General features: G+C 38.0%; 1 protein-coding gene and 1 long non-coding RNA gene across 4 annotated transcripts in view; one reads left to right on the top strand and one right to left on the bottom strand.

The window, feature by feature from the left end:
- Nucleotides 1–834: 834 nt before the first annotated feature.
- Nucleotides 835–59,492, bottom strand: GABRG1 (gamma-aminobutyric acid type A receptor gamma1 subunit). Of its 3 annotated transcripts, none has more exons than XM_027676305.1 (9): nt 59,257–59,490; nt 40,773–40,921; nt 33,072–33,139; nt 16,486–16,706; nt 13,647–13,729; nt 12,279–12,416; nt 12,006–12,158; nt 8,692–8,903; nt 835–3,774 (listed from the first exon to the last, which is right to left on the bottom strand). In XM_027676305.1, the coding sequence occupies exons 1-9, from the start codon at nt 59,346–59,348 to the stop codon at nt 3,496–3,498; spliced, it is 1,395 nt and encodes a 464-aa protein (XP_027532106.1). In that variant the 5' UTR covers nt 59,349–59,490; the 3' UTR covers nt 835–3,495. The 3 variants fall into 3 exon arrangements, with proteins under 3 accessions (XP_027532106.1, XP_027532107.1, XP_027532108.1); XM_027676306.1 differs by lacking the exon at nt 59,257–59,490 and adding an exon at nt 59,002–59,020; XM_027676307.1 differs by lacking the exon at nt 835–3,774 and adding an exon at nt 3,805–4,463 and having other exon boundaries at nt 59,257–59,492.
- Nucleotides 59,493–65,019: 5,527 nt separating this feature from the next.
- LOC113964301 overlaps nt 65,020–72,089 on the top strand; it is an 11,944-nt gene continuing 4,874 nt past the window's right edge. The window contains exon 1 of the long non-coding RNA XR_003533151.1: nt 65,020–65,106. This is a non-coding gene — a long non-coding RNA (uncharacterized LOC113964301). The remainder of the gene's footprint in view (nt 65,107–72,089) is intronic.

Below are 72,089 nucleotides of genomic sequence, written 5' to 3' on the forward strand. Positions count from 1 at the left end.
CCTTCAAAGTCTTACACAATCCCATATCTCTGAATGTCAGAAAACTGGATAAGGTTAAAGTCTTTGAAGCATATCGACATGTGAATACAAAATGCATTACCCAGAGCTCATGCTTTGGTTGCACTGCCACTACATAAAACAGATTCGTTCAGACACAAAAGACATGCACTGAAGATCAGTGAGGTACAATCATAGACAGAACCTTACCAAAAAATAACACGCTGATCTGTACTCACTACTAAAACAGACAAGTGGTAAACACTAATACAGAAATATCAAGGAAAAGTTTCTTTTTTGAAAAATACATTTCAAGAAATGCCTAAGATAGGTGCAGTATAAAACAGTTTCCCTAGACTTTTTCCCCTCTCTACCTTTATGGCAATTTCTCCTCTTAAGTCCCCCTCTTTCAGTGAGAAAATCTCTTACTGAAAAAGGCTCTGGCTCACATCCTTAGTGTTCAATTATTTAAGCTACTGAACACTCTTTATTGAAATTAACACATGCAAATTAAGCATGTGTTAATGGCCTCAATTCACGATTGAATCACTATTTATGACAGTACATAAGCACTCACTTTTCTGAATTCTGGTCTAATAATAGTATTGACTAGGACTAGGGTTAAGCATGTGCTTATGCAATGATAGTCAGAATAATATGACTGCAAAATACTGTGATCCCAGCTAACAGTAAACAAACTTTTATCCGGGTAAGTTTGAAAAATGATTGCAGCATCTAGGTCAAAGTAATTATACTGTCTGTTCCTTGCCATTTTTTTGAGTATCATTTAGATTTCTGGGAATCAAGTGCTTACATGCAGATTAGAAAGAAAACACGTAGGACTAAAATAACACATTTATTACATGCCATGTTACAGTACACTAAATTCCATTTCTATTTGCACTAACAGTACTATGGGAAACTAAAATTATTTCATCAGAAACAAATGAAGTACACAGAAAAGTTTGTCAACAGACAGAAGCAAGTGTATCCATAAGCCAAACAGCCATAACATTCAATAGGTTTAATACTCCATTGCATTGTTTCATAGAAATTAGAGATGAAAGGCTTCTTATCCATCCCTTGCCAATTCCGGATGTTTTCTGTTCTCCAATTCAGTCACTGGAGGCTGATTGGCAACTGACAACCACATGAATAGAAAAAGCTAACTAGATATGCCAGAGGAGAGCAGGCTGTGAAATTTGTATTTCCTCTTGTGAAGTGCCAAGTTCTTTCAAGTTTCTTTTGTGTAAAGGTGAATTAATGAAACTCTGGGGCTCACAAAATCTATATCTTGTATTATATAGCAAGCTGACTACTTTTCAAGTACATATCCAACATGCTGCTGATGCCACCTTCATTCCTCCTACAGAAGAATGTGTTTAATGTGCTGTCAAAAAGCATCAAATTACATTATGGAATTAAAACTGACACATTTCCATTGGACTGAACATTTTCTGAAAGTGAGACTCTAAAACCCAATAAATTATAGCAAATCAGAGTTGATAATCATGCCACATTGCTACGCTTAGTCTACCAGTCAAAAGCTGGTATTCAGAAAGGTCACACAACAAACAATATCAGCCATCCTTGGCAGTGGGCCTTCAGATTCTCTCAACCACTCCTATATTTCATCAGCTAAATACTGAAATAAAGTTTTCATTAAAATTGGATCTTCTTTCACACTTCCTTTCAGTATGACTACACAGTCTTGCTTTTCTATTACACTTTGGGGCTGAACACCACAGTAGCATTTTCTCTGAAATGCGTATTGCATATGATATCTTATTATGCCGGTACAAACTAGAATATAAATATACACTAAACTTTTCTGAGAAATTCAGAGGAGGGAGCACATTTAACAGAAATATTGGGAGTGGGCTTTTCATGTAACATTTTCTATTCTTAGCTATTAATCATGTCTTTATCTTTAGTATTGAACATCCTTACCTACAGCCAAATGCTAATCCTATTAATCCTCTTTAAAGATCTGTAAGGTCTTCGGTGTAATGCTGACTTTTAGTTAATGCATATCTTCATTTTACAGTGATTTTTGCAAGCTCACTTGAGACTGGTTTCTTTTCGAGAATGGAGGAAAGACTGCACTTTTCCATAATGAAGACAATGGATTTAGAAATAGAAATGAGATACCAAATGCTGCCAGTCAGCAACAGTCAACACAGAGAAGGCAGTCCAGAAAGGCTACTACTGAAGAATTACTACCAAAGCGATGAAAAGCTCTAACCACAGAAAGGATGAAGAACTGGTCCTATGATTTTTTTGGGGGATGCATCCTTGGAGAAGGATTTGCAATGCATAAGGATATTTTAACTCCCTCTCCATAACATGACTTATCCATTAGAAACAAACTAATACCAAGAAGGTAGTTACCCAGCAATCCATACCACTCAGTAAATTAATACCACTTGGTTTTGGCTCAGTGAGCAGCATATGCAGTAACAAACAGAATCTATAAAATCATACTATATGCACAGTGGAGCAGATCACACACTACACTCTCAGGACTGGAGATTTAACACAGTGGCTTTGAGTACAGTGACTACAGCGCTGTTACAGGTTTTCCAAACTCCGCTGATACAAATTCTGCAAAAGTAGAGGTATGCATTTTTCTCTGGCACTGAGTATGAATCAGACAAATTAGAGGATGTGAAGAGTGCTATGTTTAATGTTCAGAATCTCAGCCAATGTCAGTCTGTTTTCCATGAAATGAGCAAGCAATGGCAGCTGGGTAAGAATTTTTGAAAGTTGTAGCCCTCTTGGACAACATCCGGGAACTCACAACAGTGAAGTAACAGGAGATTAAGCACAGACATAAACATAATCTAAGGCTGAAAGCCAAAAGCCTCCATCAACAGGCAGGATAAGACAAGCTCAGAATTACCCTTGGGTGTTTTGATATATCCATTTCTTGCTGCTCTAACATCTGCATTCTGTATAAATCTGAATTGATTAATTATGACTTAATCATGCTTTTTAAAATACTGCAGATTGAAAAGGGAAATGTTAGATTTCAACTTTTTAAAATCAGGGATTAATAAAATCATCACCTTACGGATGAAATGGATGAGACTAACTAATCCCACTTTATTAAGGCTTTCTTTGTGAAGGTGTAATGGATGCTACAAAAATCCTTCTGCATTATCATTAAGGATTAAAACTGAAAGCTTATGTAGAACTGTCCAGTTAAATAACATAGCCTCTTGACTCTGCATTTTCTTAGAGCTGGAAAAAACTGTGTGTACATGTATTAATGAAAGATAAATCTTATTTTTAAATTTTCTCTTCAAAATACCACTATCAGTTCTATAGTTGATCACAAGAGGGAGACTACATCATCATATTTCCTCTCATTGTTTCAAATTCTTAAAGCACTACAATTTAAGTAATTTTGGACCAACTCTAATCTTTGATTGCTCAGTTAAAAGTATTAATGACTATTCAATTAGAATTTTTTTCTGAGTTTGTCAAATCTGAAATTTATAGATAAAGATAGCCAATCCAATAAACAAGATTGAATAATGCAAAGGCAGTGGGAAAGAATATTCGAGAATAGGAGTCAATTTTTGCAATACGGATGTGTATTCTTCCTTCTCGCCAAGATCCTGTGCGGCAGTCTTCAAAACAACAAAAGAAGCTAGCACAGTCTTTTCCTTCAAGGCACTCATATCCATAATCATCATCACGTTCAGGGAGATGATTAATGTTATTAATTGGAATTAGTGTTGATCCAGGTCGAACAGCGATTGCAGGTGGTTTCTTAAGAAAAAAAAAAGAAAAATACAGTTTTGTGCATTTTTATCCTCACATTAAATAATTCCATAGGCTTTCCACAGCATCATAATCACCCTCAGTACAATATACAGAAATTCTAATATACAGAAATTCTAGTATTAAAGAAAACAGCAAATTATGAACTGTTGCATATAATTAGCTCATGAAGGCAAAAGATCATGAATGATTTTCACCTGCCACAGTGAAAACTGGGTTGTGCTGGAATTTGGGAATAGTAGATAATTAGTTACATAGAGTTAGCTGATCCCATCTATACAACACAGACAAACTTTTTGAAGTCAGTCACTGCTTGACAATTGGGTCACAACCAAGTCCACAAGCCATCTATAATCATCACTACCAAAGGAATGATGGTCCTCCCATCATTTGGAACCTTTGGAATGAGACTGGATGCGTTTCTGGAAACTACATTTTCAAAAACAGAAAAAAGCTAATGGGATAGGTACAGCACCAGTGGTGAAATTTAACAGACTGAAACACATAAGGCTATGTCATTTAACCCTCTGATGTTACATCCTTAAACAATATTCCCCCACATTCATAATCCAAAACACAAGTCCTTAGGAGTATGCCACTCAATTCACTGAAACTGATTAGTTCAGTTCTTAATTCTTACTTTCATTTTTCTGTGGGCACAACAATCCTCTTGCAATCTGACAAAAACAGTGTAATAGATGTTAATAATTCTCATAGAAAAAAATCTAAGTGCCTCATTACCTAGTATATGTAGTGTTTGCTATTCCCTTTCTTGTGACTTTTGTCTTTTCATCTTCCTTTTACCTCCACTAACACAATCCTCCTTTCCCTCTTTTATTATTTTATTTTTACACAGTTCTTTACTCATCATCCTTGTTTTCCTGAATGTTTCAGAAGACACTCCCTTTCTCTGTCCTTTTTTTTTCCTCTTTCTAAATCTCATGGCCTTTTCAAGTTAATCCATAATCCTCTTCCTTTCAACTTCCCTCCCCCTTTTCCCGCCCCATCGTTGGTATGTCTTCTAAAATCTTCAGACCAAAGAGAGGGGTTACAACAACATTACTCTTACCCTATATTTCCCTTTTCTACCATCTTCATATTTTGTCATGTAAGGAATAAATACAGCAGGAAAGGATGCAGTGAGGATCTAACTGGGTATTTAAGTGTAAAGAATAAGTTCTCTTAACCAATTATACATGATAGGCAATGCAAATCTATCAAAAAATATGAAAAGTGGGAAGCCACATAATTTAGCTTCTTGATACACTTCATATCTGCTGTCCCACTTCATGGGAATTGCTTTGGCCAGTACGCAGATCTCTATGCATTGTTAAGGAGGCATTCTATTGCTGCGTGGGCATTTTACCCAATATCCCAAGGGATGATGCTAATGCAGTGCAGTATCCACCATGTTTTCAAACAACATTATTTAATAAGTGTCTTTACCGGAGAAAATTTCACACAGACTGCTGCTTCAATACTTTTTAGACATGATGACCTAGGGAGCTAATTATCATCCTAAAGGACCTCATTATTCTTTTCAGTTATGATAAAATACTGACAATACTAACAAAGAGGAGTTACGTACTTCTATCCTAATTTTAGGTATTGCAAACAGGGTTTACTTTTATAAAACATAAAAAGTGAGTTGAATTTTTTTTAACTGAAAAAAATTATTATTCCATTGAAGATAAATAGGGAGAGATGCTTATTTCTGATTCACACCTACTCTGGCATTACAAGAATTTTTTGACTGTTTGTTCTGCCCATGTAAGATTCATGGCATGAGTTGTTTCTACAGCTGGGGTAAAACAGGAATCCCTAACTCAGAAACACCATGGGAGAAGGAAAACATTACAGTACTGCTTTTCATTGCTCATGTCACCTGCACAGACTGAAGGTGGCTACTGTATTACAGGTTTGAAGAGGTAGCTTAAGAGTGACAGACATGGTCATGTTATAGGCTTAACTACCTAGAGGAAATATATAAAATGTATGTAAGGAAGAGGCAATGTGAGTGAAAAGAGGAAAAAAGACCTCACAAGAAAATGACTCTATATCCATTGACAGAGACTTAAAAAAAAAAACAACAAAACACCCACAATACGTAGATACAGTAGTACATGCTGATTTTTTATGTACATGCCTACTGACATTGTAGATAAAACTACATGTATCACGGCAAGCATTTATAATCCATTCCGATAGGATCAAACCACAATTATTCTGCAATAACACTAATATATGTACAAAAGAAAGCTATTGTCTGTGGAGATCAGCTAAGGTGATGCATTCACTTCAGCTGAAATGATGATCAGAACAAGATCCACAACTAATTAAGTTTAATCTTTCCTGCCCAAACTCATTATCTTTACTAATGTGGATTTGCATAAGCCAATTCATACTACCTTTCTTGAATGATGCCAACACATATGTTCTAAGATAAAACTGTTGTAATCATTTGTAAAATCTCACCATTTTTTTCACAAGATCATTTGTTATGCCTTATTGGCATTAGTTCCTAGAATAATAGGCTTTTATTGCATTTTGCAGTAGAAATAGAAGATCTATACAAGCCAAGTTTTCCAAGGAAAAAACACCTGTAAATGAGAACTTTTCAGAAGAAATTAAATGAACTTTTTAAATTAAATTTTTTCTTTGAGTTATAAACCCAAAACTACAAGAGAAAAAGAATTAATAGAAGTCTTTGACAAAAGTGAAGGGGGAAGAAATAAGTAAATTATTTGTAATTGTATGACTTCTCATTAACCAATCAGATGGTTTCTTTATTTGTTTTATTTGGAACAAGAAATTTTATGGCTTTTTACAAAACATCACCAAAACCTACCTATTTGCCAAATTAGAATCCTTGCATCTAAGTATATTAACTTTAATTCTTTCTTTTTTTAGTGTAATCTCTGTATCTAGTATGGTTTCATAGCCATAACATGCTGGAACATGTTTAAAGTATTCTGTGTAAAAAGATTTTTTTATCAACTACTTAGAAATAAAAAGCATGCCTTAAGAATCCAGTAAAACACAACTGAACAGTATTTTGAGCATTATATTGCTAATTTTAATCTTAGTGCAAATTCCAGCTATTTATTCAATAAGTTTCATAGTTTCTATCTCATCATAACTCTACATTTTAAATTTTCATATGCACTGGAAATATCAAAGCACTTGACAGATTATTGCACAAATGGCTGATGTGTGAACAGATTCTGGAAAGTGTCATTACTCCATTCAAATGAGTGTACTTGCAAACTACTTCAACGTCTTTTGATTTGTCAGCAGCTGATCTTTAATATCTCCCTGGTTTGGGTAAACCAATATTTCCTCCCATCTTCCTCTTCTCTGTGTTGTGCATGCTGAAAGTAGACCTATTCAGCATTGTGTTCACTGAGTGTTGTTGAGACCTCATGGCAACAGCAACCTGAAATTGAATCTGCTGTGCTAACGCTGGGAAGCCCCCACATTCTTCAGCCTCTGTTACCTTTTAGCTCATTGCTCAGCTGTGGCCCTTGCCAAAGCCTCTGTTCTGCCCCTTCCATTGTGCTCACATTTGTTTGTACCACTAACCGGAAGGAGGTTTGAGGTTTTCATTTTCCAGTTCTCTTGTCTGTGCTGGATTCCCTGAGGATCACAGCAATGTCTGAACAAGGCAGCACAGGGCAGTATTAACCCTTCACTACTAACCTTGTCCTAAAAACACAGCTAAACCACTTCGATCAGCTCACCATATGAAACCTATGGGCTCTAATTTCCTTGGTATTAAGCCCTAGCAGCCCCTCAGTGCACCCATAAGACAATTTCCCACAACAGTGCTGCTCAGAATGGGTGTACCAGTTCTTCCTGACAGGAGTTGCAAAATGGATATATCATAATAGGAGTTTTGTATTTCTATATCTGGGCTTCTTAATTTCAGATCCATTTCTGTTTCATCTTACACAGGTGGTATTCAGCCTTCATCGAGAAAAGACAACTGGTATTATGATTCAGCTATGCTCCTGCTTGCTTTGATGGAAATGATCTGGAAGGGGGCTTTACAACATTGTCCTTGTTCTTATTCTCTCTGTAAGATAACTACAATCAATCCTCAGATATTACGACTAATGTTCAAATGGATAAGCTATTTAACGGACTTATCTCCATGTTTTCTTAATTTGAAGACTACCTTTAAATATTTGTACTGGCTCCCGACAACAGATTCTTTGGAAATTCCAGTATCCTTACTGCAGAAACAGAAAGCCTCTTAAAACTGAATAATGCTTGATCCTGAGACATGTAGGGATTTACACCATATGAACATCAACTTGTAAAAGCAGAAAGTTCATTTAACCAGAAAGAAACATGGAAGCAAATTTTTAAAAGAGTTAAGGTAGAATTTCTCTAGTGGAAGGAAGTCAGAATACTGACCAATAATAAGCATTTTTTCCTTTGCAAACCTTTCTAAGACCCAAGTTAGGTGATGCAGATCCAAAGAAATCCTCACACCTTCAGTCCATTTACATTATCTTTACTGCTACAGTCTTATCTCTGGTTCTTTGCCAGGTGCTATTTTTAGAAGCTCTGTGCCCAGACAGAACCATCTCCATGGGCACAAGCTCCATGGGCAGCTCTAGAAGCAACAAGGGCATGGAGTATTATATCAAACCGCTCTCCATCTTAGGTTGATGTGTTCTCATTCACATAAGAGTGAAATGTTCTAAAATTCTTGCTCATTAGTAGTATTTACACAAAATAAGTACAAACCCCCAAACATAAAAAAATGACAAAATGAATATTAGTGTTAATTATCTTTGAACGTTAGCTTTTCTACTCAAGAACCAGTCTCTCCAAAGTGAATACTGCAACAAGAAGCATTCTGTATTTCTTTTTTTTTTCTTATTCGACTAAACTTACTGATGGCTTAGATTTTGCCTTCTTTTGTTTTCCTCTGTCCCCTTTTCTGTTGCTGGTAAAGTAATGCAAGGTGCCATATTCCATCAAGGCAGCAAACACAAAAATGAAACAAACTGAGACAAAAAGGTCCATTGCTGTCACATAGGAAACCTTTGGGAGTGACTTTCTGGCAATTGTACTCAGTGTTGTCATGGTCAGCACCGTTGTGATGCCTGTTTGAGAAAGAAAGAGAGAAAAAAAAAGCAGGAAGAGGAAATGTATAAGCAGTCCAATCATAGTGTAAGAAAAAAACCATTAAATTAGCCCTTAATTCATTGATGAGGCATATAGGAACTGAGCCGCAGCAGGGTTCAGCACTGGTTACACCCACATGAATCGATACTATTGCAAGAAGCCATCCCTATGGATCCAACAGCCACCATGGGATCATAGAGAAGGCTGCACATTTCACCTTCCCTTTAAATCCCTTCTATGTTTGACATACATTGAATAAACAGTGACACTGAAAAAGTTTGTGCAATTTTATAAATCTGTGATAAAACGTACATACAAAACAAATACAATAGAAAAATGGGTACAAATAAGCACATATTTTACAAACACGAGAAAGAACTTTAGCTCTTGAAAGATTAAAATGTAAAAAAGGATGCATTCAGAAAAAAAGGTGCATTAATTTTTAATGATTTCAAACTTCTGGTAAACATAAGAAAAATGAAAAATGTTTTCAATTGTTTGCTTCTGACATGTAGTAGATAAAATTAGATGACCTTCATGGCCTTTCTGGTCTCATACTCTAAGTTAATAGATATGTTTTCAATACTCTGTCTTAAGTAATAGAAAATGTTTTCCTTGATTTACTTACATACAAGTTAATTAAAAGAATCAGCTGGCTTTAATAACAACATGTTCAAAATCTCAACTATACCACTTTTCACCGGCTTAGCATTTATAAGGTGTTAATACTGTCTTCTTATATTTGATTTTTCAGGCAAATGCAAAGCCTTTTTCATAATCGTCCAAAATTAAGATGTGACCTTTCCTTTGGAGAGCAATACTTAACACACACACAAATTTGCTATTTAAATGCACAGGATTATTAAAAAATAATACATTACACCAGTCTATGGCTGTCTATGGCTTATAAATCAAAGCATGGAATCAGTGGTCGCTATGGTCGCTATTCCTGCAGCAGGAAGGCAGTAGCGATTTTGCAACAGCTTTCCCAGTGAAATTACATGCCTAAAAGGTCAAACAGATAACCACAGAGTTCTTCAAAAGTGCTTCACTCCCACTAGATACTTTGGAAATCAATTAGGCATTTCTCTATATGTTTAAATATCTAAATACCTTTAGTCAGCTCAAATCCTTAGCTTTGGGAAACCACAATCTGCCAGGATCTTTCAACATATATGGAAGAAAAAGGCCCAAGCCTTTTCAGTATGCCAGACCCCAGTACAGCATCCAGGGGAAAAGTCGCACCCACCATTCCCTGTTACCAGCTTCTTCTTAGAGAAGACAAAAAAGAGATGTGGATTTTCCCAGTCCACTCTGCTATGTGAAAGGCATAAATGGGGGCTGTTACAGAGAGCAAACCTTCAACAGCACAACAGCAACTTGCCACAATAGACCATGCTTAGTTTTGCCTTTCTTGCCTTAATTTCTCAGTCTTTTTTTATAAAATTGTGTCTTTTTGACAAGTACTCTTTTTCTCCTTCACCAGAACATGAGAAAAGTCATCCTATAATCTGTCAAACTATGGCTTTTGCATGTTCACACAGAAGGAGCTCAGAGTTACCTGCAGGGAGCTCTAAAGAAGACATTGCAAATGTTTGTAGCTCATCTCAAGTAGATGAAGGTTAGTACTGCTGAAGTGAGAGTTTAAAACTTCAGCTAAACCATGACATCAAAGGCAAATTTTCTAGGTTCGTGGCATAAAAAAAGTACTCTGTAAAAAGAACAAACTGGATACAGAACTAGCAGGATACCAATACAACAGTTTTTCCTGTTATACCTAGTGTCTTCTAGCTAGTCAGAACCCACAATGATGTCCAATGATTAGTTAGTCAAAGAAATCTGATAAGAGATTTCTACATCAACGTCTAAAACTACCAAAAGTTAGTTTCACTTATTTATTTAAAACTTTGAGGTCTCTTCACTAAACTTTGCAGCACTTCTAAATAATAAAGTTAGGATCCAAGACTTAGATTTTCTCACCTCACCTTTTGTTAGGCTACTGAGCCATGCTCATTTCTGCTTACTTTCTTTCTTGACTCATTAATCTTGCAGCCTTGCAGGTGGTCCATTTTCAGTGAGAAAGACAGGGAGTTAAAGCCTGGACTCACCTTTCTGGTAGTAAATGGTGTGAATGGTGTGTTCACAATGCTAAATGAATAATAATATAATGCATAATGATGATGAAAAATTAACTCAAATCTCTCACTTGCTAAGATACACTCTCAGCTCTTGATCTTTCTCCCAAAATAGGTCATACTGCTGTTACCAGTTTTACTATAAGCATCTGTCACTTCTAAGCTCAAAGTCGCTAATGGATGTCCTGTGCAGTCCATGCACCATGTCTATTGTGCTTTATGTGGGGACTAAATCTTTTCTCTAAGGCTGCACAGGAATCCCAAACGGTCAAACTCAGGAGACTGACACCAGGCTAAGCCGGTCAGCCAAGATGACAGGAACACAGAAGTGTCTCTATACTGGAACTTGCAACACACTTCAGTACTGTTTGCAGTAAAAGCAGGACAGTGAGTCAGTTTTTATGTACTATAGGCTTAACTGCTTGACGTGCAAGTCTGGTTGCAAATTTTCTGTCCTATCCTTGGTTTAAAAGAATAACTGAATCATTTCTATTATTAAACCATCATCAACAACAACAACACAACAACCTCAACAAAAAATAAAAAAAAAACACCACCAAAACCATATCTTCACAATTTACACTCCTATAGTAATATCATTTGTTCCATGATGTTAAGTGAAGTCATACTTGTGAAACTAATAATTGCCATATTGCAGTCCCTAGAGGCGACAAAAAGAACATAAAGGAGAAAAAACGTATTTATGTGAACAACAGCAGATCCACAGGGCTTGGATCAGGATTTCCATGCTCAACATTCCCTCCTTAAGCCCTGCTGTGCAGTCATAGCAGGATTCTTCTACTACCAACCTTGCAGTTCAAGAAAAAGAGTGACCAACAGTCGCAATCTGAAGGGGAATAAACTGTGGCTGATTTACTCCATGCTGCAGATTTGTATTTTTGGGGAGTACCAGACCCTTCAAGGTTGAAAAAAAGACATTCTTACCCAGAGAAGTCCTTGCAGGAACTGCATCCTTATTGATCCAAAATGACACCCATGAAAGAACAACTGTGAGTATACAAGGAATGTATGTCTGAATAGTAAAATATCCCATACGTCTGCTGAGATCAAAGAAGATTGTCATAATAATATAATCACCTAAAAAAGAAAAATAAAAATATTTACACTATATTTAATATGGTTTTTAGTTGTATCTTGGTCTGCTAGTCTTGTTCTATACAGATCTTGCACAAAATAAAACTTAACACTTTGCCTTACCAGACAAGGTATGAGAAATTTCAGTTGTGTTTCGTAACCCTACAAATGCAAACTGATACAATCTCCAGTATTTTGGATCTGCCACTTCCACAGAGGTTTTCTTCCATTTGTATTCAATTTCATTTCTGGGATATCCATCTAGAACAAAACAAAACAAATCAAACATTCAGCCACAGAACGTACCAAAGCATGTTTTGTGATATCTGAAGTTACTTATAAACTAAACCAGGGCTATACATAAAGTCGATCAGAGACAATCTGTAGTCCACCTGATACACTTAAAATTTAACCACAAAATATCTGGTCTCAGTTTTAAGCCTAGCTAAATGTATGATAGATAAACAACTATGTAAATACAATATTTTGGAAATATCTACATGATATTCTTGAACTCCAATATGAAAACCTGGCTCAGAATCATCACTATAAATTAATACACAAATGCAATTTACATTACCATTAAATGATCAGAAAGAGCTTAAAAGGACAGACACTTTTAGTACATAATTTGACAAAATTCCTATTGATGGCTCAGGTAAGACCTCCAGAAAAGAAGTTTTAAGAAGGTGGAAGTCGGCCCCTTTTCACAGGCAACTAGTGTAGGACAAGAGGAAATGGCCTCAAGCTGCATCAGGGGAGGTTCGGGTTGGGTATCAGGAAGAATTTCTTCACTGAGAAGGTGGTTAAGCACTGGAACAGGTTGCTCAGGGAGGTAGTAGAGTCACCACCCCTGGAGGCATTCAAGAAACTACTGGACATGGCACTTAGTGCTGTGGTGTAGTCGACATGGTGGTGTTTGATCAAAGGATGGACTTGATGATCCTGGAGGTCTTATCCAATCTTAGGGATTCTATGATTTTAATAGCACAATTCCCTTAAGAATTTTTTTAAAAATATAGTTTATGTCAAAATAATGGAGCCTGAAAGTCGTGTTTCTTGCTCACATAAAACATGTCTCACTGAAAGGAGAAGGACTTCTTATACTAATTGAGCATTTACGGGAGCAGGTTCAAGAAGAGAGATCTTATTTTTCCTTTTAAGTATACCACATGAAACTAATTCAACATTGTCAAATCTTGCAGGCAAAAAAAATAAAGTTCTTCCAGGGCAATGCTTTTCCATTAACTGGAATGGGCACTGTATCAGACTCCTAAGCAATAGAACTATTTTTAAAGTTGCACAAAGTGCTTGTAATTCAACTCCTTCATTCTTGCATTAAATAATGCAATAAATCTAACCAAAACATGAATAGATAAGTTCTTTCCTTCATTGCAAGGCTTTAAAAAGTAAATATTTGCTCTCCTGATGCCAGAATTTAAGGAAATTTAAAGCCTGAATGTAAAGAGAAAAAAGTGGTTTACCACCTACAGCTTGAAAACTCCAGAGGACAGGAGTGTTCATCCATAGGAAAATTATGAAGCTGAAGATAACATTCAGCATTAATTGTCAGCCTAGTTAGAGAAGGAAGGAGTAAAAAAAGAAAAAAGGTTATATTCAAGCATTCAGACACTTCAGAATACATAGTAAAGAACACGAACAGAAATAAATTTTGCCAATTAATGGATGTTATGAATAGTTTACTGTGTATCAACAAAAACACATCCAGCATCACAACCAAAGAACAAAATAACAAGAACTATTGTCACATGCAACCTAAGGATCTGCGTTGTTTCAACTGGTATTTCAAGCCATTTCAAAATTTTCAATTGATTTGGGGGCAGCTCTCAGCTCTACCAGAAATAGGGGATAAAAAGGAGGGTCTGAAGACAGTGGAAGGATGGGAGTTTATGACAGCAAATAAAGTTTCTGTAGAATGCATTTGTGGAGTCGAATATTATTTGGCATCGTTGTATCTGGTGGCTAGACTTAAGAGAAAAAAAGGTGGGGACACTCTTGAGCTTGCTCTGTGCTCATGGAAGCAGCTCTGGCGAAGACAGTAGTATGGATAGGAAAGAGCAGTCTTGATGTTTCTACTCATTTAATGTCTAAGGCATTCATTCACAACTTATAAACATTTTAGAGGTGGTTTAGGACTCGTGATTGTGTCAACTGAATCACTTGCTGCTTTCGAAAATGCTATCACAGACTTCTGCAGGACTTCCAAACAATCAGTGCAAAACCCAACTCTGCTACCTTTCACTAGGAAGCTGAAGTAAAGGGTTAGACTCCAAACTGACTCCTTAGCATTTAAAATACCTCCTTCTTTGTTGGAAACACTATGTAGAAATTCAGAATATCTTCTAAAATGAACTTTAAAAATTAACATCATGATTACATACTAGATAAGAAGGGATGGGAAAAGGAAGATTCTGTGACATGCTGCCAGAAAGCTTTGAAAGTCTCTGAACAAAGTATGTATTCTGCAGAAAGTGCCACTAGGACCTGACCAAAAGAGGTTTATAGAGGAAAGTGTATTTCTTAGCATACACTGGGCAAGGGGAGAGGAAGAACAACTGTCCCTTCCATTTCTAAGCAAAATACTTGCATTGCTCTAAAGATGCTTTTCAAATTCGCCAACTATGATATATGCATTTATTGCCTTTGTTTTCCATTTTCAACCTTTGGATAGTCAAACACTCAAACAAAAACAAGCCCAGCCTTCTATTAAAAGCAACAAAACTAAATATGGAATCATTGATGGGTGCAATGGACAGACCAAGGGCTACCCTCAGAGGAGATTCAGTAAGGCTGATTAACAGATTCACCACGTCTGCTCTCTGAATTACCAATGAGGAAAAAAAGGGGAGCCCACAAACCTGGAGCACTGTCAGATCATGTTAAAGTTCCTTCAATAAGCAACATATGAACCTCTCAGTGTTGTTCTGCCTTAGGCGAAATTCAGGACATATCCTCACCTATACAGATGTTTGCACGTTGCAGTGCTGGGTGAAAACCTGTTCAGCTGTTTTATCACAAGCTCGTTGTGCTTTATAGCTCATACTCTAACACAGTGATTCTAACCTATTGCTCTGTGAGGGCTCACAGGACTTTTTTGCTTGCATTTATTTATTGCTCTCTGTTACTTTGAACCTCTTTAGAAGAAATTGTATATTGAAACTGAATAGACAATGGAAGGATAAAGTCCAAGTATGACTCTACAAATGCCAGCTAGAAAAAAGGTAAAAAACATGTCAACAGAAGAGGCTCTCTAGAGACTTTTATAAACACCAGTTTAATAAACCATTTAAAAAGTACCCTTCAGAGATGTCTGTATGCCCTCAAATGAATCATACCACAAAAAAAATTCATTGAAGAGAATCCTTTTAAAACATTCTAATTCTTCTTACATCTGAGAGAGAAGACTTTTATAAATTGTTCATACAACACAACTAGCCTGCATATGAACACAGCACAAATGATTGAGAAGAAAATAACTAAATGGTGCCACTTTTTGTTTAAATAAATAAATAAATAAACTCTTAAGAGTAGAATCATATTTATGGCATCCTCTGAATGGACTATTTCTTGATCAGCTCCTGATTTTTTGCAAGATTTTCTAGGCATACTTAAAAAATTAGACTGAGAGATGACCCTAAAATGCTTTCTGTAGGCTTTCAAGTACTGATTGAAAAGTGACTCAAAGATCAGTAAAGTCAGCTAGATGGTAAGCTTAAAACCAACCAGCACAGGCATCTCCCATTTGCCAAGAAGAATTATCACAAACATGTTTGTTTATGCCTAATTTGGATGAACAGATCTGTTGATTTTAATAGCTTGGAAGGGTAAAAACATGTTAAGAATTACATGCAGGATTGGGGCCTTAGCTTTAATTGAACTTCTTATGATTTCTATTATCCAAAACATTTAATATTTTACTTATAGAATATAATTTGGTGGAAATTAGATAACAAACTATTTAGAACAGAAAGTCTGCAAAACAATTTATGATTTACCCACAATATATTAGTGACAGACCACCATGGTGCTATATGCTATATAACATCTCTTTTAAAATCCTGCCTGTACCTGAGTGAGATCAAAATTTGCTATCTCCTTCAATTGTCTTTACCCAATTATCTAGGCAATATATCTAAATACTATAAATGTCATGTTTTTCATGATCTAATAATTCTTTTTTTCTCCTTTAGTTAACTCCTTGTGAATTCCGGTCCATAACAAAAGAGATGCCAGGAATTTGATTCATATTCATTATTTTCATATTCCTGGTCATAACAGGTTTTTTTCTACCTAGACAATAAAAACCCACCTTAGAGTGTATAATACTCTTCCATCACTCCAGATTCGAAGCAAACGATTTGGAGTTGTAATCCAGTGGGCATCAGATTTCCTTGAGTTCCTGAAGAAAGTGTCTGGAATCCAAATTTTTCCAACCATATTGCTATTAAGCATAAGCACCTTCATTGAGCTGTTAAATTTTAGACGACTGTCATACCAAGTCTGGGCAAAAATTATATCTATAGTGTATTCCTAAAAACAGAGAAACAACCATATCTATGTTTACCAAAGTCTGCAAGCCAACTATTTATATTTCATATATAAATCTGAAGCCAGTTTCTCTATTCTCTTTTGTATTATCATTTGCACACAGCAGGCTGTAAAACCAGACTGAGAAACTACAGGTTGAAAAAGATGCACACAGCCTTCTGTCCCTACCTCCTCTCCCCTGACAAACATTGATTTCTTAAGGAAGAAGATACGTGACAGGAGGTTACTGCAATGTGAAGGTTCCCGCACAATGCAATCACCTCCAGGGGCCCTGGACAGAAATTTAAGGGCAACCTTGCTACTTTAGGACTAGACTATATTTGTTAAGACAGCGATTCTACATCTCTGGAGAAGCAAACCAAACAAGCTTTCTGTATTTTCCCCCAAACTTTACAATATGTAATTTAAGATCCTTCAAGAAATTTCAGATTATGAAGAATTCATGAATATGTGGGAAGTAAACATCACAGTTTGCAGAACTATCTTCTGCCATCTGCCTCGTATATCTACTAACATACACACAAAAGTACATATAATCATAATCAGGAAGGAAATTTCCCTAAAGGAGTTCCCCTTTACTTATTAAAGACTCAAGAAAACTCCTTTTTAATAGAAAACTAAATTCCTCAGCTGACTTATGGCCAGAAAAGAAAGGCAATAAATAAATAAATTAATTAATTAAAGGAAACCCCATAGCCTTTTAATAAAATAATTCTTGACACAGTAAAACTTGAGATAAACATTACAGATGCAAAAAAATATTTTTTTTCAAAGAATCCAGCCAGTTGTTTCTGCACTTCAAACATAGGAGCAAAGCAGTAGCACTCTGTTGTATTTTTCTCAGCTCTAGACCATGACTAACATAAGGGCAACAGTCTCTCTACTTGATGGTAGATGTGACCTTTCCGCACAGCTGCCCCATGAGGTCTTCAATGAGCAACTCGGCAGCTCCCCTGCAGGGAAAAAGAGCTGGAGACCAAACTTAGAGAGTTGGTGTTGGTTGTTCACCTCTCAGTTATGGGATGAGTGGACAGGGGAGTGGGAGGAAGAGACAGCGTTCACACTTTTGCTTGAGCCAAAAGAGTCACTACCAGTTTACTTGGTCAATAAAAATGCATGGTGCAGTCAGACAATTATGTTTTTAAATAAAAGCAGATGGCTTTATTAGTTGGAGTGGGGTTTTATGTCCATTTTACTTGTAAACAATCACAGCAGCCAATTGCACGAGTTACAGACTCCTTACTAACTTCTGAAACTGATACCACCCATGTCCCAGGAAAGTTTGTGAAATTTGGCAGCTAGTCTTCGAGAAGTGCCAAGGCAGATATTCCAGGACTACCTTAATCTCTCTTAATTTTCCCACCTTTTCAGATGGGAAAATAGCAGGTATATGCTAGAGGGAGGCTTGCTCTGTGATGTGTAGCAGATGAATTACCACCTCTGCTGTGGTAACTGAGTGAGTTTCAAAGGTTATGAATAACTAATGTATGAGGCAAAAAGCGGAGGGACAGAGAGAAGGAAAGGACTAATCAAAAATGCATTTTAGAGGTGACTTGGCTCTGAAACTCTTCATATTTCTTGAGAGTCACTGCCATCAGGGGAAGATTCTGCGGGTCAAAACAAGTCCTTGATTTTTTTTTCCCTATTTTTGTAAACAGCATTCAAAACACCTGTGAAAACCCTGGACCTGCTCAACCTTAAAATTCAGCTTTCTGTGCTCATCTGTAGTGGTTACAACAAGAAAGAAAACTTGCCTTGCTGTAGTACAAAGGAGAGCCCAAGGCAGTGCACCAGAGAAGTGTTTTAATGGGCTTAAATGGAACAGAATGAACAAAGATTTATGTGTTGCCTTTACAGTGCAAATAGGAGAAACAAAAGAAGTCAATGAGTGAAATCAACAGACACAACCAAATGTATGAAAAGTGAAGACTGAGTTTGAAGGTGCTACTCTAAGCAGCCTCTTCACAGTAGCAGTGCCTTGTTTGAGAAAAATTATCAGTGTCATTATAGTCAAATCTGCCCAGAGCAAGAAAACACAGGTTGTTATAGAATACCAACCATTCTAAAAAATTAAGATAGAAAAGGAAGAGAGCTTACAGATTATGTTGAACACACAAAACAAAGGAATAGCATCAGCAGATCCAGATGCTTTTATTCTTTTACCTTTCAGCATTAAATGTGCAAGTTTTTATCCTATTAAATCCAAAACACAGCACTGCACCAGCTACTAAGAAAAAAATTAACTCTATTCCAGTCGAAACCAGCATGCCATGTACTAGAGGAGTTGTTTAGAAAACTTTTGGAAAAAAAATGAAACAACAACAAACTTTTAGTCTTCTTGATACAACTGTTCAAAAATAATCTAATATCCAATAGTTTAATATCATAAAATTAGTTACTACTTGTTTCCAAGTGTCTTGCTGAACGTATAACAAGATGTCCAAGTCCTAGACTCTTACGACATATCTGAAGAGAATTGTCCTCGATTCATAAGTTCACACTTCTGCAACAAGACATCTCCTTCTCCCTCTGGAGTTGGACATAATCTTGCCACTCATCCCATCTGAAAGATGTGGACGTGCAGCCTCACGGTGGGTGGCAGCAGCAGTTCACCCCACTCTTCAGCAGGGACCCAGAGACAGTGCTCTCTTATTTCTCACAAGAACATTTATTTCACTTCTAACACCTGCCTTGGTGGACTATACTATCTACTTCTTCAGCGTATCTATTTGGCCTGTGCCTCCCTGAAACCTCTCTGCCTTTGAGGGTCCATAATATATCCTGAGGTGGCATATATTCTTCACACAATGCATCTCACATGGGATCACCTTTTTAACCCATTACATCTATACTATCTTTCACTCAAGTGAGCTTTAGTATCCTGTCCAAGTACATACAAGTACTCATACTGCAGAGGTGCAAGATATCAAAATGGGACTTGTGTATTAGCCTCTTTTCCAAACACATTTTTCCCTGCAGGAGAGGCCCCCAAGCAGTTACCAAGCACAGGCAAAGACATAAGGGATGATCAAACTAAGAGTCTGGCAGCACATCACTGTGACAGTATAGAGTGCAAAAACCTGAAAGGGAAACTAGGCTAGAAGAATTATTAAGAAATATAGATTCTTTCTGAAAATCCACTTTTGAAATGGGCCTGATATTTTCAAATTTTATGGATTCATACACTGAATTCCCTTAAATTTGCATCTCCTGAAAAATATTTCATATTTCCTTATAAGAAGGGGAAATCTGGTTCTCTAAAATTTGTTGAAAATTATGAGGAAAAATCTCAATATTGTCTTTTCTGGGAGTACTTTGTTTCTAAACTGAGATGAATAAAAGTCCTATCTTTTTTATAAAAACTGTATAAGCAAGCACAAAAACAACCAGATTTATACAATATTCTTTCATTTCAACAAATCTTTCTAACTAACTACTTTCCTTGCAAAATATTCTTACAAAATTTAAAATTAACAATCTTATTACTACTTCTATTAGTCTTTCATAAAACTCACCATTTAATGCCACTGTGTATCCATAAAAATTGGTTTACTACTCTCTCTTTCAAATTAAACTAATGACAAAGTAGCCATGCAGAAAAAATGGAATCAGTCTATGACTGTATTAGTTACAGCCATAGCAAAATGCATCCTTCTTCATATTTAGCCTCACAGGGTTCAAGAACAATGGCACACATTAGCTCATGTTTGGCATTTGATTAGTATGTCGAAAACCTTTTTTGCACAGCTGGCATAAAGTGCCCACCTGTCTAATTATTTACAGATAACTGCAATCCTCCTCCACCTCTTTCCTCTATAAAAGATCATAACAAACTCCAAAGGCTGGAAACAGAGTGACTAATCAGAGATTATCATTAAAGAAAGGGCCAGGCAATGAACAAATTGTGACTATTGACAAACAGGTTCATAGTCTGAGTGAAAGTCATTTAATAAATAAAAGCAATTACTTCAAATAAAGTAGGAGCAGCTGCTGTAGGGGAATAAATGGAATCCTTGACATGTTTCATTGTCATGCACAGTCCAATTACAGTCAGACTTGAACAGGTCAGTGGATTATTTTACTTTTTTTTACTGGAAAGCTGTGAAAGAAAAGAAGGCAGATACCATCTAACATGATTTTTTATCAGTACAAACCACATCACACAAATTCCAACATAATATCTATAAGGATGGGAAAAATCTAACAATGCAGGAAAAAAATTTCTTGGATATTTTGCCTGACAGTCACACAACTGATTTGATATTCCACAATAAAAAACTATGGAGAAGTCAAGTAACAAGTAGCTAAATTGTTGGCTAGATTATGTTAACTGTGTCACATTTTGTTTGAGAACAGGAAAAGGTAGCCTAGTTTTGTGGTGCTAAACACAAAAAGAAAGAAGAGCCCAAAACCAACCTCACAACTGAAAAGTTGTGTTGCAAACCACAGACCTTCAATACAGTTCATTACCAGTGAATTTTGATGAAAAATTAATAAATACATACCTCTGTCATTTCATCTTTTCTCAGAAATCCACCCCACCTTTTCTTCCGGATTCAAAATTTTAGATGAAGGACACCTCCAGTTTTCTGTAATGCCACATGCTAATTCAGGAATCTGTTTCATATGGAGCCCCTCAACACAGTTCAATTACCAAATGTGATATGACTTCACTTTAGTCAATTATTTTATTACTCTGTTCAGTATTCTAATTTCTTAAACTGGAATTCAATGCCAGTGAGGTAGAGAATTTTTAAGAAAAAAAATGAAGAAGGGGAAACTAAAGAAAGAATTCTACCAATCCATATGTTTCAACAATAGGAGATGTGATTTAATATCAAAGCCACGGTTTAGTATGCTGATTAAGAGATTTTAACAACAGAAAAATTCATGGACAGAACTGGTAACCACATGCTAGGAGAAGCACCAAATAAAGCACCCAGCATTAGCCAACTTATCTTCATCCTACCAGTGTGCTGTCAATAAATACTTGCAACCTTTACCTTTTCCTCTCACCCAAATATCTCTGGACATCAATAAGGGGCTTTTAAGTAATTTACTAAAATACTTAACCTATCTTTGATATATAACTACGCTTAAAAAAAATTATAAAATGTGGCTACTCTTGCTGGTGGGTTACTTTAAAAAGATTTTTGATCTGCTTCAGGGTCAACAATGCTTTCAGAACTTGATCCCCACAGCTGAGACCAAAGCAAAAGTAAAATTTCTTGGTTTGGTAAACCATTTTAGTTTGCTTACTGGAGCAATCTGAACTTAGTGATCTTAGGGCAAGATTTAATAGATCTAATAGATCTAACAAATCACAATGATTCTGACATGTAACTGTAATATTGCATTAATGATATTGTAGCCATGGAAGAGGTGAGGGCTGCAGGAAATGCAGTGAACAGAAGCGCACAACATCTGCTTCCAGAGTCTTTTAATCAGTCAGATTGTCATGACTGTGCACATAATCACACTGGAGGATACTATAAGAACATATGCACAGGGTAAGTGGAAATATGGAAAATCATATCTACAGAAGGTGAGTGACTACAGCAAGACTTACATAGAGTCATGATACAGAAAAAAAATCTACCACTCTTCACATCATAATTTGGCATCTGTGCTTATCTAGTCCTTATTTTAAATATGCAAAGTGACAAATGCAAACAATACGAATAAAAGGCAAGATTAATTTAAATGCTTTGTGGATTGGAAACTACAATTAAAATCTTGCCAATAATGAAAAGAGTAGCTAGAAAAGTAACTAAAGCACTTCAGAAAAATCTAGTCTTTTATTTCATCACCTTAGATTTTGGCCATTTGAAGAAAGCATAAGGAGAGGAAGTAGATACGTTATATACATAATCTATATATATTCTCATGGTAAAAATTATACAAAAAAGTTTTTGTTTGCTTTTCAATTGAAAATTGAATTTTTCAGGCACTGCTCTCATAATCAAACATTAAACTACAGAAAGAACCAGAGAAGAGAACTCAGAACAAAACAAAGCAAAAACCCACAAAAAAAATAGACATATATACACACACACACACATATATATATATATTAAAAAACCCAGGAGTGAATACTGGTATCAATTAAGGGTTTCGCTTTGAGGTTGTCAATAGTGATTTACCAGCTCCATTAACTGTACTTTCAAAATTCAACAGCTACATCTAACTTCCTGTAATTAGAGAGACTCAAGTAGTTAAAATTGGACTCACAAGCAACTTTAACAACAAAGCTGTACATTACTCAAGCATACACAGCTTTCTACAGTTTCCCTTCATAAATTAACTATAAAGTTTCAAACACAATACTTCACCATTCAGTATGGTGCAACAGTTTTCAAAGCACGATTAATTGCACAGTTACTGTTTGGTTTTGTCTTGTCTTTAATTTACATGGTTTTCCTGCCACGGTTCAAAATCCCAACACTGATGGCAAACAGACTTACCTGGGTTTGGCTTCTACTCTCCAACTCCTGTAAGATACATGATCCTACATGAAATACAGCAAGCCTATCATTTTGGTTTTCTGGTTGATGAGGCAATAATCTTCTCCAAATATCAATCATCTGCTACACTAAATATATAAGAGCACAGACATATGTCAAGAACTTCCTAAGAGCCTTTATTTATTTATTGGCCGTAAGAGCATAACCTATTGTGGGGATCACTCTCTACAGCAGAGACATTACTGTTATTCAAAAAGGCGAAATCTCCATCAGCACTTACCATATGTTGGTGAATGACAAACTTCAAAACAGTCCAAGAAAAAGTGTTTTAAATTTGCATTCTCCAGGGTGGTCAAAATAAGCATCCAGATGTTAAAGACTTGATGAAATTCAAAATCATGCAACAACAGAATAAAATGAAGGCCAAGATCAACAGGCAGTGAAGTTGCATTCACTTACTAGAGAAAGCATATTTCATTTCTTAATAGTTCTTTTGTCGGTGCTGTCACCCCTATGACCAACAAAGTAAGGCAACACTCTTTCCAGGGGTAGATCTGCTTCCTTGGTAAAGAGCTTGAAGGTGCTGCTGTTCCTCTATCAGTAAAATGAAACTCCTATAATATGCATTGTGAGATGAAAAATCCTGCTCTAGTTGCCTGGCTTTTAACAGAGAATGAGGTTTTGTAGTGTCAGCACAGATCCTGGCACCAGCCCTTGTAGGGGCCAGTGAATGACAGCATCTTTCCTCTGGTGCACAGCAGCTCAGGCGGCCATGAAAGCCTCTGTGGTAAGAGCCATTGCCAAAGTCAGTCTCTATTGCAATAAGCTGTTACGATTGCAATAATCCGAGCACATTCCCTGCCTTTTTTCCCCATAACCCAGTTCAAATCTAGGTCAGCAAAATTATTTCCACAACTGGAACACAGCAAGACATAATTCCCTATAGACAGACAGATAAGGAATTAATAACAAAGCACGGGTGTGTAATGTTCTTCAAAATATTCTTCTTCTAGCTGACAGAGAGATAAGAGGTACAAGATAAAGAACTAAACGCAGTTTGTCTCAGCTGCAGACACAAGGGCGACAACACAGCAGAAGACAGTAAGTATTTGGAGAGGATATAGGAAGTAACAATAAACTGTACAACAGAACAGTCAAGTAGTCTGTGCAGTTTTGGGGTGAAAAGGAGGACTTGGGTGCTGTTTGGATTAGTATTAGCACTAGTCAATACCTGTGCCTTCTCAGTGAAGTGCTATGTGATACATACCTTAATATCACTCTTGGTTTAGATCATCTCAGATCACAACTGAACTGTGCAGGCACTCAATACTCCTTATACAGGGCACACAACCTCTGCAAGGAGCAAGGAGGTTTGAATTTAACATAAAAGACAAGATTTGGAAAGTCAACAGGGGCATAATTACAGATAGTGATCTTGGCACAACACAAGCTTAAGTCCTTGTGATATTTTGTAACCTTCACAGAAAGAAAAAAAAAAGAAAAAAAAAGTAAGTTTAAACAGACACATGATGAGAAACAATTAAATGGCGTTGCAGACATTTTGGAAAGTTTCTTTCAAGCATGAAGGGCAGCTTGGGAGAAATTGGTACGAAAAGTTGAAAGCATGGGAGCAGAAACTGGAGACATCTGAGATACTAAATGGCCTCTTGAGGAAAAAAACAAATAAAAATGGCTAAAGCTTTGAAGTGCCTTGAAAATGAAAGGGAACTGTTTATGTGTGAGACATAGTGAAAGAGGAGACAGAGGAAGAACTTGAGCAAGAAGTAACCCAGGAAAAACAGTGGATTTTTTTTTTCTGTAGAACATCTTTAGATGGTTTAAGCAGAGCCACCCTGCAACTGGAAAGGTTACAGAAATACATCAGCATAACAATGGGAGTCTGAACAAGAGTTTCCATGAGACGGATAAAAAAAAAAATATAAACCCCTTTTGCATTCAGAATTTGCAAGACTAAAACTGAGACTCTACTCCTTGTTCTAAGATCCATCACATCATAGAAAATATTTAGATTTCAGTCCTCAATGACATAGATTAGCGATTATCCACAGCAACTCAGAGTGTGGAAGGGGTTAAAAGCCGGAAGATTTAAAGCTGCGATTTAGCTAAAAAAACAACCGTTAACACATATGAGGGACACAAAGCAGTACTTTAGACTGGACAAAAGGAGACACATAGAATAGCAGGCAACTGACACAGAAAGGTGGCTAAATTTGTGCATGAAACCATCAAGAAGAAACTGAGAGCAGGAGAAGGTGACCATGGAAGACATCCTGTGCAGAAGCGCTAAAGGAAGAGCATTAAGAAATACCTTCACATCAATACTAAAATAGATGAAGTGTCAGGAACAAAAGAAACTAAGAGAATTCCTCACAACACACTGACAGACTGACCACAAATAAAATGGAATAAGCTTTTCCGAATTGTCATCTATCGCTAATCATGTTCACAGCTCAGCACTTCTGTCATTTCTTTAACAAATTACAGAATTACAGATTAGCCTTATGCAAATACAGAGTACTTACATCTGAAACCTCAGATACTTCAAAGGCAGTTTGTCTATTGCTCTGGCTGTGAAGGCTAAGAATCTGATATTATACAAACTGAATTGCCAAGCAGTATACTGACACACTCTACTGAAGTCAGGGGAGTGAAGTCAAAGTACATGATGTTGTTGCTGTAGTTGTGTTACTATTATGACTATTACTATTACTACTGCATACTACTACTATAACGATGATGATTATTATTACTACAATCACGTCAACTGTGGCTTAAGTGATACAACGGTGCCATATGAAACCAGTATTTCCTAAACCATGAACTACCTAACATAAGGCTTAAGAATCAACCATAGCACAAAAAGACTGCAGCCTTACATAATAGCATTGCTATTATCTGGCACACAGAAATGAGGCCATATTTCACAGCAAAGAGCACAGATTTTCCTGGTGACTCGTGTGTAACCTTCACTACCTGTCCTGATGTCATATTTAATACGGGACAATGGTAAACTGCAGCTGAAAATAGGAAAAGTACTGAATACTCTTTAAAGTGGGGGCTGAAAAGATCTCTGTTCTCTGTTTTGGTTTCGGAAGAATACTGCAAAATTTGTAAGTCATACAATGACTGCCTTTTCCCTCACCTCTCACCGTTCCCTTCAAAATATTCACAGAAATTGGGAGCGACACAGGAACTGCTGTGCTGAGGCAGTAGGAGCAGAATACAACCAATACTTGGCCAGAATATTTGGCCAGGTCTCCTGAAACTGAATGGGACAAGCTTGGAGCTATCTTGCAATAGCAGTAACCAAACTGCAAGTACCAGATTAATCAATTACTGCTAATTTTTTTTTTTTCAGAAAAAAAAGAGAACATTCATGAAATTGTATTTGTGATGTATTACTCAGTTTCTAGAGCTGTTAACATAAGAAATGTTAACAGAAATATGTGATTTGATATATTCCATAACAAAAAAACCAACCCACTGAAGGACAATTCACTCAGCTGCTGTAAATGAACACTGTCCATCAATCTCAAATACTCACATGAGTAAGTCAATTATCAGTTTGCATAAAGTGCACACACCTGACTTTCCAAAAATTTCAAGTGCTTGCACACTGAATCAACACAACCTTTAGAAAAGCTCATAATTTCTTAAATCTGAGCCAAAGTGCATCTGTTATGATCTTCCTTTCAGTCTGTCATCACAAAGTTCATAGAGTCAATGGTTCTCTTCAAAACAGTCTTCTTCAAACTTGGAAGCAAATACAAACTCCAGGAAAAGCTTCAAGTACAGTTCACAAACCATGACAAGCCCTATCAAGCAGTGTTCACCCATTCTTGAAATGTTACTACTTATTGCAGCATTTAGATAGCACTGATTTATTGTGTATATATCTTATATGGAACTATGTTCACTTAGACACGCAGACAGACAGACAAGGAGGGAGAGAGTTCATATCTTTCCTTTTAGACACTTCTTACTTTGGATTTTTTTCTATTGTGTTTGTTAAATCCTTAAGAAATCTGACATGTAATGTAAGTGTTCACACACGTAAACTGAAGTACATGCCTAGGCATCAGCAGGATCAGGGCCTTGCTAATTCCAGTATCATTCAGTAACACAACATTTAATATAATTCAAAACCAGAGTTAAAATTATATTGATTTACAGAATAATGCACATAAAGAGTGTGTATATTTGAGTACTGGATTTCAGGGTAGCTTCAGGTAATGTATCTTCAGGTCATGATTACTTGTATTCTAGTGTATTCAATGTAAATTACCTGGCACTGTAAAGTAGGAGCACAAAACCTTCAAACCTTCAATAAATTTAGTGATAAGTAGAGTAAGTGCAGTGACACACCTGGCCACAAAGTATCCTCTCCAAGTGCAATAATGTTGAGCAATCTGTACTAGGATACTGATCACGCTGATACTTGAATACTTTTAAAAAATAAAAACAAAAAATCTGCTCCTAGTGAGTGCAACTGAGAACGAAATGAAATTTAGAAGCCAAAGGATACTTAAAATTCCCCATCAGCACATTCTACATGAACTCATAAATGGTACAATATGACAGGAAAAATTGTATCCTAGCAGTGTCCAGGCCATGCAGTCTGCACACCAAAGTAGCACACTGTGTGTTCTGTGAGTATCTGACTTGCTTAGTGGTTTAGCTCTCTTGCGAAAAAAAAAGTGATGGGCTTCAAAGTATGCCTTCAGCTTGTGATCACAGCCTTCAATGGATAATAAGCAAAGATCATGAGAGAAAAGCTAAAGGATCCACAGAAGAGACAGAAATGTTGGAAAATAACAAGGAAGCTGAATTGCTCTAGTGAAGTGCAGTCCTAGAAATCAATCCTGGAATTTTCAGTCAGCACCTTCTAATAGTGGATTCCATTAATAAATACAAAAAATGAATAGAGAACATCATCTGCATCCACAGCAAGGGAAATAAAAAATAGTAGCCCTCAAACACACTAAAATGGCCACGATAGCAGAACGTTTCAAATTGTTAAATTGCGACTAACACTTTTAAAAAGTAAAGGAATTTTAAAATATTTTCTTTCTGTAAACCTACATATATATGTATACACTTACACACAGGCAGATATAAACAGTTGGGTAGAGCATTTTCTTTAGGCTAGTTTTTAGTCTAGCTATCAGTTACAATGTCTATGCATCTCTAGAGAAATTATCTACCTCTTTCTAACTATGAAACTTGAATAAATAGACATCAAAGACAGGGCCGGAAGTATAAACTTTTCTCTTTGCTCTTCATTTTTGACACAATGATGCAATACTGCTTCTGACTTAAGGAACTGCTCCTGCATCCCTTCTCAAAAAATTTCTCTCATTTGGGGTAGCAGTCTTTTATTGTCATAAGAGTTTTGATCAAATGGAAATTACAATATTGGGTATTCCCTTAGTTAAAAGAAGGTAAAAATGTCTTGGAGGGGTACCATGCCTCTCCCAGCCACCTGAATAGCACACTTTAATGGTCCTGTCAAACCACAAAAGCTGTGGTGCTGGCATGGTTCTTCTCTGGACCCCCCTGGGGCATTAGTACCACAAAACTGCATATTTATGAATACATACAGTTTGGGGATGAATACAGGACAGGGAAAGCTAATGAGGTCAACAGGTACCATGGATCAACACCCATTTTTACATTGGGACCATATATCAGACTCTGATACTTGTACAGCAAACAGCGCTTGCTTTTCATTTGGCCCTAGTTTGAAAGAAGAAAGGTAGTAAATGCCTAGTACTTTTAAATTAGGTGTTCAACATAAAGTAAAAACAGGCTCTAAATAACCATTGCATATCTAAGCTCCGTTAAGAATTTCCTATACCACTGCAGAGCCACTGAGGATCAAGACTTTGGCCATAAAAATACACTTAGCTGCATTTTACATGATTGTTGCATAACGCATAGCTCTAAAAGGTCAGCTCTAAAAGACAGATTTAGTTAGTATTGGAGGCCTAAAAACTCCACTGATACAGACACCTGTTAAAAAGGTTTCATGCAGGTTGCGGATGCCCAAAGAGATCACAAGCTGTAGAAAAACATCTCTTAAGAACGGGGCGAATATAACATCTAGAATGTTGTGTAGATCTTTGTTAAATAGTAAAAGCCTTCAACAACAAATTCTAATGAATATCATACATACATCCCATTTACGAAAGTCTATCAAATACCAAGAGGAAAACAGACTGAATTCACAAATAAATGTTTCCTCTCATAATATGTGTCCTCTGAGGCTTTCAGACAAACATACTCCCTTGATATGCTGATTAGCATCATTTTCAGAAAAAAAAAGCTCTCTACATCATGCTGTATTGTATCCCAACTTAATAGTTAAAGGACATCATTTGCCAGAGTGAATTAAGGTATCTGACAAATGAATAATCCAAAGGGGAACAACAGATAATGTGTTCTCACTTTAAGTGATCGCAATGGTTAACAATCTCAAACAATATTAATTCCAGGGAAAGTGCCTTCTTAATGAAACCAACAGCTCACCTAAAGATAGTTTAGAGAGTCAAATTTCTTATTATTTATTTTGATGAGAATGTTGTTTCCCAGAATAAAACATCTCATTTTTTGAAACCTTAATCAAAATCTTTGCATATATATGTGTTATTTATTTTTACAAATGTTTGATTTTTGTACTGATATTAGATGCTCACACAAGCCAAGTTCCTGCGGTCCAAGCCCAGTGAAAGCAATTGCCCTATTATGAAGGAAACAGTGGTATAAGGCTGTAATTTAAATTGCTAAGTAGTTCTCTGTCCATTTTTAAAAACCACAGAGCAGTTTTTAAATTTCTACATCTGAACCATAGCTGGAAGATTTCACAGGGGCTGCAGAGACAAGAAAAGGGCATAGGAGATGGGGTAGGACCACCCTGCAAAGCCAGCCTCATGCTGGTTCTTTAAAACTGGAAAACTGAAAAACTGAAGCTGTAAGCATTTTTCATGTTCAGTTCCAGCGTATGCAATATTTACTGGCCGCAGGTTGAAGGACTTACATTAGTTACTGGAAAAAGAAGCCTCTACCACTTGCTATATCCTCCTTACAGCCTGTCCTCACATTTTGCTCCCATGGTAAGTTCCTTCAGAAAAGAATTGGACAGAGAGAAACAAAAGAGAAAGACTGAAGTAGGTAGACAGACAAAAACAAAGACATCACTTATACTGGACATGAAAATTGGAAAATTTCCCCCACCCATCACTCTTCTGCTCTGTTATGCATTTCATTATGTACAGTCCTGGCCTGAGACATGGACTTCCCTGCCACAGCCCCAGGTAATGGCAACCGTAAGCTTATTAGACCATTATGCTGGAATGAATATCCTTTGCCACAGATCTGCATAATCTACTTTTGGCATCTGTATCCACAGTATCTAAGTACCACTGGTTTTTCCTGCCTAGCTTCCTATCTATTCCCCACCTATGCATGATGACATGGGTTTAAACCACAAGATCCCTAATAATAATTGTCAATTACAGTGCTCTAACCAAATGCTCAGAAGACCCCTGCACTGCCATACTCCAGCCTCTGAATAAAACGCTTGTCTGCCATGCAAATTCAATACTGTCAGCAATTCTGTAGGGAGAAGGTAAAGGAAAAAGGCAGGAGAGGGGTGAGCTCAAATGTACCCAACAGTGAATCCCTGTCTTAATCCTGGGCAGCAGTCTGCAGGAGAAGTCATGCCAAAAGGTCTCTCTAAAGCCTCCAACACCACCATTTCATACAATGTACAATCTAAGTGATTTACTGCAAGAGAAGTTTAGAGAACAGAATAAAGGTCTCTATGTCACCTTTGTTGATCTCACCAAGGCTTTCGATACCGTGAGCAGAAAAGGTCTCTGGCAGATTTTGGAACGTTTAGGTTGTCCCCCAAGTTCCTTAAAATGATCATCTCACTTCATGAGGACCAGCACTGCCAAGTCAGATATGGTGATGCACTTTCTGAGCCCTTTCTAATTACCAATGGTGTGAAACAAGGCTGCATTCTTGCACCAACTCTATTCACAATCTTTTTCAGCATGATGCTCCAAAGGGCCATGGCAGACCTCGATGATCAGGACGGTATCTACATCCGATATCGTACTGATGGAAGCCTATTCAACCTAAGGCGACTGAAGGCCCACACTAAGACCCTAAATCATCTTGTCCGGGAGCTGCTTTATGCTGATGACGCTGCCCTTGTTGCCCACACAGATGCAGCTCTGCAGCGTTTAACATCCTGCTTTGGAGATGCTGCTGTGCTCTTTGGGCTGGAAGTCAGCTTAAAGAAGACTGAAGTTCTCTATCAACCTGCACCTCAGGAAGTCTTCCATCATCCCCATATCACCATTGGTGAATCAGTGCTCAAATCAGTCCAGCAGTTTAATTACCTAGGTAGCCTCATCTCCTCAGATGGCAAGATTGACAGAGAGATAGACAACAGGTTAGCAAAGGCATATAGTACTTTTGGAAAACTCCATAAAAGAGTTTGGCGTAATAAACACTTGAAGAAAAGTACCAAGATCAGTGTTTACAAAGCCATTGTGCTGTCTACTCTCTTATATGGATCTGAATCATGGGTCATCTACCGCCACCACCTGCGTCTCTTAGAACGCTTCCATCAACGCTGTCTCCACACAATCCTCAACATCCACTGGTCAGATTATGTGACCAATACATCTGTTCTAGAACAAGCAGCAGTCACAAGTATTGAGGCCATGTTGCTGAGAACACAGCTGCGATGGGCAGGGCACGTCTCCAGGATGAAGGACCACTGCCTCCCTAAGATCCTGCTTTATGGTGAACTTGCCCCCGGCTGCCGCATGAGAGGAGCTCCAAAGAGAAGATACAAGGACTCCCTGAAACAACATCTCAGCCTTGGCCATATTGATCAACATAACTGGTCTACTCTGGCCTCCAATCGGGAGGCCTGGAGACAGACCATTTATAACGCTGCTGCTTCCTTTGAGAACGCATGCAGGATCACTCTCGAGGAAAAAAGACAACACAGAAAGAACCGTGTCTTGCAGAATATACCACCTAAGGAGTCTTTCTGCTGTGCCTTTTGCAATTGGACATGTCTATCTCGCATTGGCCTTATTAGCCACCAGCGTGCTTGTAACAAATGTGGATAGAGCCTTTCCCAAATCTTCATTAGCGAAGCCGAGCCATGATGACTACCGCACACTCAACTTCCTTAGAAGTGCTGTTACTTCAGTGTTGGTACTAAATACATAGGTCAGATCTCAACAGGTCTACCAGAAACTAGATGGGATTCATTGCTTAACTTCTGAAGAAACCAGCCATGTACACATACCCACCCACCACACACATACCCACCACACACACACACACAGAGAGGACACAGAAGATTAAATGGAAAAAGGACAACCAAACAGTTAATTTCAAATTTTTCTTTCTATGAATTTGAAAAAAAATCCCAAACAAAAAATCACTGCAATGAAATAGTTTTATTCACAGCTGCTGTGTCAACCTTTATTTTTCTTAAGCTCCAAAGAGTAGCTCCATGAAATTATACTGGCCCAGAGACAATCCAGGTATACACAAACATAGTAGAAATGTTCAGCACAAACTAAACCAAGGATCTGATACAACATACTCTGTGGGGCTTCATTTTTTTAAAAGAAGAAATACATTTTTAAAATTACAACTATTTCAGATAGAGAGGTGAAACATGTTTCTGTAATGACCACAATCATATCCAACTGCATAAGAATACACAGTAAGGAATAAATAAAATTATTTGAATGAGATTAAAATTATTTCATAATATTAACCAATAGCAACATTCAGATGATGTTTTCTATCAATAATCAGAACTTACCATATTGATTGGGTCAACTGGGCCGATGCTGTTTACATAGACATCTGTTTCAATTACCGTAGTTCTCACTAAACAAAACAGTAACCATAATAATTACATATTTATTTAACTCTGTGCATTGTTAGTGTAATGTAATCTATTTAAGCAAAACAACAACATATCTGAATTCTTTTATTAGCTTCAGAATAATTAAATTTTTGCTCTGTTAGTACTTTAGAGGATCATATATGACTTGGCTCCCTTATTTCATATGAAATGTTAAAATTATCAACTTCAATTTTTTAGTTCATAATGCAATACACACATATGCTTTGTGAACAAATGTAAGATAGATACAATAGGTAAAGGAAGGAAAAACAAATAAATGAAACTTCCCAAAAACTGTCTTCCAAATTAAAAATTTATGAATAAACAGAAAAAAAATGTTTGGAAAAATTTGTTCATGCAACAAACCATAAGATCTGGGAGCAAATGTGTTTATCATCTGTAACGAATCAATATGCAGTGCTTTCTATCAATTCCCACTGAGAACATGTAACAGAAATAAAATATGTTTTCACCACAGATTTCTTCAATTCATGAAGCTATATCACCTAGGTATTACTTATGTCCTTTCATCAGCGTGGTTACTACACTGTTTCAAATACCAAATTTAAAGCCCCTCAAGTGACAGTCATTTAAAAGTTAAACATTACCAAACTTATTTTGCTTTAAAAAGACCCTCACTGCACAGATAAAGAAAAAAAACTTTTAAAAATATATTCTCTTACAGAATATACTCTCTTATTTTGTGCATTTACAGAAGGACACAAGGTCTAAGTGATTTCCATGAAAGGCACATCTGAAGTACAGGAGTCACTTATAATTCAGTTTTTTCCTCCTAACTGGTTTATACAGAAAAAAGCTCAAACAGAAGAGATGAGAATGCATTTTAACTTTATCAGTTTATCAGGTATTTTTTTCTAGCTTCTACTAGAGAGCCAGAATGTTGACACAAAAGGATATATGTCCTAGTACCCAATAGAATGGAGAGGGTTAATAATAGAGCTCTGTTGGTCCTTTCATGATTTGACACAATAAAATGAAGCATCTTGTTCATCTGCAGATGAAAAAAGGGGAAGATCCAAACAAAAAGGCATTTTGATTTCATAGAAGAGGGACCCTAGGTCATCAGATTTAATTTCTTTATACTGCAAACCATTAGAGATCGCCCAAGTGCTCAATAACAAACCTAAAATCTTCAGCAAGAAGGTTTTTTAAATCTCTAAAAACTTGAACAGACACACAGAAAGAAAGAAGGTATCATTGACATCCTTGCCAGCTACAATGACAGGCAAGACACTTCCTAAATATCTTAAGATACCTTTTCTCTGCCAAGATCACTTGGGAGGAAATTCCCCCCGATTCCAAATCCAGTTACTGGTGTGAACCTAAGCCTGACAGAAAGACAAACCAGTGAGGCTGCACAAAGGATTTTTTATGACCACACAGCATAAAGTCACTTGATCACCATCCTGTCCCCTGTATGCTTCACAGAAAGTTTAAAAAGATTCTGGAAACAAATTTATTTCCTGGGGGAAAAACTAAGTACTTCCTGAGATTATCCCTGTGGGTCCCTTTCAATTCAGAATATTCTGTGATTGAGCTGCAAATGTTTTTAGTTTCTGCAGAGCTCATAAAAGAAGGGGGAAAACACAAGAACTCATATGCACAAGATGAAATATCAGAGTAAGAAAAGTCACACCATGTGCCTGAGAGTATTGTCCCAAGGCACCTTGAACTCTCTCAGACTTGGTGCTGTGACCACTTCCTTCGGGAGACTATTCCAGCTCTGGGTGAAGAATCTTTTCCTAATATCCAACTTAAACCTTCCCTGACACAACTTCAGGCCCTTCCCTCGGGTCCTGTCACTGGTCAGCACAGAGAAGAGATCAGAGCCTGCCTCTCCTCTTCCCCTCACCAGCAAGTTGTAGACTGCAACGAGGTCTCCCCTCACATGTACTATGTAATCTATTTAACAGACACCACCCTTCACAAACAGATAATTTTTTTTCTTTAATTTTACCACCCTTTAATTTTACTGCTGTTATTTACACAACAGCAGCCCCACTGCCAGACCAGAACACAAGGAGATGGATCAAAGTGTGTCTTGACTCATTGCTCAAGCAATGCTGAATAATTTACTATGCAGAATCTCTCACCTTGAAATCCAACCCACAGGTTTCTTCCCCTTCCACCTCCTTTTTTTTCCCCGCTCAATTCTCATATCTCTGGTTATTCTGAAGGAGCTGATTACCCTGTAGATGCAGCCTCTCCCTTTCCAACAGCCTTGGTGTCATCTGCCAACTTTACTACAAAAATGAATTGCTGAAGTCATTCGAAATACCATTATTCTTGATCAAGACTTTCCTATGAGGCCCCATTATAGGCAGTCCAACCACTGATATTCCTTATTAACAACTAAATTTTGAGATCTGTCAGTGAGCCAGTTTTTAATGGGGGCTATGTCAATTTTATGAAATTCCAGCTTGCAGCAAGCAGTACTTCATCTGCCACAAGGGCTTTCCTGTAATGAGCAAGAGAGTTCATTTTTCCTTTTCTATACTGCTCTGAGTGAGATTATTAGTGGTATTAAGAGCCAGTGAAGAGTTTGAAAATCTGCCTCTGTTGAAATTATTTTAATTTACCAAAATAAGCCAGAGAAAGGAATACAATTCAAGAAGACTGGAAGAATCTGTTTTGTTACATTAGTTCTTCTGTATGGTACAGAGCAAAGTACTTCTGAATTAGAAGAAGTAATTCATTCTTCTCGTGTTCTTGAACCAGAAGTGATAATGCAAATGACAAATGCTGGAGGAAAATACATTCTCAATAATAATTTAACATCCATATAATTACTATTGTTCATTTCCTCTCCACAAAGAGCTAACAATGAAAGATGGTTTGAGAAGATTTTTCTACTGTGAATGCTTCTTATTTTACTTTAAAAATTTTATATCAGTCCTGAAAACACAACAAGTAGGAAGAAGGTGATATCACACATCCTGTATGTAGTGCAAAACAGCACTGTAAACTTACAGAATCTTCTAAGCAAGGGGAGAAAGGGCTTGCAGACTTCAAAGATTTACACAGAGACAGTATGACCCAGGCTAGAGTAAAGTAAGAAGGTGAGAGGACAACAGATTGATTATTCAAGAGGGAGGGAGGGAGAGAGAAAGAAAGAAGAGCACCAAGGAGCAGCTGTCCACAAGGGATAGTTCACCAGCTCCTAACACAGCTGAAGCACACTGGAAACCTCTTTGGTAAGCCCAATCTAGAGAGACCTACTCACCTTCTGATTTCCTGCTTTGACACCATTTTTTCACTAGACTAAACTTCTGGTTTTAAAAATATTGAGATATATTTATTTCTGATTAGAAAAATCATAGTGATAAAAATCTACCTCTATCATTGACAAATCATTTTAGTAATTGGCCTTGCCACCCAAAGTGCCTCTTTTATAGCCTGTACTTTGCCCAATTTTTAGCTTTTGATATTTGAAATATCTCAGCCTGCTACACTTAAAAGCTCTCCTTATGGGCTATTCTCAGTCTATAAACACCCATCTCCTGACAGAAATTATTATCATCAATGTAAAAGTGCAGAACATTGCACTTTTTATTGCTTAATACTGCTCCATTTTCATTACTCCAATCTATTACTTCAATTCCTTAACAAATAGCGTGTTAGTCCACCTAAATTCACTAACCAGTTCCCATAGTTTACCACAATTCCCTCTTTTTCTAAGGAAAGTCTAAGACATATCACTTTTTTTTTTAATTAATACTTATCATACTATTTAATTTTAACTAAGACCATTTTTGATAATTTCATCCAGGTTTATTTTCTTTGAGCATGTTTTCTAAAACTCCTAATTAATCACCTAAAGAAGCATCCCCTCTAGGTGGTAAAGCAGTTTAGTCAGCAAATAAATTAGGTGACTATCACATTCAGAAATAACAGAGGCCTTAAATTTGTAATAGCTTTTAATGGAATAATACAATTCTCACAACCAGCTATCTAAGATTACTTCTCTTATGGTTATTTATATTGAAAATTCAGCCTCAAGGGTCTACAGCAGGCTTCCAGCTGCATCTCTGAAGAATTTTTCAAAGTGATTTTGATGAAAGCAGAGCCCTGTCCTCCACACTTTTTTACCTTTTCATGCAAAAGAAACCCATATTTAGCAAATACTCCTACCCTACCACTTTTATTATTTCCATCATTTTCTATGCAGTGTGCACATCCAGTAACTTTAACTTTCACTGAATATGCTCTTCCACATCTTTCTCTTCTATTTTCATTTTCTTCAATTCTTGGAAAATATTCTTCAACTAAAAACACATATCTATCTTTACTTGGTATTTTCCTACTTGTTCAAGCTTATTAGTTTTCTGCTTATATCATACTTTCATCAATGCTACACTAAGATCACCCCTTCAATAGAATATCTTCCTACTACTCTTATTTTTTTCAAAATTAGTGCTTCCATTAGTCTCTTGAAGGTCCAGTTTTTGTCCATGTATTCTTTGTATCCCAGAGAACAGGACTTTCCACATTAGTGCACTGAGATGCAATTTCTTACCCAGGCCCTGCTTATAGGGCAGTAACAACCATCCAAATTTCTCTAGGTATCCAATTTCTGTATGTCCATCAGCAATCACCCCGACCATTCTTGAAAATTCTATCAGTGATGACTTGTCTCAAACTGTTGATTGAAACACTCCACATAAGTTGTAGATATGTGATGATTATTTCCTATTTTTAATTAAATTTTCAGGTTGATCAGTTGTGTTTCACCCATACACACGTCACTGCTGGAAAAAATGCTCTGTGCATTGATAGGATAATATTAATATATCAGTGCCCCTAAGATGTGAGAGGTGGAACAATGTGTGGCTAGAATTTAAAAAGGAAAGTTCAAAAATAATAGCTACTTTGATGCAGAACTGATGTTTAAACAGTGTGGTTATAAAATCTGGCAGCCAAAAGGTAATGTTACAATGAGAATAGTACTGCTTTATTAATAAATCAACATACCAAAGTTGCATCCATAATTAAACATTATTTATACTACGGATAGGAGACTTCATCTGGTAACTACTGTTACTTCATACTGAACAGACAGTGCTTCAATACTAGACCTTCCATGCTAGAACCTTTATGCTCCAAGCATCTTAAAGCATACTGCATAAATTGAGTTAAAGACAAGTAAGATTAATAAACATATCAAAGGGTAGTAGTTAAGAAACCACTACAACAAGGACATTTGAATGAGGCAAACAGAAAATGACAAAACAGTTTTCTCCTATTAAATTTCAGTATTGTCTCCGAAGTTCTGATTTTCATTTGGCTTTCCTTCAGCATGGCACTCAACTAACTTCATGCTTAACAATGAAACCCTTATCTTACTCTGAGAAGCTGAAATTCTGTGTCAACATCAGGAAGCACACAAAATTCTGCTCTGAGATTCAAACCCAAAAAGTCCAAGTTCAAAACAAAAAATGTTGTTATTGTAAATGGGCTTTGTAATTCAATCATAAGAACGTTCAGTGGGATATTATTGCTTTGAAAGATAATGAGAATTCCAGTTCAATAACCTTGTTGTACAAGTACTGACATACACTCTGAAGATATGGAATCTGACACCAGATTTTATCCACATCTTTGAAGCAGACTAAGATAAACAAATTATAGCCTGGTTTTGTTTTTCTATCTGTTAAATATCTGCTGCCGTTCTCAAACAACCGGATAGAATGCAATACCTTCACCTGAAGTCAGAAATTTCAACTTATGTTGTCCAAAATTTCTGTTTTGTGGCAGAAGTCTGCAACTTACCCTCCATCCAGAAGAGAATCAATCTTAACCTTTGATCTCCTGAAAACAAAGTGAATACTCCCAAATGTCTCCTCATCACTGGCTGATTCTGCATGAACTTCATGTTTTAGTATAGTGGGTGGAGGCAGGCCCCAGATAGCAAAGGTCAGATTGGTATAGAAGTATTGAGAAGAGAAAGGGAATATTTATGTGAGAGAAGATAGAACTGTCTTCTTTCAGGACCTCATATTTTGAATGCAAAAAGTTGTACACTTAGTTACTCACAAAAAGGCAGGATTCTTGCCCTATCAAGACTCAGTACGTAACCAGAAAAGTAAAGGTAAGCATTACATCAAAATTCTTCCATACCCATCTAGAAATCACAGAATATTCTGAGTTGGAAGGGACCCACAAGAATCAAGTCCAACTGTTAAGTGAGTGGCCCGTACAGGGATAAAACCCACATTGGTGTTATCAGCACCATGCTCCAACCCACTGAGGTAATCTCAGTGTATCTAAATCCATTTGACATGTCAGAATAAACTCCTCTTCCTTTGTATCCTCTCCATTTATTTTTAAGTTTTATGGAGAGAGTAGAGAAAAAGAATTCTCTTTTCTTTTAACCCCACCTACCAGCTAATCATTAGAAGGAATCATGGTTTATTCCCTCATAATCATTGTGTTGTCTGTTGCATCAAACAGGGAAAAAAGGCCCAACAGGAATTCTATACATCTGTCTCACATTGAGAATTTAAGGAAAAACATCCTGGAAGGCCTCCCTTGTTGTCTAAATGTTTATAGTAATTCAATTAAATGAACATGAAGAAAAAGACTTAAACTTTATGAGGTTCACATGTGATTATATTATGACAAGGAGAGAAATATTGCCTTTCAACATCTTCAGGATAACAGTCAACAATAAAACAGAACTAAGAAATTGGGGAAAGAAAACAATTTGTCAGAAGCTTTCAAAAGAAAATGCATAGTTTGAGATGACGTCTCTCTCTTCTCTGACATAAATGAAACAAGCAGTTGTATTGTTTATCACTTAAGCATCTTACAGACTTCGGTAGGGAATGCCAGGTATGTAACAATTATGTCCTCTACCTCTCCCTTCACAGTTCAGGAAACAAACTCAGAGAAAATATATTGCTTTTCTTATTTGATCCAGCACGTATATGACAGACAAGAGCTGCCAAGCTTTCATGTTTTATATGTTTTCAAAACAAGATTCTTCCAAATATTTAAACTTAATAATTATATGTAAATTGATAGTTTGACTATTGAAAGACAAAATTACCTTCCTACAAGCTGCAAAGTTTGATCTAAAGCAGTGCAATCTTCCTTCCTATATTCCTCTAGAAAAGATAAGGTCATAACTTATATTTTTAGATTCTTATGAAGTTTTTCAAAATCTGAGCTAAGGGAAGAAGAGAACTGGGTTATATTTTTCTACAATAAGAGTAAAATCTCTAGGAATAATTCTTTAATAAACTCCTACAGACTCAAGATCAATTTTTTTAAATAACCATAGCTGATTTATATCTACATTTCTTTCTATCAGAAGATATTTGTTAAACAAAGCAAATTGTAAATGCCTTTTAATGATCTATTGTAGATTGCTCACTGTCCCCCAAAATACTTTCAATAAGAAAAAAAGATGGTAAATAGAACATAAAATCTACTTTTGCCTAGAACATTATTTTTATCAGTTTCAGAAAACCATTGCATTTAATTGCTGGTTGCTATCTTGAGTTTTAGAAATTGCAATAAGTGGATTTTTGACAAAACACACACTATCTCTATTCACATTTTCTATTACACTCAACCATTTTATGAGCTTACCCCCAATATCTGGCCGAAGCTTATTGTCATATCCTTGAAGTAAGGAGTCCAGTATGTGAGTTACATCTCCACCATGAATCTTTGGTGCAAGCACCCATGTTTTATTCACCATTAGATCTTCATCGTCCTCATCGTCTGCTTTATCAGCTCTATGTTGAGTGAATAAAAAAAAAAAAGATTAGGAAAAAAAACAAGAAACAGTGAAACTTAATACACAAGAGGTGAAGAAGAGAGAGATAAAATATTGAACACTATTTAGAGTGCTTTATAAAAATCCAAATGCGTTCTGGTGCCAACAGAAAAAGGTAGGCCCTTATTTAAAATACCAACATTTTGTTTTATGGTGGTAGAGAGTCTAAGCTAATAAACATGTTAATAGAGGCATTAACACATCACCCATACAGAAAAACTCAAGCCATGATTCAAACCCATAAAAGCAACAGCAGGCATCATCTGTTAGCCTTTTCCTGTTTTAAAACACAAAGTGTAATTCCAAAGCTTTTTCCTACATGTACTTCTTTTTCAAGTCGTGGTAAATACTTCTAAGAGATGCTTAATCATAATACATCTCAGTGTCAAGAGCATTAAGAGAATCTCTTTCCTAGTAGTCTCTCTTCTAACTATGATATAAAAAAATAAGACTTGTATACTTATTCAAATCCATTCACATTTTAAGAAAGCAAACAAACATTACAACCATGTGCTTTGACTAAACATTAGCATAAGCTGCAGTCATGTGTCAATTACATATCTGCATGTATATATGGTACAGTTAACTGAAAGGAATGGTACACCATTTTAAGATCATTTGTTAGTTACCTATTTTATCAAGATGAAACAAATGTACAAGGAAAACACACATTCATTTATCGCCTATTCTTTAATTAGATAAGCAGCAATATATTACTAATCACTAAGTCACTAAAAAAAAATTGTAATACCTTGGTTGCATCTGAAAATTCACTCAGATATCGCCAAAAGGTCAAAGAATGCCTGGAAGTAGTTTTCTTTCCATTTCAATCAAATGAGTATGTACTTCAGTATTCCTCCAGTGCTAAAAACTGCAATCTGTATTACTCATCTATTTTATTTCAAGGAAGTGCTATGCGCTAGAGGTCAAGCAAAGTGCATCAGACTGATAGCAGTAACTCTGACAGTCGCACAACCTATCTTCACAAATGGGCACTGGCTAGCAATTGCAGAACATATGCAACCCTTATAAATCAGGTCCAGTGTTAACATAAGTACAATATTCCAGTAAAAGGAAGAAATTAAATTACTATCCTTGTGCCAATTTGTATTGTACACCAAAACTAAAAATGTAACTACTTTATTATAGAAAGGAATTTAAAGGGCTTCTACATTATGCAGACATATTCTGCCCTCAAAACTAAGGCTGGTATTTTTCAGTAAATTTCCTACAGGAAAGAAAATCTCTAATATGTTCCATGTGAAAAACAGACAGAAAAAGCCAGGAAAGGACAGAGAAAGAGTAGGCAAGCGTGGTTTTTACTGCAGTCCTTTGTGGGAATGCTTCAAACTGGTCTGTAACCGCAAGGCCTTGCATCACCTCTTGGATAACACTAGGAAGTCTCACTGAAAATCACAACTATCATGGCTGTGCAAACTGCTTGGTGGTTTTGGCACGCCTGTTTAATTTAGGAAGTGTGACCGAAACTTCAACTCACAGTGCCCCAACTCAACAGGTTCCCAGAGGATGAACTGTTTGGATATCCAGGCTTTCATACCTAGCTTGCTGCAAACAAGTTGAGTCTGTTAAAGCTGAAAGTAATATGGCAGCTTCCCTATAATAGTCTGAAAAGCGCTTTCATTCTTTTAAATTGAAATGCACCATAAAATACTTAATCTTTACTGCACTACACAGACATTACAGAAATGTCAGGTATCAAATATTTAACATTTCCCATTAGCAGGATCCCACTAATGGGAGCACTAAAAGAAGTAGGAAGCTAAGTTTTGTAAATGTACACTTTTTTTCCCTCAAAGCTACCTACTGTCATCTCTTCCATGTTTTGTTACCACACAGCTTTTTTTAATGTATCTATTTATGGTTTACTTGCAATTTTTGGCATCTAATTACTATATAAATTGGATTACAGTGCTCAGAGTAGAGAGGCAATCCCAGCCTTTTCCCAGGGGCGTTAAGATGATGAGGAGTAAAAGTTAATTTATAAGTAGCTCTCTACATACCCACTGCAAAACTGACCTTTTTCTTCTTCCTCTTTTTGTCCTCCATCCCATAAACAGCAGAAAGTACAGTGAAAAAACCAGAGCTCTGTACAGATCCAGGGCACCTGACTCACTGGATCAGCCCAGTTATTTGCAGAGAGTTTGAAGTGATCGTGACACTATTTTGTCCTGCTTTAATGTTCTCTCCACAACGTTATTAAGAACAGCAGAGATTTAGTCAAAATGAAAAGTACAAGAAGTCATGTCGTTACTACCAAAAGCCAATAGGAGTTACATCCACAACACCTCCACTCACAGTTACTTGAACATCTTGACCTTTCAAAGAGTTCTAAATTTTATTTATAGATTCCCAGGACAACTCAGGTGGGAAAAGGATCACGAGATGTGTCTCTAGTCCAGACTCCTACTCAAAGCAGGGCTGGCTCTGAGGTCAGAGCAATTCACTCATGGCTTGATCAGGCTGGGTTTTGCAGACCTCCAAGGATGGAAGTTGTACAACCTCGCTGAGCAACCTGATCTCCGCTTGTCTCTTTTCCACTATTTACTATATTTGAATAAATTTTAAAATTGACAAGAAAAAAAATGCAAATACAAATCCATTTCAAATTTTCACTTCCTCTCTTGCTTGATTGGAGGCCCTCTGGTCCTTCTCCAATTTTAAAACTCTGAATGACAAATAGGTATACAGCGACAACTTAGAAAGCTATTAATGCAATTCCAGAGAGAGAGGGAAAAATTCCATCCCAACATCTGAGAGCTTTTCTAGACACTAGTAATAATAATAAATAATAATGGCCAGTCTTTGCGAACGAAGATTTTGGGAAAGGTCTTTTACCTTTCAAGCCTGCGCAATGGATTTTTTAGGTGAGACACAGCATGCGCTGAATTGAGCCCACCCTTTAATCCTAAGGTTCATCTGCCGGGGCCAAGCAAGCTTGGACAATGGCAGTGAGGTCCTCAGGACGTAGGTTTGTTTAGAGTGACCTTCTCATAGATGGATGGCCTCACAGGGCTAACGAGCTCCATCTGCCCGGGGGACTGGGAATCAAACCTGGGTCGCAGCGGTGAGAGTGCCGCATCCTAACCACTAGGCCACCAGGGGTCCCACACTAGTAAATAAATCAATTTAAGAAGACACTTTTACTAGAGGCAACACTTATTTACTTAGTGTCTGACAAGTTTTGGCTTAAAATGTGCATTTCCAACTATTTACATGGAACTATGTGATTTATCTAGAAAATACTGTACACTGAAAAAAGTGCCAACCACTAGAAAAGAAATACATTAGATTTCCATACTAATACACAAGGCTAACAAGAGTTTGTGACTCACTAATCCATTAGATAAACCAGGAAAGAGACCATCACAGATCAGATAATAATATAACCAAATGTGGAGGAACTGGATTACTGCTGTTCTACATGGTGAAAACAGCTATTCTCACTCTGTCTATTTCTATCTTACTGGGCTTTTCAGAGGCGATTGACTGAGATTAACCCATCTCATTACCAGAATACCATCTTTTTAACTCTTCCTTAAAATGCGCCCAAGATCACCAAGCATGTAATAAAGACTATAATGTCCCTGCAATGCTGATGGTACCCAGTTCTACATCTTTGATTCCTAAGCCATAGCCACCAATGTGCAACAAAGGACTGTGGTAAGAAAGAATGATGCAGGCTGGAAAAAGGAAGTGACCCAATCATAGAGAAAGTCTTCTGTATGCCCTCAGGGAAGCAAAGCACACCACCTGCCAACTTGAACTTTCAATCCAGGTGTTCTGGGGGGAGTTGCACAAAGTTCCCCCAAAAGACCACCTAGTCACATGAAGGCAACAGGACATTCCAGTAATGTCCAGAATTACCAGTCTTTGTCATGCTAAAGAGATTTGAATTAGTCTGTTTCAAAGATAGAAATCCCTTGTACACAGCCAGCAGATCAGTTGAGATGATGTTACCAGCATCTGATCAAGCTTGTTGGACCATGTTCTTTAAAGAAACATTCACTTTGGAAGACAAGATAATTCAAAACTGTTACTCTTTTACCAAGTTACTGTGTATCTCCAGCTCTTTCTCCAGGGTTTGGAATGGGATAGAAGGAAAGACAGAAGGCAGCAAACTTCATTTCAAAGCAGAAAAGAAAATGTTAAATTGAGGTATACCATTCAATTATTTAGCAGCAGTTAACTTTGGCTGAGCACCTTTTTACTTCTTTGCCATTAAAATAAATCTAACAAACCTATGAAGATTAACGTCAATTAACTCAATTCTCACTGTAACAGTAGTGCTTTCCCCTCTCTCTCACAAACTCAGGAAGAAAGGCAAACTTAATTAAAGAGGAATTCTTTTCCTTTCCAAGTTCATCTAAAGGTTATTTCACCATACACAGAAGATAATGCTTGATCCTCTCTCCATTTACTATAAAATATATTTTTTCCAACAAAGTTCAGACAGTAGTTCTTTTTCAGAATGTCTGGAGAGACCGTGACAGAACAAAAATACAACATCAAACATTAAAACGTTCCTGTTCAAGGCACAGCACTACTTTACATCTATTACTGCAGGTGCTAATCCTGAATTCAATGATTTTATAAATAAGAAAGAGACCTCACCGCTTAAGATGCTTGTTGGTGTAACACTTCAGCTAGTCTCATAAACTCAACAGTAAACTGCAGGTACACAGTTAACAGTAATTACGCAAAAAGTGCCCCAATTATGCTCTCTGTCCTTCAACTAATTGGAGACATTACCATGACTAATAAATCCCTGAGCACAAGTGACTAATGACTAAATAAGTCTTTTCAACATCAGGCAACATGTTCATCTTCAGACATTAATGTCATAGGTCTTTGTTCTCCTTTAAATATGAGAAAAACCAATCAGATGAGCTCTGAGTTGCAATTAACATCTGTCAAGTTATGTAATGAATTGGAAAAAAAAAATTGATACAGTGAAAGTGTTCCTACTGCTATTTACATCATGCATGTCTAAGTATTACACACAGAAGTACACATATAGGATAAGTGGGAGTATTTAAACATGGCTAAGCATCAATTTAGTTGCCCATTCCTAGGCTCCTGTTCCCATCAAACACACACAAGGATATCCAGTCCTCCAAGCTGGGTTAATTTACAGGGAGCCTGTAGACTTCTAGAGCAGCAGAGACTTGCCAAGGAATATGAGTTACCTCCACTGATGCTTCATGTCTGTGCACAAGCAACTCAATCAAGCCCTTGGTATCCATGAGGTTTAGACAACCTGCATAGTAGCCTTGTCTGTTTGGAGAGAAAGTAATCCTTCCGTACAAGGAATATTCTGATAATAATTTAATAAATAAATAAGGAGGAAAGTCAGTGTTTCAGATAACTTCTATGCTAAAAGATGTGGAAAGAATATACCTTTTTCCTGGCCACCTTATGTACGTTAATGAAAACAGTAAGACTAATTGTGTTACTTCACTTAGCTGAGGGTCTTCAGTTGCTTCAGGAGTTTTACCAATACAGGGGTAGGGCACAGTGATACTTAGCTAAATGATGAAACATGCCTTAAGACAGCTGTTATTCACTGACTGTGCTTCCCAGCATATAATATAGATGTCCTTTGTCTAAGTATAATACAATTTAACCTTTATTTTCCATTACTTAATAAACAAACAAACAAGCAATTTCTCTCAATTTTCAGAGAAAATTGTAAGGTTTCTTAAAGTGTAAACATGGGAGATTACTTTGTTAGCAACAATACTGCTTCAGAGGTTCGTCAAAATAGCACACTTAAACCAGACAGAGCTTCCTAATAAGTCAGTCACGACAGATAAGTTTCCCAGTGAAGTGTTCCAACAAATCAGACATCTAACCAGGCACTAGCTTACTGCAAAACACCAAACATTGTATGTCTGTTTGTGGTAAAGAAGTATATTTCATAGTCCCATCAATAAGAGGTCAGAGGTTGTCTTACCTAGCCAAATTCCACACATGAAAGAAGACCTAAAGCTAAAAAGCTAAAGATGGTCACTGACGCCCCAATGTCCAGAGTCAGACATTTGTGCAGAGGCTGCTGATGACTAATTCAGAAAGTAGAAATGTAAGTACTTAGGCATGTGTCATGTGAACAACCAAGGCATAGGAACAAGATGAAAATTCGAACTTTAGAAGGATGATAAGTTTAAGAAGTGCCTGAAACATGGGAAACTTCCTTAAATAGAGACCGAAATGCAACTTCACCGTGGTAGGAATGAGTAATTACTCTCGTGTCAGCAATTTAAATTACACATTTGCATATTTTCTTGGATCTTCCTAAGATAAAATAAGGGCCTCAGATAGACTCATAATATCCTTAGAAGCTGAGAAAGGATTGGGACTCCTGTACATACACAAATATTACTTCTTTTCAGTGGCAACAAAAGACAGGACCACATAGTCATGACTGCTGGAAGAGAGCACAATTACATTTTTCCACTGAAGATTTTATTGAAAGTTCACTATCACTGCTAGCTGTCATTAGTGCATGGTTTAAACATCTCTCAAGATTTATCTTTCAAACTTCATGGCTGACTTCATACTCATCAGTCCTATTACCTTTCTGTGGAAACAAACTCTCTTTTCCACTTCATCATCAGCATCTTCACTCATATGCTTTATGTGTCACAGAAAATTTCTGGGAAAATAAACGTAACTGCAAGCAAAGAAATCATTATCATGGCTAGGCTTTGCGAACGAAGATTTGGGAAGGGCTCTACCCACATTTGTTGCAAGTGTGTTGGTGGCTAAAAAGGCCAATACGAGATAGGCATGTCCGGTTGCAAAAGGCACAGCAGAAAGACTCCTTAGATGGTATATTCTGTAAGGCACGGTTCTTTCTGCGTTGTCTTTTCTCCTCAAGGGTGATCCTGCGTGCTTTCTCAAAAGCATCAGCAGCGTTATAGATGGTGTGTCTCCAGGCCTCCCGATTGGAGGTCAGAGTAGACCAGTTATGTTGATCAATATGGCCAAGGCTGAGATGTTGTTTCAGGGAGTCCTTGTATCTTTTCTTCGGGGCTCCTCTCTTGCAGCAAAGAAATACAGCTACTGAAAATACATCTCCAAAAAGCATTACTTGCTCTTCCTAATCCTATGGGATATAGAGTCACTGATGTTGTATTCCTTCATCTTCATCCTTCCAAAACTAGTTTAGACATTCTTTTGACAAAAATCTCTTTTCCCCCATCCCTTCCATCTCAGATGCTTTCATTAATCTATTTCCCACTCCTTCTGCCTTGCCAGATTTTGGCATATTCTTTTGTGTGTCAAATTGTATTTCACTCTCCCATTGAAGTATGTTTCACTTATTCCCTACGTCTTTTTTTCCAGTACACCTACTACATACTGCTAGGTTGATTCTTCTGAATACACATAGTGCCTTGTGCTCTTCACCTTCTCTGAAGTCATATTTGTTTGGCTATTTATAATTTCTTGCCCTGTTTCCTCTTTGCTTTCTTCTTCCTGAATTTTTACTGAAGGGATGAATCTGGACATTAATTATCAGGGAAAAGTGCAGAAAAAATATTAGAAATTCGTACACAGAAAGAAACATTAGAACTTTAGAAGTATAAACTACATAAGGAAGTTTACTTAGTATTAAATAACTAAAGCTTTGTCGTAAAAAAATGAACAATCATAGCACTAACAGAATAAAGACATGTAACCCTGCTATTCCTTCCCTGAAACACAAGTTTTGCCTATGTATCTGAGTGTTTAGACTATAAAACTTGTGATATCTTAATACATAACAGAAGCATCAGATGATCAAGATCTTTTGAGTCATTACAGTTTTGAAGCACGTCCCTGAAAGATATGAAACATTTTCTCACACTTAAAAACTTCAGTACAATTAATTTTAGTCCTAGCAAGACCTTCACTTAAAAGAATTATCACGTCTTATAAAATCTTCAACATCTCTGTGATACTAATATAGTAAAAACATCCAAAATTACTGAACAATGCAACTAGTCTTAACTCTAAACACTTAAAAAGGGCACAATCTGCAAAAAATATTTATAGAAATGTGAATTTTTAACATTAAGAACAACAGATATTATTAAAGATATCTTCCAGAAGAACAACTTTGTTCTGAGATCCACACAAATTGTTCTCCTCCAAGTAAATTTTCATATAATGTTGCATACTATTTGAAATTACACTAGTCAGATATTATTAATTCAAATGGCTTTTACAGATCACAAAAAAATACCATAAGGACTCAAAGCATCACAGATATTCTTTATCCATCAGTCTTCTCATCTAATACAAAGTTTATTTTTTCTCTTTGAAAGTTCATCCAAATATTGACATGGTCAGATCAGTATAACTGCTGCCTCTACTCCTATCAACTTGCAGTCCAGAAATCAATTGACAATTTTTCTCACATCTCTCTATCCAAGTACAGGGTAATTCTCTGCACCACTTTGGAGCTGTTGCATTCTCAAACATATTCAGCTTGAATAGTATAGCAGTGTTACTTTGACCGTCTTAATTAAAAGAACTCTTTACCTCCCTATGTGATCACATAAATATTCTCCCCAGTTTTGTAGACCTGAAGGGAGACAACTACCTGCTTCTATACCCTTTATGCTATACAATAGAGAGCATGAAATTTGCACAAGTAAGGTAGCAAACCATGCTAAAAAAAGAAACAAGGGAAAAAACCCCCACAAAATAAATCAAGAAACCAACCTCAAGACGATTCCTGTGATTTTCTACAGAAATTATTAATTTCCACATACAATTTAGAAGGGATCTTGGGAAGTTTACTGCTAGTCAAAGGAGGGCCACTGAATTCAGACCAGGATGCTTACAGCCTAATCCAGCTAGGTCTTTGAAAATTCCATGGACAGACATCCCAAAACCTCACTGGACAGCTTGTTCCACTGTTTAATTATTCTCCCAGTGAATTTTTTTGTTTATACTCAGTTGGGATTTCCTGTGTTGTAATTCATTACCATTGTTTCTCATACTCTTACCATGTACTACTAGGAAGTGCCTACCTCTGTTTTCCTGATCATCTCTCTGTAACTGCTGGGGGCTGATGCTGGGTTCCCACAAAACCATCTCTTCTCCAGTCAGATCAGCCTTCTCCCCATAGGCAGGTGCTCCTGATTGACCAGTTCAGTAGCCCTCTACTGAGCTCCCTTCAGTTTAAACCCAAAGCTGGATGCAGTATCTCAGTGCAGTTTCACAACTGTTGACAATCACTTCTCTTAACCTCCTGAATGTGCACCTGATTCCCCAGCCCAGGAGGATGCTGGGCCTCTTTTGCTGCCAAGGTTCCATGCTCTCCACTAGGAACTTGAGAACCTTTTGGAAGAGCTGCTCCCCAGCTAGCTAGCTCCAGTCCTGTTGATGGGGATTTGCCACCCAGGTGCAGGACTTTAGCACTTTACCTTTGGTAATTTTATAATGTTCCCATCAATCCATTACCCAGCCTCACCTCCTCCTCTTAAACAGCAGCCCTGGCCACAAACATAGGCTTGGTAAAAAAAGCAATCTTTCAACACAGAAAAAAACAAATTGTTTTCAGGAAACATTATGCTAATACCTTTATTCCTGATGTTCTGAGCAGTTCTTGTTCCAACCCAGACAAACGAGGAAATATGACACACTTCTCACTTCTCTTTTCTTGCATCAATTATTCCACGTTCTGATGACAAACTTGCAGAACATGATGTATGATTTGTTTTCACTGAATCACAGAACCATTTAGGTTGGAAAAGACCTCTGAGATCAGAGTCCAACCTTTGACAGGTCACCATCTTATTAACTAGACCACAACACTAAGTGCCACGTCCAGTCGTCTCTTGAACACCTCCAGGGATGGCAATTCCATCACCTCCTTAGGAAGCCCATTTCAATGCCTGAAAACCCTTTCAGTGAAGAAATTCTTTCTGATGTCCGGTCTGAACCTGCTCTGGTGCAGCTTGAGACCATTTCTTCCTGTCCCATCTCTAGCTGCCTGGGAGAAGAGACTGACCCCCACCTTTATAACCTCCTTTTAGGTAATTGCAGAGAGCAATAAGATCGTCCCTGAGCATCCTTTTCTCCAGACTAAACAACCCCAACAGCCTCAGCCACTCCTTTTAAGACTTACTCTCTGGATTCTTCACAGCTCCATTGCCCTCCTCTGGACTCAGTCCAGCACCTCAATGTCTTCGTTGTACTGAGGGGCCCAGAACTGGACACAGCACTCAAGGTGTGGCCTCACTAGTGCCGAGTACAGGGGGATATTCACTGCCCTGCTCCTGCTGGTACCACTATTTCTGATACAAGCCAGGATGCCTTTGGCCTTCTTGGCCACCTGGGCACACTGCTGGCTCATGTTCAGCTGTCTGTTAACCAGCACCCCCAGGTCCTTTTCCGCTGGGCAGCTTTCTAGCCGCTCTGTCCCCAGCCTGCAGCGCTGCCTGGGGTTGTCATGACCCAGCACTTGGCCTTGTTGAACCTCATACCATTGGCCTTGGCCCATCGGTCCAGCCTTTCCCTCTGCAGAGCCTTCCCAAACTCCAGCAGATCAACACTCCCCCTCATTTTGGCTCACAACAACTGATTATATTATTGACCGTAACACCTATACTTATAAAGTAAGTACACCTCTTCCTTTTTTACTGAGAAAATCATAACTAAAATTTCTTAGAGCAGCCCTTTGCCTAAGGAAGTACTTGAAAGTACCCATTGTTTTCAGTAAGTAGGATCTTCCTTTTCTCTATTCCAAACATGTTTAATGCTAGCTGAAAATTTAGTAGGGGCCCTTATGCCAAATATATTTAATCTTAGAGATCAAGAGCATTTTGTTACTGTAGAATTTGTAGACAAATATATATTCATCTTCTACCAAATGTCTTCTAAGTAAAGCCTTCCATCTATTGCATGCAACAAAAATACAACCTACTAGGAAGACAAAGCAGGCTTTAGCATAACCTGTACTGCCTTGACCGAAACTGAAGTCTAAGACTGATAAAATTCTTAGGGAGATTTATTTCAGCTGGACTTGAATGAAACCTGTAAATGTAAGCTGGTAAGTCTTATTTTTTCGGTTGGTAAGTTTTATCTTCTTTTTGGGTTTTGGCCATACCATGCAATCAAATAATTAAAATGTAAATGGACATAGTCCACTGTTTATCCAGACCAACTAGCAGGGAATGAATGAAGACTCCGAGAACAGAAGAAGATAATCACAGAAAATTATAGAGCCTAAGTAGATATAACTGAAGAGGGACAAACAGTAGTAAATAAAGGTCAAAATACCACCAAATTGCTGAGGAAGGACACAGTGATGAAAAGGCATCACCTCTCTGGATATGTGAAACATGTACTAACCACGGTAGTATCAGATTTCCTGGGAGCTTCAGACTACAATCTTCACACAACAACAGACACACATAAATCCATGTTCCACATAGCAGCACACCATCCACAAGGCTGCAGATCTCTATCTACACTTGACTGATGAAAGGTTAATTGTCATCAAGTTCAAAATGAACTGATACACTGTTGATGGGCTAAGTGCCTTGATTCAAGAAACACTTTCCATAGTGAAACTAGCCTTAAAACAAACATATGATAAATGAATGCTGAGAACCATAACCTCAATAAAAAGCAGTCAGCCTAACTAAATGCCATCCCACAGTCACTATAACATTCACCAAATTGCAAAGTCAACTTTGTTAGATTCCACTTTAAAATATCACCAGTATCTCAATGAATATATCAAACAAGCTCTCCTTTATAAGGCATTTTCAGTCATTTAAGCTGATCATATTTCAACATATCCACGTGAACATTGTTCTAACACAATTCACTGCATATTTTCTGAAAAATCTTCAGGTAACAAGAAATCTACTACAGCCCTTCACAAAAAAAAGCTTACATGAAATAGTTCCAACTTCTGACACACATGTGAGCAGGTACCAGCCTCCTCCCACAGGAGGCATAAAAATGTGTTTGGACTGAAGTAACAACAGAACCAAAGACTTGCATTGAATTGTGCACCATAATTGTGTCATATAAGTAAACGTGGCTTGAAATCACAGAAAAAAACATAGAACTACAATAACTAGGCAACATGTCCCCATGAGAAATGGAGTGAACGGCTTCTACTGAAATTTTAGTGTAACTGTCATCAGACAATTATGGACTAATCCAAAGACCAATTAAGTTACTGAATAATTGTTCAAAAAGGTGAATATGCTGTGTAAGGACTAATGGTAATATCTAAATAATGCAATAAAAAGCTTGCTGTCTCTCTCTCTATAAACAAAATTATGTCTTCTCTGATGTAATTTATTGTGTATTAAACACAAAACATATCTCTTAAAACAGGAGTATTATACTTATTGTTAGATGGTGACTAAAATTTATGGTTAGCAGAGTTGTCCTCTGCCAGATATAACCCCCAGGCCATCAGCTGGATGGCCCTCATTGGCAAAGCAAGAACCTAAGGTGCAGGTCCATAGCTCACCTACAGCAGGTCAGATAGAATCCAGTACATATTCAATGGCTTGTATGGTCGTGAGATCAAGTACTGTTCTTCTCCAGAGAAAACAATGAGGGCACTTTATTTTTAAAAATATCTGCATAATTTATTCTGTCATGTAAATATGGCATTGGACAATGAAAAATAAAATTGTCGTGACTTATAGTGAAAGTTAACCACCTAAATGAACACTTAATGCTACAACTTTTTCCTAATACAAATTCCATCTGGTTGAACTTTATTCTGAAAGATAAATTGGATAATAATATTATATTAATAACAATAAGACTTAATTCCTCATGGTACATTGTCTTAAACAAGAACAAAACCATATTAAATGAAAGGACTAACAATCTATTTGAAACCTCAAATAATTTAATCCAAAGGGCATATATTTCATGTTACCTCAGATTTTTCCTATTCGCTATGTCTGTCTTCCTGAAAACAAATAAAAATGATTGCATATAAATTTGGAAATGCAGAATTAGCCATTCACACTTTACCAGAGATTAATGCAGTGACAGAAAAGGATTTGAGGATCAAGGTAGAAAGCAAAGAGAACACCTGAGCCATACTGAAGCTAATCCTGCAACAGAGTATCTGAGCAGTATGAAGTAGTAGTAGTGAACCAATATTCTGTGTTTATCTGCCATTAATGAGGCTAATAATTATATAATCTACCTATTTTTAAGTATGCTCTTCAAAGAAAAATGGAAAGGGTTTACCAAATTGTTAAGGAAATAATTCAAAATTTTCTGAAGAAATGTAAGTAGTTTAGTTTACTTATCTGAGAGGAAAATGTAAGCAGCTATCAAGTTGGCTCTTGAACTGCATATACCAGGCATATACTTCAAATAGTAGTTCGAAGAACAGTAGTTAGTTTGACTGTAGCATGGGTAAATCCAATTCAGTGGAAATTTACATTCTGCATAGAGTGTCTCCAATTGTGACATATTTGTGTAGAACTTCCATTTTGGATTAGATCATTCATCCTGCAACAACTGCTAGGCATTTAACCGCACTGCAGCTTCCCATCTCCAAGAGGTGAGGAGGTTTCTACAACACATTATGAAAGACTAGGCTGGAAAGAGAAAGGCACCAGGATGTTTTCTGACCAAAATGCTGATTTCTTTAAGAATTTTCAGGATTCATTTGCAGTGCTCTGAGTTCTTGTCAAGGCAAAACTAGGCAGAGGCATGCAGGATGAGCTTTAATGACTGGTTTCCCCGTTGAAGAGCAGATGGATGCGAATCATACTCATGAAGAGCAGCTGCAGCCGTTGGTCTGCGCCCTGATGCTACCCTGCAGAATCAGAAGTGTCAACCAAGACCTGGATCTCCCCACAAACAGATGGACAAGGGATTCACAGCGGCTGAGCCAACTGTAGCAGGTGGCACTGGGAAAAAAACCCAGGCTTTTTTTACTAGCAAAAGAAACCTCAGTCTAGAAATACTGTACAATACTTCACTCCTCATGATGCCTTTATGCAGGGGCTTAGAACAGTTATACTGAAGGAGCAAACCTGATACAGAAGCCAGGGTAAATTCTCCAGTTTTGTTTATTCTCACATAAGACTGGGTTGTCTTAACAGATCCTATTGAGTGGAACATCTACCAATTAAAGCATATTTTAGAAACTATTTCCATCTTTGCCCCATCATTGAGATTTCCCTCTTCTTTGAAATAAGTTCTGTACTGATGAACTACTGATGATCTTTCTAGTCTCTCTAGTTACCTCTATTAGTTCAGTGTTGGTGAATGATTTACCATTTTAAGCTTAGATATATAGAATCAAGTTTTTACATAGGCCTGTAGGCCACTGAACTCATCACACTATTTTTAGTCTTATTAAAAATGTTTGCATGTGAGAAAACACAAAATCAGGGCTCATGTGTCATCTCCAGATTAATTCAATTGCATCTAAATTACTCTGTACAAATTATTACCATTCAGAGAAATTGTTAAGAAATAAAAGTTAGTGTCATCCACAATCCTTTGAAAGGCTCCTGGCAGTTTATTACAGTCATTTATAATTAGCAGTTGTCTCTGATCCTCTTTACCAAATAAGTAATAATATTATTTTGCTCAAGTACCTGATCAATTTAGTATGCCATGCAAGAAAGGGTTATACAGGTAATTAAAAATGTGCTAGTACTCTTTTCTCATAAATGGTCCAACAACAATGGGCCTTGAGATGCTTACCTTTGGTTTTCTGTGAGTACGACATACATGACTTTTTTAGTTTATATATATGATAGCCTAAACCAAAGCAACTCACTTTCAATCAATGAATATGTCTAGTCCGTATAAGTGATCTCACTTACTGGCCATAGAAACTAGGTGTTCTATTTGATCAAGATTATTGCAATTCCTCTACAGCTTCAAAGAAAAAACACATATTACCCCAATTGCCTTGTAATCAACTCTGTGGACAGACTTACGTATTCAGAAAAAAAAGTTGAATAAGGTCAACAAGTGCTCACCTGTAGCCTTTTCTGTCCAGCTCAGAAAGGCCTGAATAGGTAGCAAAGGTGTTCTTTGCAGCGTTAGGCATATTTAACAAAAAGAAATTTAAAAGTAATTGAAAATGTGGTTCAGTTTGCTAACAGCTTTTTTTTTTTTAACAGAATGACATAGTTGGAAGGTTTCCTTGAAACCTTGTAAGAAGATTATGTGCAAAGAATTTCTCAATATTTCTCAATATTTATGTCTCTTCAAACTTTATACTAACAAAAGAAATTATTAACAAACTTTTAATAAAATAAACTATATTTTAAACCACTGGGACTGCTTAATAACAAGTTCTTCACTGTCACATCATGAGCAAAGCACATAAAAGTGAGGATAATAATGAATAAACATCACAGACATTCGAGTTAAATGGTAAATCACTATTATCAAGCACTAAGAAACCAATGTTGTTATGACAAGTTTAACTCTGATCCAGGAATTTATATGAGAAGAAAACGTAGGCTGTATTATATATTTTCCTAACAGATACTTTGAAATAGAAAAGAAAATATTAGTTGACATTTGTACCTTCTGACAGTGCTGACAGTTGCATTTCAACAGAGCATTTGTAATTGCTTTTAGAACATCAGATCACAAAACTAAAGGGAAGATATGGCCAAAATAAAGTTAAGCTTACAATATACTGTTAGGCATGCTGACCAGCACATACTATTTAAAACAGTATAAATTAGAAGAAATGTTACTGTTATGCTGCACCTGCATGGTTGGAACAAAGGAAATAATTATACTGTCAGCTCTTATGCTCTGCCTATGAATTATCTGTTTATTTGAGTTCAACAAGAATAATGACTTTGCTGAACATTTAGAACTGTAGTGACTACAGGGTAACTACTCTTTCCCTGCACATACCTTATAGAAAGGCTCACAACCCAATTTCTGCTACGGAAGAGATGTCTGCTATTGACAGAAGTAGTCCTTCAAAACAATAACTCATGAAGTTACATCAAGTGCATTGGTCTTTCTGGTCTGTTTGTGCTGCAGGTGAAGAACTGGGCATAAACAACTGTTTTACAGAGTTCCCTTTGGTGAGGGAAATTTGGTGTAATGTCACACTATAGCTTTTGGGGCAGCACCTTAAAATCATAAACTCTTGGTTGGGTTCAAGTTCCAGTGTCCTTGCTTAGGCTTTAGCTCCATTTGTAACAGCTGAAACAACTTTACTCACACTCAGCACAAAGCACTTTTTGTATAAATGCGTACTAAAAGCACTGCAATTTGCAATCTTTTAAAAGTATGTGTTGAAAAGGTGGGCTGGCTCCTGCAAGATGTTTTTAGAAAAACAGTCAGAACTGGTGCAACCTCATCTATTCTTGAGAAAAGCATTACTACTGTAATAGTTTTAGTTTGAACTTCAAGGAAAATCTTGGGCTGAAACTACAGAGAGGCATCCAAAGAAGTAGAAAAATAGTATTTCCATCCTACTTTGTGGTAGACTGTTAAAGGGCACCAGAGGTCTCTGCAAACACGCTGAGTTGCAACGCACTACACACCAGAGAATAATGATCTGCAAAACATATCCATTTGTTGTCACTTAAAACAAAAAAAAGAGAGGGGGAAAGATAAATCTTTCAAACACCATTTTTCCATGTAGTCTCTGAATGAAAGGCAAGGCTGAAAATAGTTGATTCAAATACATGGATATTTATACCAAAGGTTCCATTTTATCTGAGATGTCCTGTAATAAAGAATAAAATAATGCATGTAAGTTATGTCTTTTCCTCACTGAAGACTTCTTATCAACTTATTTATAAATACTAATGTTACCTCTTTTTCTCATCGAAGACTTCTTATCAACTTATGTATAAATACTAATGTTAATGAGATGCATACATAATAATCTACACCTAGTCCTATAATCCAAACCACACCTTGACAAACAAAGAAAAATATTTTTTTTTAGCTAGTCCTCCTCCTTTGTAACTAAGTCTTTGAACTGATAAATTAGCATGCGTATTCTTTTCTCTGAAACCACTTGATAATTTCTTTCATACCTGAGGTACACTATGATCATTAAGAAACATCTTGAAGATGCACAGCTGCACTGGTATAATTTTCATCAGTGCCTTTGAAAAATATTTCCATAATATACCAAGATTTTAAAAGACACAGATAAATAAAGTATAATAAGTGGTGGTTTTAACTAGGATAACACAGCCTTCTGAAGATGAGAGATGTCATGAGATCAACATACAGACTGACAAATCATCATTCAGTGTGGGGAATGGGTCGAGAGTCTGACAGACTTTAAAAAACGTTTAATAGATTTTTTTCCCTTTTTTTCTTTTTTTTTTTCCCCCAGCCTTTACACTACACATTTGTATATCCTCTTAGAATGATAATTTGGTCCACCGTTAAAAAGAAAAAAACACTGGCCAACAGTCAAATACCCTTTCAGTGCTGCTTGTGATTTTTATGGGAGTGTAACCTGTGGAATGGTTCCCATTAGTTCTGAATGATTAATGGAGTTGAATGATCAGATTCCTTTTCGTTAACTTGTTATGGGTACTAATAAGACATGTACACAGCTGTACCAAACTGCTGTTTCTTCAGAGCCCTTCAGCTCAATATTCTAACTCCCTTAAAATGTACGTTTCCAACTTCTGGGACTTGAGCAGCTGCCCTTGCCCCATCCCACGCGTGAGCCCGATCGCACTCCCGAGAGGTGCAGAGGCAGGATGCCGTGCGGGATGTCCCGCTGCGCGGCCAGCACTCGGAGAAGGTGCCAGCGCCGGGAGCAGTGCCCCCGCAGCACCCGCGGAAGGCGCGGGCAGCGCCGCGGTCGCTCGCCCGGCGCGCTCGCGCCCCATGTCCCCGCATCCCCGGCGGGCACGGGCGGCACCGCTGCGCGGAGCTCGCTGCGCTCCAGGCGCGGGGCTCCCCCCGCCCGCTGCCCCGGGCCGCTCCCGGCACGGCACGGCACGGCCCCGCCGCCCTCCCCAGCATGGCGGGGACGCGCTTTTCCCAGCACCAAGCCGAGCCTGGACTCACCATCCAGCCCAGCGAACAAGTGGGATACGGCTGAACTTTTACTTTATCGGTGCCGGCTCCCCCCGGAGCCGCCCGTGGGAGCCACAGCGGCAGCACCAGCACCTTTTTCCGTTGAAGTTTGGCGGCACAGCACACGCCGCCTCCCCTGCCCCCGCCGCCAGCCCGCCCGACTTCCCCCGAGCTCAGCCCAGGGCGCGAAGCGCGGGTAGCCGAGCCCCGGCCGGAGGCAGGTGCGGGGGTTCCCGCCGTACTCACCCGCTCCCCAGCCGCACGGTCAGCAGCAGCAGCAGCAACCGGGCCCCGCGGCGACGGCTCCAGCGGGGCGTGGGGCCCCCCCATGCATCCATGAGCGTGAAGGAGGTCTCCCTTCCCCGGGTTTTCTCCGGAGAGGCTGAGGAACAGCGACCCTGCTAATCCCACCACCCCCCGGCACACGGCAGGCAGAGGGAGGGGACGGGAAGGGTGAAATACCCAAACAGGTAGAAACCCACTCTGCAAGGACCAAGCAACTCGCCCAATAGGCTCATCAGGTTGCTCCATAAATTATCCTAAAAACTGCTGGGCGAATCAATCCCTAGCAGAGGTGGAGCCTCCTTTACTAGAAGGGAAACATGCTTGGGAGAAAGGGTGGCATTGATTTGGTATTTTCTCTGAAGAGGGAAATGAAATAGACCATATATATATATATATATATATGCATATATGTATATATGCATATATAAATATGCAGAATATATAGAACGATAGTTTAAAGCTATATATATATATATTTAAATCTTTCTATTTTTAAAGCTACTCCGAGGGCGGCTCGCAATCCGAGAGTCAGCCCCTCGGCCCTGCCAAGGGGAGACCCGCAGCGGGGAGCAGAAGCACCGGGGGACGTGCACGAACATCCGCGGAGACTGCACGGCCCCGCGTCCAGCACGACCGCGATTTTGGGGAGGGCGGTCCCAGTCATGGGGAAGGGAACATCCGCCAGCCCCTCGCTCGTCCCCAGGAGAAGGGGCACACCCCTACAGCCATGCTGAAAGCAGGCCGCGTGATGGACGCGCAAGGGCAGCCGCGGCAATTGCGCGCTCCCAAGGCGCGATGGGCGCAGGCTCGGCGGCTGCAGACGGCTCTGCGTGGCCGCGGAGCGCCCGGAGGGGACGAGGCGCGGGGTGGGCGATGCGCGGTGCTGAGCTGTGACATGCGCCAGGGCGTGCAAAACGCGTGGTTTTTGGGTTTTTTTCCCTTCTGTTTTCCTCCTTCCTCCTCCTCGGCTGCTCCATCTTTCTGCCTCTCTCAGGAGACGTACGCGGCAAAGTAGCCAAACACACCCCACCAGCTACCCCTCTCCCGAACACTGCAGGGAAAGCAACGCGGCGGCAGAGGCGACCGGAGGTTCCGCGCTCGCAGCCTCTGCCCCCGCCGTGGGGACGGGCGGTCACGTCCCGACGGCACCAGAGCTTAGATAACGCGTTATGTCTTCTCTCGTCTTCAGGGTCGGATGGTCCCTGAATCTCTCCCCAACCCAAATTCCCGGCCCCTGAGATGCCCCTGCTCGGAGCTTTCTATGGGGCGCTTCTGGAGTAATCTGCACAACGTGTTCTCAGCGTAAGGCGCAAAGCGTTTTATAGTCATCATCATCATACTCCTTCGAGTCAAGTTGTCACTGCACAGAAATGTAAATAACCCCCCATCCAGTAGTTATGCCGATGAAAGGCAGTGTTTTGTCTTTACACATCATCATCTGATTATTATTTTATATGTCCAGCTTACAGCTGCTTTAATGGTTAAAGAAACTCACCACGCTTCAGAGAGCTGCAGTACATTAAGTGAAAATTCAACGACTTGAAAATTAATAGCCAGTCCTGTGGGTACTGGCAGACGGTAAAGGCACATATTATTGTATGACCTGAGGTCTCTTTACTGGTGGATTCACACAGCAGGCAGCATCCTAGCATGATGGCAGAGGTACGAGCTCAGAGGAAAGGATATGCATTTATTACAGACTAAGTGCAAAAGCAACTCCTCTGCTGCAGGTGGTGGCACTAGCTCCAATGAGCAGGATTACTGTCCCCCTCAGCAAGACAATAAGCACAGCCTGTCCCCAAGTCCCTTTCTCTCTGGGAAGTCCTTCTGCCCTGAAAGTAACCATGGTTCTAAGGTTTATTATGGATCGATCTGTCAAATTGACCGCATTTTGCAAAATATGCAATGAATAATTCTATGTCTTTGCATCTGATGTTTATGGAATCATTAAAACTCTTTACCAGTCTACAAAATTTCATCCTGTCACCAAAAGATATTATGCAATTAAAGTGACTAGTAAGAAAATTTGACATAAGAAGTTTAAGTGTACAGGATTCCACGGCATCTTCTTTCTATGTGAGCAGTTTGGAGCATCTATTTAAAAACTTAATGCCACTCCTGTGTAGATACAGCAGCTTGCTACCACTGAAAGAGATGGCAGACTACGGCTAAAACAATACATAGCATGAATAGTGAGAAAATGAAATTTTTCATTTGATTTCTGGGTTTAGAATGCTAAGACACATAGAAGTACTATTAAAATAAAATTAAAACGAAAACAGCACCAGTGAGATTTCTCAAATGATACAAGACTAAGGATGACATCAGGACAAGCCGTTTTCAGATAGTCCCAAATCTGAATGTTCCTTGTACTTTAATGTAAAGAATAGAAATCCATCCATTTCAAAATTAGAATAAATTATTCCTTGAGTAAGTAAAATACTAGATGGAAAATAGGTATAGAAGTTTTGAAAATCAAACAGGGAACAAAAAATAGTATTAACTACCAGAAGAAAACTTGAGGGAAAAGAAGTCAACTCAATCAACTCAGATTGTCTGTATTCCTAATAAAAATAAAAGAAGTAATAAATAAAAACTACAAAAGGGAAAAGAATATCAAAGAAAAGCTGGGAAAATTACCTAGTTGGGTGTCTAGAAGAAGGAAATGCTCATACATGGTAATACACTGAAGGACAGTGAGTTAGTTATTAAGGCCTACTGATATTTCTCAGCTGCTTGCTGAGTACAGTACTGGCACAGCTAACCTAAAACCAGTATTTAAATTCTCAGTGAAAAACACCTGCTGCTGCTGAGTGTAATAAGGCTGTTTTTTTTAAAAAAAGAAAAAAGGCCAGAGATGAAGAAAGGAGTCAATAGTATCATTTTGGACCTGCTAGACATCACTTCAGAAACAGCAAAGTGACCATGGTTAAGCAAAACTGTAGAATTCAAATCACTATTATTACTAAGTTTGGTTTCTGCTAAGGAAAACCACTGTATCTTCTTCAGTCGTGTTTAACGAGTATATGAATAGAAGAACAGGGCTTCATAATTCACTGTCTTTCAAAACCATTTTAAGTCTATCAGTTATTTGTTAAAAGAGCTGCATAGTTCTGGGGTGAATAGGAAAGTAATGCCATCTTTCAGAAACTGCTTGAGACTACTGTCAGAGTGATTAACTTTCGATGTTAAAAACATGAATCTTGAGTTCTTAGGAATCTGCTCTTGAGCTTATCTCATTTAACTGATTCCTTACTGAAGTAGTGGTTTCAAAGAGAAGAAATTGAAAAAATTTACAGATGAAAGTTTCAGTTTGGTTAAGTCTATAGAAAAAAGTAGTGAATATTGATTAATTCATCACAGTATAGAATATCAGTTATAAAATTGGAAGTGCTGGCATACTGACAAATGGAAAAAGAAAAATAATCCAAAACTTGAATTTGGTAAAGCTTTTAAGTATTTAAATGTAAAATCACATCTTAACTTTCAGCTCTGCTGCTACCTCATAGTGGAAGATACAGAGAAAACATATATACACTTAACAAATTTCTTTAGTACTGTAGAGCCACACCCATACAAACACCCAAAAGAGCCCTAGTTTGAGCAGCTCAGCACCTAAATTCTGCCCAAGCTCATCAGAAATCTTTCTAACCTCCAGGTTTGAGGAGTGCAAGATAACAGGATTAATTCCATGTAAAAGACCTCTAAAACACAGCCAGGGTGTATCACTTGTTCCCTAACTTCTTAAAAGTGTAATTATTGACTTGGATTCCATAGAAATACACCTAACCCTCAGGCACTGTAAAAGAAGCAAAGGCACTTAGCACAAGTTCTTGATTTCCAGTCTGGAAGCCACCTATTCAACCTCAAGGTATCTACAATCTGTAATTCATCTAAAAGGATATGAGAAAAAATTTTCATACTTAAAGCTGAAGTCCACATAGAAGGAAGAGGAAAAAATCCCCCAAATTAATATATAAATAGCTAATATCACTGTATTTTTCACCTGGGAGCCTTCACACTTAGTATCAAAGAGCATTTGGATTCTTCAAAATTTAATTGTTCAAGATCACTGAGGAACCCAAAACCACTCATATGTAGTTTTCCGTAGCTGACATCCTCCATTTAGTCTATTTCTCTTGAATATAGCTACTTCCCTGACAGGGACATATGAGACTTGATGTAGGATTTGTGTGCCTGCCTACCATTTTGAGCGCATAAGAGCTTTGAAAACCTGGCCTTAGTGGATGGTCCATCTTCATTCACTGTGCTTGAGGGAAGTTGATGGCTCTCACATAGTTCTGTAGGGAGCACTTACCCTGCTGAGAGCAAAGTTATCCAGTGAGTGGAGAGGGAAGAAGAAATTATTATAGTGTTCTGTCCTCCACCAAAAAAAAGCATATAGAACAGCAAGAACTCAAGGACCATTTCAGTCACATCTTCAAAAGGGTAGATTTACATAACAATATTTTGGTGAAATTGCAAATGTAGACCTTAACTGCATTCACAAAGCAATTTACCTCACCCTCTAGATTTATAGAATCATAGAATAGTTTGGGTTGGAAGGGACCGTTAAATGTCATCTGGTCCATTCCCCCTCCCATGGGCAGGAACATCCTCAAAAAGTATGCACATGTCATTTATGCATTGGAGTAAGCACAAACATAAGTGCAGGGTCACATGCATGGTATTTAAAACCTGCAGCCCAAATGAAAACAGTTCCATTCTTCTTAGGGCAACTCTGAAAAAGTGGTTTTAAATATGCGTAATCATGCTTAATCCTACGTGAATGTTTACTCTGATAAAGTCCAAGAAAGCTATCTTAAACAGCATAGTAGCCTACTGTCACAATAGATGTAAAAAACATCTCAAGAAGAAAGAAAATTAATGCAAACATTTTGGCACTGGCCTTTTAGAATGGGCCTTTAAATTTGAGGATGGTGGATATCCAAGGAGGAGAACAGAAAGATGCAGAAATATAACTTCAGTGAAGCTTTTATATTATGATTAAACCCACAAAATAATTGCTTTCAGTGAAACAGTCAACATCTTAATAGAAAATAAATTATGAAACTCTCACTTCCCATAACTAAATATCATTTTAATTAAGATTTCATCTATGATGCATTGATTTAACTGCTCACTCACATTACTCATTAAAATGATTACTAACAGTATGGCTTTAGCTGAACTTAAAAATTAAGCAAGAGAAGTAATGTCAAGACAATGGATGAAGAAAGAAGACTGCACCCCTCTTCGCATCTAGGGGAAGGGGGATTGTTATAGCATATAAGACGATATTCCTTTACATTTAGCATGTTACCCTTCCTCTCCACTTAAGCTATGATGAAACAAAAAACAAATTGAAGTGTAGACAGATCTATGGTAACTAGGCTGAAGTGCTTAGGTACAGAAAGATAATTTCAAATCACAAACATTCCCTTGGTTTATTACTATTGTCATTGCCTTTCACTAGACCTTCAAATATTTTCAACATGAGCCAGAAAAAAGCAAATAAATACATTTGGATCTTTCCTGTATTACAGGGCATAAATCCACAGTCCCTAACACTTCTCCCTGACAGCACAATTTTATCTTTGCCTCTCCCTACCCTGTCAGACAATTTCCCAGAAAAAAGAGTCCAGGACCCTGGATTTCTCAGGAGCCTGGATTTTCCTCTGTGAAGTCACATCTTTGAAGGCAGTGGCCTTTCCTAGTGAATATGGTGACCAGCAAGGAGTGCTTCGCAGTGTGAGGCATGAGTGTGCTGCAGACAAGGCAAAGAGTCTTACAGGGGACTGGGGCACCAAGGTGCACTCTAGTTCATTTAGGAAGTTAAGTCTAGCTTGGATTACCCCAATGCCATGGGCAGGAGGTGAGCACCACTCAAATTCTTTTCCAGTCTGTGCTCTATTTCCCCTGTCAAGGAAGTGACACGGTTCAACCTAGTGTACCTCAGTGGCACAAATGTACAAAGAGTACACGGTATACATTGGCACTTTAGTTCAAGTGAGGAACTTCAATTCAAAAGTGAGCCTTGGAGTACACGAAGATGATTGCAGCATCTTTTTGGATGTGCTTTCCAGGACTGTTGGAACATATTGTGCTCCAGCACTAATGGTCTTCAGTCTATGGAACTAGATTGGTACTAGTCTAAAGTAAATCCCCTCCAAACCACATTTACTGTGGGTGCTGGGTTCTCAGTACCAACCGATTGTTTCTGAAGACCTGCTTCCATTTCACCGCAGTATTTGCCAATGTAGCCAAAGCCACAGTGATTATTTAGAGGACTAGGACCTTGGCATGAATCATGGCAAAATGGCCTGCCAATGTATGTGCTCCCATACTTTGAAATCACATAGCAAAGAAATCTTTTCTTTTTGCTGATTCCTTTTGTCTTCAGGTAGGATGAAAATTCCCTTCAAATGGCAAGAATAAGAATCACTTCACAGCTTATAGGATACTCTCAGGAGAATACGATTTGATTATGTGTCTGGTCTTATTTTGTTAAAGGCTACCAGGGCAGCTGTTCTACCTGACTACTGTGAGCACTTACAGTTCCAGTCAGATCAGGAAGACAAAGACGTGAAAAAGAAAAATAATGGGGCAGGCAAAGACTGTGGTCTGTACTTTTTCCAGTTTCAAAAAGATTCAGTTGATACTTGGCTCAGCCTTTGTTGAAAGTTGAAAGTGGACTTTCAGTACACCCTATCCTGACCAGTCCTCCATAGAATATAAGAAGTTTTTTAATCTGCAAAGCACAAGAGATAAAAAGGTCTCATCATAAGACTGGTTTGTCTGAAAATTGAAAAATGTTTTCTCCAGAATGCCAATTTAAACTGTTGGTAGCAGAATCCCGTAGCAAATCTAAAGGAGAGGTGATATAATGCTGTTCAGAACATTAACACTCTCTCTGCAATATATTATGTCACTTGCTGAACTTCTGTAATTATTATTAATTGACCTCTAGACCTCTAAATTGTAACAAAAGCTTCAGATATTTAGAGATTGCTTTTTGGTATATTAGATTGTATTTTGCTTCCTTTTATAGAAGGCATATGTTCTCTGAAGTTGCGCTAAATTTGTCCTTTACTTTTGCATCTCCATCTTTCTTCTTAAGGTTCCTTTTCCATCTTCCAATTACTGGTTACTATACAGCACTTTAAGAAACAAATGTTTAATTCCCATATTGAATACATTACCATCATCAGTATCTCCTGTGCTTACTAGAGAAATAAGCAGAGATCCGACTGAGCTTCAAATTAGGTTAATTGTTATTGTATATTCACTACATAATCAAATAGAACTGTCCTAAATATAGCTTGGTGTAAACCCAACAGTCAGGTCGATAGATTTATTTGCAATGGTAGGAATATGTCAAAATACTTCGTGAAAAACCAGCATTGCTTCCAAATTTAATTATTGAGAGAAAAAGGAAAAAAACCCTATCTTCCTAAGTAGTCTGTTATGACAGGTCCTCACTAGATTGTGTAAAGAATATGCTGTTAATTGCCAAAAATCATTTGTTGATGACATCAAATTTTTCAACATTTAGCAACACTGAGATAGCATGGAGGTTAAAGAATACAGGCATATTCCACTGTGTCATAATGCAGAGGTCTGCCAATATTTTAAAGATGTACTTTGTGGTATGTTTTTGAAACTACTTCATTGCATCACCAATATGAAAGTGCTTTGATTTCTTTTTTTAAACATAGAAGAGAAACAAAAAAGAATATTTTTCTTTCTCAAACAATACCAGAAAGTAGGATTAGAGGACCCTTAGTCTTAGGTTTGTTGCTCCTAGACAAACTATTTTTTCTGCAGTTGTCTTTATTCACCAACTTGGATATTCTAACATTTGCATATGATGAAAATTCATCATTCTAGCATGAAAAAAAATGTTGCTGTGCGGAGATAATTCTGGTGAATAACATAGAAATCAACTAATTTTGAAAGTGGAAGAATTATGGTTTATCTTGTGCTCTCAGGAAGGCCATTACCAGTTATGATTATCAATACCAATTCACCCTTTCGATTGGAGACTGATGAAACAGCTGCTTTGGTTTGTAGCATTGATGATTATTTTTCTTAAGAATGATCCTTCTGTGTAGTAATTCAACCATTCTCTTGAAAGTATCTCCTAAAATAATACCACTGACAAGACTGGTGATACTCATATTATCTTCTGCTTCAGCTGTGTTGCAAATGATACTCTGTATGTCAGAGTCTTTGATTTCCCTAATAGCTGTTAAAAGCATTGCATGGTTTTGTGAAGCTTCACCTCAGTTGCCACACTGTATTAACCATGAAAAACAGATTCTTTATTTAGTCTTGAAAAAAATCATTATAATTTAATGTGATTTAATAAAATAAAATGTAATTTAATTTTCTAATCTGTTTCGTTTCATATCTCATTTACTTGAAAATATTTCTACTAAACTACTAATCCTTGTATGCCATTTAATACTCATTAGCTCCTGGCAAAACACTGTCCACCCAGAGGCTCACCTTTCATTTTTAGGAAGTGTCTCAAAGGTTGCTATATGCTACAGTTGCCAGTCTCAGTGTGCTGCAGGCTTATGGCAGGTGTTGAGTAGAAGCTGCCATTCATGCAGAATTTTGCGGTGTCCCGTAGCTGAGGAATTTCCACCACCTATCTTCCACAGCTCTTTATCATAGCATGTAGTTTTGGGCCCCACAGTATAAAAGAGACAACCTGTTAGAGAGCATCCAAAGGAGGGCAACGAGGATGGTGAAAGGACTGGCTGCCAGCTTTTCCTGGCAAATGCTGTGGGAGACAGTGTCAAAGGCTTTGTTGAAGTACAGGTAGACAACATCCACCGCCTTTTCCTCATCCACTAGGTGGATCAGCTGGTCATAAAAAGAGATAAGGTTGGTCAAGCAGGACCTGCCTTTTCTAAATGCATGCCGGCTGGGCCTGATACCCTGGCTGTCCTGTACGTGCCATGTGATTGCACTCAAGATGATCTGTTCCATAACCTTCCCTGGCACCAAGATCAGACTGACAGACTTGTAGTTCCCCATATCCTCCTTCCAACACTTCTTGTAGATTGGCATCACCCTGGCTAACCTCTAGTTGTCTGGGACCTCTCTGGTTAGCCAGGACTGACAAGAAATGTTGGAGAGTGGCCTGGCAAGCTTTTCCACCAGTGCCCTCAGTACCCTCAGGTGAATCCCATCCAGCTCCATAGAAGTGTGAGTGTCTGGGTGGTGCACCAGGTCACTAACTACTTCCTCCTGGATTGCAGGGGGTCTATTCTGCTCTTTTTCCCTGTCTAGCAGCCTAGGGGGCCAGTTTCCCTGAGCATAACTGGTCTTTCTGTTAAAGACTGAGGCAAAGAAGGCATTAAGTAACTCAGTCTGTCCTCATCCTTGGTGACAATGTTCCACGCTGCATCCAATAGAGGATGGAGATTTTCCTTGGCCCTCCTTTTGTTGTTAATGTATTTATAAAACCACTTTTTATTATCTTTCACAGCAGTAGCCAGATTGAGTTCTAGCTGAGCTTTTGCCTTTCTAATTTTCTCTCTACATGACCTAACAACATCCTTGTACTCTTCCTGAGTTGCTTGCCCCCTCTTCTGAAGGTCATAAAGTCTATTTTTTTTTCCTGAGTTCAAGTGAAAGCTCTCTGTTCAGCCAGTCCAGTTTTATTCCCCAGCAGTTTGTCTTTTGGCACATGGGAATGGCTTTCTCCTGTGCCTTTAAGATTTCCTTCTGAAAGTATGTTCAGTCTTCCTGGACCCGTTTGTTGTTAAGGACTGTTTCCAAAGGGACTCTCTGAATCAGTGTCCTGAACAGGCCAGTGACTGCCCTCTGGAAGTCCAAGGCAGAGGTTTTGTTGACCTGCTCCCTTACTTCACCAAGAATTGAGAAGTCTATCATTTTGTGGTCATTCTGCCCAAGACAGCCACATCTCCCACCAGCCCTTCTCTGTAAACAGCAGGTCTAGCAGGACACCTCCCCTGGTAAGCTTGCTTACTGGCTGTGTCAGGAAGTTATCTTCCACACACTCCAGGAATCTCCTAGGCTGCCTCCTCTCCTCTATGTTGAGTTTCCAGAAGACATCCAGCAAGTTGAAGTCTCCCACAAGAACACAGGCTAGCCACCATGAAACATCAGCCAGCTGCTCATAGAATACTTCACCTGCCTCTTCATCCTGCCTGGGTGGTTTATAATGGACTCCCACCAGGATACCTGCCTTGTTGGCTATCCCCTGAGTCTTTCCCATAAACACTCAAGTCTGTCATCACCATAATTCTGCCCTAGACAATTAAGACACTCCCTAACACATAGGGTACCCCACTGCCTCTCCTTCCTTTCCTGTCCCTTCTGAAGAGGATGTAGCCATGCGTTGCAGCACTCCACCATGTTTCCAGCATGGCAAATACCCCCTATCTTTCCTGCTGCCAGTGGCTTCCAGCTCCTCCTGTTTGTTACCTATATTGTGTTCATTGGTGTAGACACACTTCAGCCGCATGTTGATCAGATGTGTTCTCCTGTTCCTAAGCTTCTAGTCATAGATCAATGTGCCCAACTAACTGTACCTATCACTTCTCTGAAGGTGAGTAGGCTTTTCCCACTTTCATCATACCCATGCCTGTGGCTACTTTTCCTCTTCTCTGGAAGCAACTCAAAAAATCACCTTAATAGCTACAAGTATAACCATAGTAACAGACAGTGTGTTACCCTCTGAATGTTTTTCACCATATCAGATAACTAAACCAAAATATTAAACCTTTTCTGTGACATCTTAGGTCTATGTGACTGGAAGTTGTTTCCAAGTTGGGTCGGGAGGCTTTCTGTCCTCACCATAAAGTGCCTGTCTAGTTCTTTGTTTTCACTGAACTGGGTGCTTCCTTACCCATAGCAAGATGTCCTTCCTCTTTCTTATCAGAAACAAGTATCTGTAGATAAACAGTAGATCACAGCCTCTCTGTCTGCCTCTCTTCATCAGAGATAGGTGTGCGCAAGCTAAGTAGAGTAGTTATGTTTCCGTCTGCTGATTCCAGTTTTAGTCCTTTATCCTTGGCTACAGAGGAATTTATGGCCCTCATCCCTCTAAAGAATTGTGACTTTCCAATAGCTTCTAGTCTTATTTTAAATTTCACATTCCTGCTTTTGTGGGGGAGCCCCAACTGTTGCTTAGGCTTGCAAGCCTGGAATCTTACGTTGCATATAGATTCTTCATCCTTATCCCCATACAGCTCTACCACCCAGGATAGCAGAAACACATCTGTTCTGTCAATTTTTGTGTTTTCTGAGAGAAAAAAAATTTAGGATGGTGTATTAGAGCATGTGAAACAGCTGGAGAAAGCATACAAGCTTGCAAGTACATGATGTCTTCACTAGGTCTGAAAAAATTGTGAAAAATTCCAAGCAAACCAGAGATCAAGTGCAGTTGCTTTGGATTTACCATAGCTGTGTTTGTCAAATAGACAAGTTGAAAGCAAAGAGCACTTAGCACTTGTTCAACAAAGAACTACAGGAGGTAGGAGATGAGGTAGATTGGTTTAATGATACATTTGCAATGTGGTCCTAAATCAGAATTTTACATTTAAGTAGCTCACTGAGTATTTGGTTTCTTGACTAAGAGAACTGATGGTTGGTGCCTGAAAGTCAAAAGAAGGGTTGATGTTTTTGAGCAGATTTCTCAAAGTACCACGGGAGTGTTCTGCCACCACATTTTCCGACACTACTTTTCCATCAAATGCTATAAGTTTTAGTGCCTTTTAATGCCTTTAAATCTGTCACTAAATCTTTTCCAACTCCTTACCAAATTTATTCAAATACTCTTTCTAAAATCAGCTCGAACTCTTCTACCCTGAAGATCTTCCACTAATACAGCTCTTAGAAGTTTGTTTCCCAGTTCTCCCTCTTCTCTGCAACAAGTTTTACTCCTTCCGAGAATTTTTCCTTGTAAATGGCATGTTTTATTTTTAAAAGTCTTTCTTCTAGTGAAATCAGTCCACAGTTTTCAGTAAGAAACTTCAAATCATTTTTCAAATGTGTAACTGTCAAAATGTCTGATCTTGAATGGGAAAGGACTTGATAATAGGCATATTGGATTGCCCTCATTCTGTGTTACTAACCTGCTTAAGGTGGTGTAAATACCTCTGCAAAACATAAATGGATTTTAAACAATTGTTAAGTTTATGACCAGAATTAAATCACTTTTATAATAGCAATAAGCTGAAATCAATGAGTTAGGAATAGCATCCCAGAACTACCTAGCAATGAATTTTGCATATGCAATGCACTCAAACAGAATTACTCCACGGTTAATCCTACACAGCTTTTGACAATGTGGAAAGTGCACTAAGGATTTGAGTTCAACTGTTCAAATCTACTCTTAGCTTTAAAAGCTACTAACTCATACTGACAAGTTAAAACACTCTATAAACTTTTTAAAATAGCTACTCCATTTCTAATGACCAAAATTCCTTCTCTGGTAAATCAATTTCGATAACAGTGATACTGTCATAACAAATAGGTATTAATAGCAAGTTGTTACCAAAATATATCAGTATACAAATACATGTTCTTGAGAGCATTCTTTTTTTTGTGGCATGAACCCTTGACTTACCCTTGAATGAGACTGTATGCTTGACTGGATTGTACTAATATAATGGGAAATATAATTGTACTAATACTATTGGGAAAGAACAGTTCCAAGGCATTTGAAGGAAAACAGAGGTCTCCAAAAACTCAAGCACATGATTCAGAATGGGCCTTGAAAGTGCAAGAGCAGGATGGCATCAGAAGCCTTA

Source organism: Neopelma chrysocephalum, unplaced genomic scaffold (genome assembly GCF_003984885.1).
Source record: "Neopelma chrysocephalum unplaced genomic scaffold, ASM398488v2 Primary Assembly neopelma1_42, whole genome shotgun sequence".
Classification (NCBI taxonomy): Eukaryota; Metazoa; Chordata; class Aves; order Passeriformes; family Pipridae; genus Neopelma; species Neopelma chrysocephalum.

Excerpts from the sequence above, each read along its gene's own strand:
- GABRG1 (XM_027676305.1), bottom strand. The coding sequence starts at position 59,348 with ATGGATGCATGGGGGGGCCCCACGCCCCGCTGGAGCCGTCGCCGCGGG. Across the intron at positions 33,140-40,772 it reads GCTTCGGCCAGATATTGGGG|TGAGAACTACGGTAATTGAA; the intron begins GTAAGCTCATAA and ends TGTTTTGTTTAG. Across the intron at positions 12,417-13,646 it reads TCCTCTGGAGTTTTCAAGCT|ATGGATATCCCAGAAATGAA; the intron begins GTAGGTGGTAAA and ends GTTTTGTTCTAG.